The sequence below is a fragment of the Spinacia oleracea genome, chromosome 3 (assembly GCF_020520425.1).
Source record: "Spinacia oleracea cultivar Varoflay chromosome 3, BTI_SOV_V1, whole genome shotgun sequence".
Lineage (NCBI taxonomy): Eukaryota > Viridiplantae > Streptophyta > Magnoliopsida > Caryophyllales > Amaranthaceae > Spinacia > Spinacia oleracea.
In genome coordinates, this window is record NC_079489.1 from 109,944,117 (window position 1) to 110,008,894 (window position 64,778).

Here is a 64,778-nt window from a genome sequence, read left to right on the forward strand (position 1 = left end):
GATTCTGGCAATATTTCCGTTTCCGGCAATATTTCCGATTCCGGTCAATATTTCCATTTCCGATAATATTTTCCGATACGTACCATGTTTCCGTTTCTGGCAACATCTACGACTTGGATAATATTTATATTTCCAATACGATCCATATTTCCGTTTCCGGCAATATCATCGTTTCCGGAGTATTCATTATTTTCCTTTGACGATCTCAGCTCCCACTGGAACCAAGATCCGTCGATTCCGAATATCCATAAATGTAGTATTTAATACCATTAAATACTTGATCCGTTTACGTACTATTTGTGTGACCCTACGGGTTCAGTCAAGAGTAAGCTGTGGATTAATATCATTAATTCCACTTGAACTGAAGCGGCCTCTAGCTAGGCATACAGTTCAATTGATCTCACTGAATTATTAACTTGTATAATGAATACTGAACCACATTTATTAGACTTACTATTAAATGCATACTTGGACCAAGGGCATTATTTCCTTCAGTCTCCCACTTGTCCTTAGGGACAAGTGTGCATTTCCTAATTCCTTTGTCACTCGATGCTTGCTCTTGAACATAAGGTAAGAGTTGTCATCCTTATTATGTCCAGAGGTGTTTCTCGGTTTCAGAGTTCAACTGATCAAATAAACAGAGAATCATAGCCTATGATTCATCTGAGCACGGCCATGCATTTTACAGTTTCTATCTCTTCGAGTGGCCTTGTACAACTTTCAGCATCTCATCCCGATTTATGGGAGGACAATCCCAATCTTGTGATCTTGAGATTAGACTTCGTTTGATAGGTGATTACCCGAGCGTTGCCTTTATAGCCTCCTTTTACGGTGCGACGGTTGACAACGTCAAAGTAAGCAGTTCTCAAACAAGTAATCTCAAATCACTCAGGTATTTAGGATTAGTGTCTAATAATTTTAATGAAATTTACTTATGACAGATTTTCATCTCTTTCAGTAAAGTTTCATAGGTCTTTCCGATACTAGTCTTCCCAAAGTAAGTATCTATGCAAATGATTGCGACATTGCCATGTCCACATAGTTCAAGAAACAAAACTACTAGTCATCTTGCATTCTAGTCGTCTAACGTTTTTCACGTGTCCATCTTTATAGAAAACTCCGACTGAAGGAAATAATGCCTTTGGTCCAAGTATGCATTCAATGTTAAGTCTAATAAATGCGGTTCAGTATTAATTAACAAGTTAATAATTCAGTGAGATCAAGTGAGCTGAATGCCTAGCTAGAGGCCGCTTCAGTTCAAGTGGAATTAATGATATTAATCCACAGCTTACTCTTGACTGAACCCGTAGGGTCACACAAATAGTACGTAAACGGATCAAGTATTTAATGGAATTAAATACTCCATCTATGGATATTCGGAATCGACGGATCTTGGTTTCGGTGGGAGCTGAGATCGTCACAGGCAAGAAATGAATACTCCGGAAACGATGATATTGCCGGAAATGGAAATATGGATCGTATCGGAAATATAAATATTATCCAAGTCGTAGATGTTGCCGGAAACGGAAACATGGTACGTATCGGAAAATATTATCGGAAATGGAAATATTGCCGGAATCGGAAATATTGCCGGAAACATAAATATTGTCAGAAACGGAAATATTATCGGAATCGGAAAATAATTCCGGAAACGGAAATATTAAATATTTGTTCGAAACGGAAATTAATTCCGGAATCGGAAATATTAAATATTGTTCGTATCGGAAATGAATTCCGGAATCGGGAATTTAATCGAAAGCGTATCGTACGAATTAGCATCGGACGAGGCTCGCTAGACGAAGGCCCAGCACGAAGCCAGGCCATCGCCCAGCAAGCCACACGCATCACCAACACACGCCAAAGCCTCGACCAGGCCCAGCGCAAGCCAGGCCCAGCCGAAGCCATGGGCGCGCGCGGACAGAAGCATGGGCCGAGCGCTGCGGCCCACGCGGGTGTACGGTGCTCGTGCGATGCTCGTGTGCGAATTGTCATATGTATCATAACCTAATACCGACCAGGGACCATTTTCAACTTTTGACATTCAAGTTCACTTGATAGACATTTCTTAGTCACGGGATTGGTCCTGACAGTCTATCTTGGATATATCGTCAAATTGAAGGGACTCATCATTTAATAAACCACAAATTAAATGGAAAAATGAATTCTTTTCATTTATTGTGAATGATTAACCAATAATGTTTTACAAAGATTTAAACTCTAAAACTTTAAAACATTAAACAGGAATATCAAAGCCATTCTCCAATATGGTTTTTCCGCATGATTTATGAATTGTCATATGTATCATAACCTAACAGTGGTATCAGAGCCTCTTATTATTTTCATAATCTAAATTGCATGAACATGGTTAAATATTACAAATTTGCAAGAATTAAAAGGGGTGATTAATTTTCGTAATTGTTAATTAATTGCAAATTGCGTTTATTTAATTATACGTACGCAGTTTTTCGGCAGTTTCTTCGTTACTCATCCAAATCGAGTGATTTTTGTGTCAATTCCGCATGTAAAAGGCATTCTAAAATTTTGACAAATTTTTTTTTTTTCGGCCGAACCCAGAATTCTCAAATTCGAAACCTAACTATGACTTTTCGGAGGTTTTAGTTATTCGAATGCAAAATTTCGTAATTTAAGATGTTAAATTAAATATTTGCGATTCTTGTTGATAAATCTTGAATTTTTGATTGACCTACTGTATATGTTTAACAAGTTTGAATGCCTAGCCTTGTTAATTATGCAATCTAATTTGTAATTATGATTAATTTGTTGAAAATTAGAATAATTTAGAATTAATTTGATTTTCATAATTAATTATAATTTAATTAGATACCTATGATTAAAAACCACCATAAAAATTGTAAATTTATGTTAAATTTTAAAATTTTATGACCTAGACTTGAATCCATGTTAATCGGAAATCAATTGAATAATAAATTTTCGATTTTTCGCCCTAAAATTATGAAATTAATATTATTTATTAATTTGTCATTAATTTTGAATATAAATTTTAAATTTTTTATGCGATTCGCTCATATAACTTGCACGCACAAAGCAATGGACGCTACGTGTTAACCTTAAGGGGTGTTGTATAGTGCGGGCATGTGACGACGAGCAAGGGAGCTCGTCGCCCATGCGGTACGAAAGCAATGAGCAAGGCCATGGTGCACGAGCACAAGGCAGCAGCCCTGCCTTGTGTCGTGGGATGTGTGCGATGGGCGAGGGCAAGGCACGAGCAGTCGCGTGTGGGCAGCAAGCGAGCTGCGCCACAGCGCGCACTGCCTCGCGCACGCGTGCGGAGCCTCGCGCGCAGCGAGCGTAAGCTCGCGTGCCACGAGTGCTACGCCAAGCATCGATCGCTCGCGCGCAGCGAGCGCTATTGTGCGTGCGACGAGCGCTGCGCCCAGCAATGGCGTGCGAGCGCTATTGTGCGTGCGACGAGCGCTGCGCCCAGCGATGGCGTGCGAGCGCTATTGTGCGTGCGATGAGCGCTGCGCCCAGCAATGGCGTGCGAGTGCTTGTTGTGCGTGCGACGAGCGCTGCGCCCAGCGATGGCGTGCGGGTGCGTGTTGCGACGTGCGACGAGCGCTGCGCCCAGCGATGGGCTGCGGCAGCATGCTCGTGCGTCGAGCGCTGGCGCGTGCAGCGAGCACCATGCGTGATGCCTTGCGATGGTGAGCAGCAGCGATGCAAGGCAGCGCATGGGCTGCGCGCACATGGCCAGCGATGGCTGTGTGCGTGTGGCCCATGGGCGTGCGATGCGTGAGGTTGTTGCGTTGCGATTAGATCGTTTTGAAATTTTAATTTGAAATTTTCAGTTTACGTAATTTTAATTAATTTTAAAATTAATAATTTAAATTATTTTCTTGGATTTTAATTTTGAATATTGTAATTATAATAAATTTTATTTATTCTAATTATTTTACTAAAATTAAAATCATGAATTAATTTAAATTACCTCTGAAATTAAATTAAACTTTGTGGATTCAATTATAAATTTATATGAGCTTTAAATTTTAATTAAATTTGTATGTTTCCGGTTAGACTAGAAATACATTTTTATGTTTAAAATTAGTAAAGCATATGAATTTATTGGTTTAAGTGGGAGCCCTTTTTAGTCATAAACTCTTGATTAGGTGTACAAATCCTTAAGGTTAAAACAACTTGATTAGAATTAATAAGGACTGAATAATTTGTAGATTATTGGTGCCCTTGATTAATTGCTGCAAATGTTTATGTGATGCATAATGTGTTTAACTAACCAGCTATGTGGGCCATTCATGATAATGAATGGGTGAATGGTATATATTGTATATGTACTGTTTTGCAGGTTATGAAGTGACTAGTATGGCCCAAATAGGATAGAAAATATGGTCTGCGTACCATTAATTTGAATGTAATTGGTCTAAAGTACCAAAGTTGTTTTTCAATTCAAATATGGTCTGCGTACCATCAAATAGTTGTAATTAGTTTTAATTATAGCTTATTCTATTTGAAGAAAATGGTGCCTCCCACGGAGATTTTCAAGACGGACTTTGAAGTTAAAGCTTCAAGATGAAGTCGGGCCATACTAGATCACATTTATCTTATGCATGTTTTAAGTTATTTATTGCTTTTAAATATGTCTTAAAATGCATGAGATCAAAAGCTTGATTATGTTGCATGATTAAGGATTTTAGTTCACTTAAAATCTAACCAACATAGTAAGAGCCTTAAGTTCCAAACTTAAAAATTGAGTTAAAAGGTGCCATGCCAAAATATACACTTGCTTGGATATCCTTTACATCAATCTAGTAATAGTTTTCGCTCAGCGAGGTGTTACTTATTGGTCCTAAAGGGGCAAGGTACACAAATAATTGTGAGTACATGTTAGTTTTGGTGAAACTCAACGATATAAGTAAGGAGTCCTTTTATGTCGTGGCAAAATCGATAGGTTTACCTAATAAGTTCTTAGACGTACCTATCAACCAAGAATAGTTTCTAAACTATTAGCAAAAGGCTTTTGCTTACCTAAGATGTTTTAGGATTAAGTCGACAAACTGTGCTTAGTTCTTCAATGATTTTAGGATCTTGGAATCATTTTATTCACACCTGCCGGAACACATAACTTGAATAAAATGCTTAATGAACATTGAATTATGCATGTATGCTAGAATTTAAGTTTATTAAGAGAAACTGTGAATGGTTATTTATTTGTTTATTCTTTTCAATTGTACTTTTAAATATGGCAAACAACAATTCATTCAACATTCGATCAATTCTCGAAAAGGAGAAGTTGAACGGGAAAAACTTCCTTGACTGGCAAAGGAACTTGCAAATAGTTCTTATGCAGGAAGAAAAGGAGTATGTCCTAGAAGAGGCGATGCCCGAAGCCGCAGGCGACGGGGTCACTCAGGCAGCCCTCAATCGTTGGATTGATGCCAACAAGGATGTGAAATGTCTAATGCTCGCCACCATGAGTGCAGATCTGCAGAAAACGTTCATCAACTCAGATGCTTTCACAATCATCAGTGAGTTGAAGAACATGTTCCAAGATCTGGCTCGAGTCGAAAGATTCGAGACTCATAGGAAAATTCTTGAGACCAAGCTTAAGAAAGGCGAGCCCGTAAGTCCACATGTTCTCAAAATGATTGGACTCATTGAGAATATGAGTCGGCTGGATCAGCAATTTTCTCAGGAAATGGCTATAGACACCATCCTCCATTCTCTTCATAGCGGGTATGATAAGTTCAAACTGAACTACAGTATGAATAGTCTGGACAAAACGCTCACTGAGCTTCACGGCATGCTGAAGACCGCAAAAAAGACGCTCAAAAGTGATAAGCAGGATGTGCTTATGGTGCGTGGGGGCAAGTTCAAGAAATCTGGAAAGAAAAGGAATGCTAAGAAAGGTGGCAACAAGGCCAGCCCAACTAAGCAAACTGGCGCCAAATCTGTAAAGAGGAAGGTCAGTCAACCCACTTCTGAATCCGAATGCTTCTACTGCAAGAAGAAGGGGCATTGGAAGAGAGATTGCTTGAAGCTAAAGGAAGATCAGAAGAACGGAACAGTCGTTCCATCTTCAGGTATTTTCGTTATAGACTGTATACTTGCTAATTCAACTTCTTGGGTATTAGATACAGGTTGTGGCTCACACTTATGTTCCAATCCACAGGGACTAAGAAGAAGTAGAAAGTTAAGCAAGGGTGAAGTCGACCTACGAGTGGGAAATGGAGCACGGATTGCTGCATTAGCTGTAGGAACTTATTATTTGTCGTTGCCCTCCGGGCTAGTTTTGGAACTGGAAGAGTGTTTCCATGTTCCAAGTCTTACTAAAAACATCATTTCAGTTTCTTGCTTAGATGCTAAGGGATTTTCCTTTTTAATAAAAGACAATAGTTGTTCGTTTTATTTTAAAGAGATGTTTTATGGATCTGCTAGATTAGTCAATGGACTTTATTTATTAGATCACGACAAACAAGTATATAACATAAATACCAAAAAGGCCAAAAAGGATGATTCAGATCTCACCTATCTGTGGCATTGTCGATTAGGCCATATAAACTTGAAACGCTTAGAAAGACTTCAAAAGGAAGGAATTCTAGAACCATTTGACTTAGAGGATTATGGTAAATGCGAATCATGTTTACTTGGCAAAATGACAAAGCAACCTTTCTCTAAAGTTGGAGAAAGAGCAAATGAACTATTGGGTTTAATCCATACAGATGTATGTGGACCAATGAGTACAAATGCTAGAGGTGGTTTCAGCTACTTTATCACTTTCACTGATGACTTCAGTAGATATGGTTATGTCTACCTAATGAAGCATAAGTCTGAATCCTTTGACAAATTCAAGGAATTTCAGAGTGAAGTAGAGAATCAATTAGGCAAGAAGATTAAGGCACTGCGGTCTGACAGAGGCGGTGAATATCTGAGCTATGAATTTGATGACCATCTGAAAGAATGTGGAATTCTATTAGAATTAACTCCTCCTAGAACACCACAATGGAACGGTGTGTCGGAACGGAGGAACAGAACCTTGCTAGACATGGTCAGGTCAATGATGGGTCAGGCCAAACTTCCATTAGAATTTTGGGGACATGCACTAAATACAACTGCACTCACTATAAATAGAGCTCCGTCTAAAGCTGTCGAAAAGACTCCATACGAATTATGGTTTGGAAAGCCTCCAAATGTGTCTTTTCTTAAGATTTGGGGATGTGAAGTATACGTCAAACGATTAATTTCAGACAAACTTCATCCAAAATCTGACAAATGTATCCTTGTGGGCTATCCAAAGGAAACAAAGGGGTATTACTTCTACAATACATCTGAGAACAAGGTGTTTGTTGCTCGAGATGGTGTCTTTTTGGAGAAAGATCACATTTCCAAAATGACAAGTGGGAGAAAAGTAGACCTCGAAGAAATTCGAGTCGAACAACAAACTCTAGAGAATGCTCAAGATGACATTCAGGATGAAACTCACAGATCTTTAGAAGAATCTGGTGAGAATCATGGTCAATCTAGAAATGTTACCCCGCGTAGATCGCAAAGATATAGATATCAACCGGAAAGGTACTTAGGTATTTTGACGAACGAGAGCTATGACGTTCTATTACTTGAAAGTGATGAACCTGCGACTTACAAACAAGCTATGACGAGCCCTAGCTCCAAGCAATGGCAAGAAGCCATGCAATCTGAATTAGACTCCATGTCTGAAAACCAAGTATGGGATTTGGTCGATTTGCCAGATGGCTACCAAGCCATTGGAAGCAAATGGGTTTTCAAACTGAAAAAGGACAAGGATGGGAAACTTGAAGTTTTCAAAGCTAGATTGGTTGCAAAAGGTTACAGGCAAGTCCACGGTGTGGATTACGATGAAACCTTTTCACCAGTTGCAATGCTAAAGTCTATTCGGATAATGTTAGCAATCGCTGCATATTACGATTACGAAATATGGCAGATGGATGTCAAAACTGCTTTCTTAAACGGTGTTTTAACAGAAACTGTGTTTATGACACAGCCTGAAGGTTTTGAGGATCCAAAGAATGCTAAAAAGGTATGCAAGCTAAAGAAGTCAATCTACGGATTGAAGCAGGCATCCAGGAGCTGGAATATACGTTTTGATGAAGCAGTCAGTGACTTTGGTTTCATCAAGAACGCAGACGAATCTTGTGTATACAAGAAGGTCAGTGGGAGGAAAATTGCTTTCCTAGTATTATATGTCGATGACATATTACTTATCGGAAATGACATTCCTATGTTGAACTCTGTCAAGATTTGGCTTGGGAAATGTTTTTCGATGAAAGATCTAGGAGAAGCACAGTACATATTGGGCATCAAGATTTACAGAGATAGATCTAAAAGGATGATTGGACTTAGTCAAAGCACTTATATCAATAAGGTGCTTGATAGGTTCAAGATGGCGAACTCCAAGCGAGGCTACCTACCCATGTCTCATGGAATAACTCTAAGCAAGACTCAGTGCCCAAAAACACTTGATGAGTGTAGACGAATGAATGGGATTCCATATGCATCATTGATTGGTTCAATAATATATGCTATGATATGTACACGCCCGGATGTTGCGTACGCACTCAGTGCTACGAGCAGATACCAGTCAGACCTAGGAGAGGCACATTGGACTGCTGCCAAGAATATTCTGAAGTACCTGAAAAGGCACAAAGATGACTTCCTGGTCTATGGTGGAGATGATGAATTAATTGTTAAAGGCTATACGGACGCAAGTTTCCAAACCGACAAAGATGATTTCAGATCACAGTCTGGGTTTGTCTTCTGCCTCAACGGGGGTGCAGTAAGCTGGAAAAGTGCTAAGCAAAGCACCATTGCGGATTCTACAACTGAAGCGGAGTACATTGCTGCATATGAAGCAGCAAAGGAAGCTATATGGCTAAGGAAGTTCATAGGTGAACTTGGTGTAGTCCCCTCCATTAAAGGACCAATAGCCCTGTATTGTGATAATAACGGAGCTATTGCACAAGCAAAGGAGCCTAGACACCACCAGAGAGTCAAGCATGTACTTCGTAGATTTCACCTTCTACGAGAGTTCGTTGAAAGAAAAGAAGTCGAGATAAACAAGATTGGAACTGATGACAACATATCAGATCCATTGACTAAACCTCTGCCGCAGGCGAAGCACAACTCGCACACTGCAGCTATGGGAATCAAGCATATTGGAGAATGGCTTTGATATTCCTGTTTAATGTTTTAAAGTTTTAGAGTTTAAATCTTTGTAAAACATTATTGGTTAATCATTCACAATAAATGAAAAGAATTCATTTTTCCATTTAATTTGTGGTTTATTAAATGATGAGTCCCTTCAATTTGACAATATATTCAAGATAGACTGCCAGGACCAGTCCTGTGACTAAGAAATGTCTATCAAGTGAACTTGAATGTCAAAAGTTGAAAATGGTCCCTAGTCGGAGTTTTCTATAAAATTGGACGCGTAGAAAACGTTAGACGATTAGAATGCAAGATGACTAGTAGTTCTATTTCTTGAACTATGTGGACATGGCAATGTCATAATCATTTGCATAGATACTTACTTTGGGAAGACTAGTATCGGACAAGACCTATGAAACTTTACTGAAAGAGATGAAAATCTGTCATAAGTAAATTTCATTAAAATTATTAGACACTAAATCCTCAATACCTGAGTGATTTGAGATTACTTGTTTGAGAACTGGTTGCTTTGACGTTGACCAACCGTCGCACCGTAAAAGGAGGCTATAAAGGCAACGCTCAGGTAATCACCTATCAAACGAAGTCTAATCTCAAGATCGCAAGATTGGGATTGTCCTCCCATAAATCGGTATGAGATGCTTAAAAGTTGTACAAGGCCACTCGGAGAGCTAGAAACTGTGAAATGCATGGCCGTGCTCGGATGAATCATAGGCTATGATTATCTGTTTATTTGATCAGTTGAACTCTGAAACCGAGGAACACCTCTGGACATAATAAGGATGACAACTCTTACCTTATGTTCAAGAGCAAGTATCGAGCGACAAAGGAATTAGGAAATGCACACTTGTCCCTAAGGACAAGTGGGAGACTGAAGGAAATAATGCCTTTGGTCCAAGTATGCATTCAATGTTAAGTCTAATAAATGCGGTTCAGTATTAATTAACAAGTTAATAATTCAGTGAGATCAAGTGAGCTGAATGCCTAGCTAGAGGCCGCTTCAGTTCAAGTGGAATTAATGATATTAATCCACAGCTTACTCTTGACTGAACCCGTAGGGTCACACAAATAGTACGTAAACGGATCAAGTATTTAATGGAATTAAATACTCCATCTATGGATATTCGGAATCGACGGATCTTGGTTTCGGTGGGAGCTGAGATCGTCACAGGCAAGAAATGAATACTCCGGAAACGATGATATTGCCGGAAATGGAAATATGGATCGTATCGGAAATATAAATATTATCCAAGTCGTAGATGTTGCCGGAAACGGAAACATGGTACGTATCGGAAAATATTATCGGAAATGGAAATATTGCCGGAATCGGAAATATTGCCGGAAACATAAATATTGTCAGAAACGGAAATATTATCGGAATCGGAAAATAATTCCGGAAACGGAAATATTAAATATTTGTTCGAAACGGAAATTAATTCCGGAATCGGAAATATTAAATATTGTTCGTATCGGAAATGAATTCCGGAATCGGGAATTTAATCGAAAGCGTATCGTACGAATTAGCATCGGACGAGGCTCGCTAGACGAAGGCCCAGCACGAAGCCAGGCCATCGCCCAGCAAGCCACACGCATCACCAACACACGCCAAAGCCTCGACCAGGCCCAGCGCAAGCCAGGCCCAGCCGAAGCCATGGGCGCGCGCGGACAGAAGCATGGGCCGAGCGCTGTGCGCTCAGCGTGGGCCGCAAGGCCTGCGCGGGTGTACGGTGCTCGTGCGATGCTCGTGTGCGAATCCAACATAACACAATTGCGGAATCAAAGCCATTCTCCAACATGCTTGATTCCCATAGCTCCAGTGTGCGAGTTGTGCTTCGCCTGCGGCAGAGGTTTAGTTAATGGATCTGAGATGTTGTCATCAGTTCCAATCTTGCTTATCTCGACTTCTTTTCTTTCAACGAACTCTCGTAGAAGGTGAAATCTACGAAGTACATGCTTGACTCTCTGGTGGTGTCTAGGCTCCTTTGCCTGTGCAATAGCTCCATTATTATCACAATACAGAGCTATTGGTCCTTTAATGGAGGGGACTACACCAAGTTCACCTATGAAATTCCTTAGCCATATAGCTTCCTTTGCTGCTTCATGTGCACTAATGTACTCCGCTTCAGTTGTAGAATCCGTAATGGTGCTTTGCTTAGCACTTTTCTGTAGGGGAATACAGTTAAACATAATAACATGTGCGGAAACAATCCCCAAAGCCAGGAAGCATGTATAAAGCACAGATTAAGCAGACTTACGTTAGAAGCGTGTTTTCCACAAATTGTCAACGAACACGGACTTAGAACTCCACTTGTCGTTCCTCTACTTGGTTCACCGACACGATCAGATCCGTCTTGATTATCGTAGCTTAGACAATCAATCAAGATATTTGCTTTTTGGTATGAACACACTTTGGAGGCACAGAGAGAATTAGGGTTCTCTGTTTTCTCCTAGGGTTGTGTGTGACTGAATTGTGTTATGTTGGAAAAGTGGTTAGAAGGTTATTTACATAACCTTACTAACCGACCACGCCATAAGGCAAGGCCGGCCAACATCATGCGCAAGCCCACACGCGCACAGCCATACAAGCGCTGGGCCTTGGGCCGCGCTGTGTGCACTGCTACTGCTGTTGTCCCTTGCGTGTGCGCGCGCCCAGCCAAGGCATGGGCCTTGCGCGCTGGCTCGCTGCTACGCCCAGTGGGCCTTGCGCGCTTGCGCGCCTTGGCTCGTTGGGCTGGCAGTGTTGCCCGTTTCGTATCCGCGATTAAATATATTTCCGATATATTTATTCATCGTTTCGTATACGACGAATCACCGTTGTACGATACGATTTATTCGTTTCGCCTAGCTTACGAATATTCGCGATACGATATACGATTCCGATGCAAGGTCGTATCGTATAATACGTTTTCCAACTAATTCCGGAAAAACCATTAAATGAATTTCCGATTCATTTAATCCGGTGATGTGTTACGTGTCATTGGTGTGACCTTGTAGGTTCAGTCAAGAGTAAGCTGTGAGTTTAATATTGATTAGAACTCACTGATCGGAAGCATTGCTCCAACTAGTTGTTCCGATCACTTGATCTCACTGAATTAATTGTTCGCAATTAATCTAAACCTTGGTATCAGACTTAATGCACCTTGGGTGAAGGACATATTTCCTTCAGTCTCCCACTTGTCATTCAGACAAGTGTACATTCACATTCCTTTGTCACTTAGTGTTACTTACTGAACATAAGGTAAGATCCAAGCCATCCTTATTAGGTCCAGAAGTGGTTCTCGGATTACAGAGCTCAACTGTTAAACTTTTGCAGAAGGTTAAGCCTTAACCATTCTGAGCACGACCAAGCATTTTACAGTATCTAACTCTCTGAGAGGCCTTGTTGTTAGGTTATGATACATATGACAATTCATAAATCATGCGGAAACAACCATTAAGCCAGGAATACATATTATTTACACATAATCATTTAGCATAGTTTAGATGCATACTCTTTGTTGCGTGCCTTCCCTAGCTGTGCCCGAACCGAACAAGAACAAGTCTTTAGGACTCCAAGTGTCGTCCCTCCGTAGATAGTCCACAGCACGTCCGGATCCGCCTTAAGATTGACCAACTAGAATCGCCCTTAAGGTACTATTATTTTCGGCACTTTTAGGCAAATGTGTGACTGAATTTTTCTCTCAAAAAACTCACTTTGAATACTTGAAAACTCGTAGTAAATATGTTACCCTAGGCACCTATTTATAGAGTTATGGAAAAGGATTTGGAATCCTATTAGGATACTAATTTATTTAATTATAACCATACTAGGACTCTAATTAAATAATCATTATCTAATAGTTTTAGGATTTAATCATATTTCGAATCCCGATTGCTTTAGGATTCCCGCACAAGCATTGCACGAGCACCGTACACCTGCGCAAGCCTTGCGGCCCACGCTAGGCGCACAGCGCTCGGCCCACTGCTGCTGTGCACTCGCGCGCGCGCCCCAGGCCTTGGCTGGGCCTGGCCTTGCGCTGGGCCTGGTCGAGGCTTGGCACGCGATGGTGCGTATTGGCTCGTTGGGCGATGGCCTGGCTTCGTGCTGGGCCTTCGTCTAGCGGGCCTCGTCCAATGCTAATTCGTACGATACGCTTCCGATTAAATTCCCGATTCCGGAATTCATTTCCGATACGAACAATATTTAATATTTCCGATTCCGGAATCAATTTCCGTTTCGAACAAATATTTAATATTTTCGTTTCCGGAATTATTTTCCGATTCCGATAATATTTCCGATTCTGACAATATTTCCGTTTCCGGCAATATTTCTGATTCCGGCAATATTTCCATTTCCGATAATATTTTCCGATACGTACCATGTTTCCGTTTCCGGCAACATCTACGACTTGGATAATGTTTATATTTCCGATACGATCCATATTTCCGTTTCCGGCAATATCATCGTTTCCGGAGTATTCATTTCTTGCCTGTGACGATCTTAGCTCCCACTGAAACCAAGATCCGTCGATTCCGAATATCCATAGATGGAGTATTTAATGCCATTAAATACTTGATCCGTTTACGTACTATTTGTGTGACCCTACGGGTTCAGTCAAGAGTAAGCTGTGGATTAATATCATTAATTCCACTTGAACTGAAGCGGCCTCTAGCTAGGCATTCAGCTCACTTGATCTCCCTGAATTATTAACTTGTTAATTAATACTGAACCGCATTTATTAGACTTAACATAGAATGCATACTTGGACCAAGGGCATTATTTCCTTCAGTCTCCCACTTGTCCTTAGGGACAAGTGTGCATTTCCTAATTCCTTTGTCGCTCGATGCTTGCTCTTGAACATAAGGTAAGAGTTGTCATCCTTATTATGTCCAGAGGTGTTTCTCGGTTTCAGAGTTCAACTGATCAAATAAACAGATAATCATAGCCTATGATTCATCCGAGCACGGCCATGCATTTCACAGTTTCTAGCTCTCCGAGTGGCCTTGTACAACTTTTAAGCATCTCATCCCGATTTATGGGAGGACAATCCCAATCTTGCGATCTTGAGATTAGACTTCGTTTGATAGGTGATTACCTGAGCGTTGCCTTTATAGCCTCCTTTTACGGTGCGACGGTTGGTCAACGTCAAAGCAACCAGTTCCCAAACAAGTAATCTCAAATCACTCAGGTATTGAGGATTTAGTGTCTAATAATTTTAATGGAATTTACTTATGACAGATTTTCATCTCTTACAGTAAAGTTTCATAGGTCTTGTCCGATACTAGTCTTCCCAAAGTAAGTATCTATGCAAATGATTATGACATTGCCATGTCCACATAGTTCAAGAAACAGAACTACTAAACATCTTGCATTCTAATCGTCTAACGTTTTCTATGCGTCCAATTTTATAGAAAACTCCGACTAGGGACCATTTTCAACCTTTGACATTCAAGTTCACTTGATAGGCATTTCTTAGTCACAGGACTGGTCCTGACAGTCTATCTTGAATATATCGTCAAATTGAAGGGACTCATCATTTAATACTAAACCAAGATTAAATGGAATACATTTAAACATAATAACATGTGCGGAAACAATCCCCAAAGCCAGGAAGCATGTATAAAGCACAGATTAAGCAGACTTACGTTAGAAGCGTGTTTTCCAAAAATTGTCAACGAACACGAACTTAGAACTCCACTTGTCGTTCCTCTACTTGGTTCACCGACACGATCAGATCCGTATTGATTATCGTAGCTTAGACAATCGATCAAGAGATTTTCTTTTTGGGATGAACACACTTTGGAGGCACAGAGAGAATTAGGGTTCTCTGTTTTCTCCTAGGGTTGTGTGTGACTGAATTGTGTTATGTTGGAAAAGTGGTTAGAAGGTTATTTACATAACCTTACTAACCGACCAAGCCATAAGGCAAGGCCGGCCAACATCATCCGCGCAAGCCCACACGCGCACAGCCATACAGGCGTTGGGTCTTGGGCCGCGCTGTGTGCGCTGCTGCTGCTGATGTCCCTTGCGTGTGTGCGCGCCCAGCCAAGGCATGGGCCTTGCGCGCTGGCTCGCTGCTACGCCCAGAGGGCCTTGCGCGCTTGCGCGCCTTGGCTCGTTGGGCTGGCAGCGTTGCCCCTTTCGTATCCGCGATTAAATATATTTCAGATATATTTATTCATCGTTTCGTATACGACGAATCACCGTCGTACGATACGATATATTCGTTTCGCCTAGCTTACGAATATTCGCGATACGATATACGATTCCGATGCAAGGTCGTATCGTATAATACGTTTTCCAACTAATTCCCGAAAAGCTATTAAAGGAATTTCCGATTCATCTAATCCGGTGATCTGTTACGTGTCATATGTGTGACCTTGTAGGTTCAGTCAAGAGTAAGCTGTGAGTTTAATATTCATTAGAACTCACTGATCGGAAGCATTGCTCCAGCTAGCTGTTCCGATCACTTGATCTCATTGTTCGCAATTAATCTGAACCTTGGTATTAGACTTAATGCACCTTGGGTGAAGGACATATTTCCTTCATTTTCCAGCTTACTACACCTCCGTTGAGGTAGAAGACAAACCCAGACTGTGATTTGAAATCATCTTTGTCGGTTTTAAAACTTGCGTCCGTATAGCCTTTAAAAATTAATTCATCATCTCCACCATAGACCAGGAAATCATCTTTGTGCCTTTTCAGGTACTTCAAAATGTTCTTGGCAGCAGTCCAATGTGCCTCTCCTGGGTCTGACTGGTATCTGCTAGTAGCACTGAGTGCATACGCAACATCCGGACGTGTACATATCATAGCATACATTATTGAACCAATCAATGATGCATATGGTATCCCATTCATTCGTCTACGCTCATCTAGTGTTTTTGGGCACTGAGTCTTGCTTAGTGTCATTCCATGAGACATGGGTAGGTAGCCTCGCTTGGAGTCTGCCATATTGAACCTTTCAAGCACCTTATTGATATAAATGCTTTGACTGAGTCCAATCATCTTTTTAGATCTATCTCTGTAAATCTTGATGCCAAGTATGTACTGTGCTTCTCCTAGATCCTTCATCGGAAAACATTTCCCAAGCCAAATCTTGACAGAGTTCAACATAGGAATGTCATTTCCGATAAGTAATATGTCGTCGACATATAATACTAGAAAAGAAATTTTACTCCCACTGACCTTCTTGTATACACAAGATTCGTCTACGTTCTTGATGAAACCAAAGTCACTGACTGCTTCATCAAAACAAATATTCCAGCTCCTTGATGCCTGCTTCAATCCGTAGATTGATTTCTTAAGCTTGCATACCTTTTTAGCATTCTTTGGATCCTCAAAACCCTCAGGTTGTGTCATAAACACAATTTCTGTTAAAATGCCGTTTAAGAAAGCGGTTTTGACATCCATCTACCATATTTCATAATCGTAATATGCAGCGATTTCTAACATTATCCGAATAGACTTTAGCATTGCAACTGGTGAAAAGGTTTCATCGTAATCCACACCGTGGACTTGCTTGTAACCTTTTGTAACCAATCTAGCTTTGAAAACTTTAAGTTTCCTATCCTTGTCCTTTTTCAGTTTGAAAACCCATTTGCTTCCTATGGCTTGGTAGCCATCTGGAAAATCGACCAAATCCCAAACTTGGTTTGCAGACATGGAGTCTAATTCAGATTGCATGGCTTCTTGCCATTGCTTGAAGCTAGGTCTCGTCATAGCTTGTTTGTAAGTCCCGGGTTCATCACTTTCATAATAGAACGTCATAGATCTCGTTCGTCAAAATACCTAAGTACCTTTCCGGTTGAGATCTATATCTCTGCCATCTACGCGGGGTTACATTTCTAGATGGTCCTTGATTCTCACCAGATACTTCTAAAGATCTCTGAGTTTCATCTTGAATGTCATCTTGAGCATTCTCTAGAGTTTGTTGTTCGACTCGAATTTCTTCGAGGTCTACTTTTCTCCCACTTGTCATTTTGGAAATGTGATCTCTTTCCAAAAAGATACCATCTCAAGAAAGCGGTTTTGACATCCATCTGCCATATTTCGTAATCGTAATATGCAGCGATTGCTAACATTATCCGAATAGACTTTAGCATTGCAACTGGTGAAAAGGTTTCATCGTAATCCACACCGTGGACTTGCCTGTAACCTTTTGCAACCAATCTAGCTTTGAAAACTTCAAGTTTCCCATCCTTGTCCTTTTTCAGTTTGAAAACCCATTTGCTTCCTATGGCTTGGTAGCCATCTGGAAAATCGACCAAATCCCAAACTTGGTTTTCAGACATGGAGTCTAATTCAGATTGCATGGCTTCTTGCCATTGCTTGGATTTAGGGCTCGTCATAGCTTGTTTGTAAGTCGCAGGTTCATCACTTTCAAGTAATAGAACGTCATAGCTCTCGTTCGTCAAAATACCTAAGTACCTTTCCGGTTGAGATTTATATCTTTGCGATCTACGCGGGGTTACATTTCTCGATGGTCCTTGATTCTCACCAGATAATTCTCAAGATCTCTGAGTTTCATCCTGAATGTCATCTTGAGCATTCTCTAGAGTTTGTTCTTCGACTGGAATTTCTTCGAGGTCTACTTTTCTCCCACTTGTCATTTTAGAAATGTGATCTCTTTCGAAAAAGATACCATCTCGAGCAACAAACACCTTGTTCTCAGATGTATTGTAGAAGTAATACCCCTTTGTTTCCTTTGAATAGCCCACAAGGATACATTTGTCGGATTTTGGATGAAGTATGTCTGAAATTAATCGTTTGACGTATACTTCACATCCCCAAATCTTAAGAAAAGACACTTTTGGAGGCTTTCCAAACCATAACTCATATGGAGTCTTTTCAACAGCTTTAGACGGAGCTCTATTTATAGTGAGTGCAACTGTATTAGTGCATGTCCCCAAAATTCTATTGGAAGTTCGGCCTGACCCATAATTGATCTAACCATGTTTAGCAAGGTTCTGTTCCTCCGTTCCGACACACCGTTCCATTGTGGTGTTCCATGAGGAGTCAATTCTGATAGAATTCCATATTCTTTCCATGGTCATCAAATTCATAGCTCAGATATTCACCGCCTCTGTCAGACCGCAGTGCCTTAATCTTCTTGCCTAATTGATTCTCTACTTCACTCTGAAATTCTTTGAATTTGTCAAAAGGATTCAGACTTATGCTTCATTAGGTAGACATAACCATATCTACTGATGTCATCAGTGAAAGTGATAAAGTAGTTGATGTTAGGTTATGATTCATATGACAAAACATAAATCATGCGGAAAATCCATAATGCCAGGAAAGCATATTATTTACACATAATCATTTAGCATAGTTTAGATGTATACACTTTGTTGCGTGCCCTCCCTAGCTGCGCCCGAACCGAACAAGAACAAGTCTTTAGGACTCCAAGTGTCGTCCCTCCGTAGATAGTCCACAGCACGTCCGGATCCGCCTTAAGCTTGACCAACTAGAATCGCCCTTAAGGCTGCTTAGGAATTTCGGCTATTTAGGTGCAAGTGTATGGCTGATTTTTCTTCAAAATCTTACCTTTAGAATACTTCAATTGTGTCTATAAATTATGACCCTAGGCACCTATTTATAGAGGTATGGAAAAGGAATTATAATCCTACTAGGATTTGGATTTATTAATTAGAATCTAACTTGAACTCTAAATAATAAATTTAATCTATTAGGATTAGAATTTAATCAATACACGAATTCCGATAGGATTAGGATTCGTTACGAACATGAGCATCGTATGGCCACGAGCATCGCACCACCTGCGCAGGCCTTGTGGCCCATACGAGCAGTCGCTGCTCGCAGCCCAACAGCACGCTCAGCGTGCGCGTGCCAAAGGCCTTGGTGGGCGTGGCCTTGCGCTGGGCCTGTCGAGGCTGTGGCAGCTCCATGTTTGGCGCTCGGCTTGCTGGGCGCGGGCCTGGCTTCGTGCTGGGCCTTCGTCTAGCAAGCCTCGTCCGATGCTAATTCGTACGATGCGCTTCCGATTAAATTCCCGGTTCCGGAATTCATTTCCGATACGAACAATATTTAATATTTCCGATTCCGGAATTAATTTCCGTTTCGAACAAATATTTAATATTTCCGTTTCCGGAATTATTTTCCGATTCCGATAATATTTCCGATTCTAACAATATTTCCGTTTCCGGCAATATTTCCGATTCCGGTAATATTTCCATTTCCAATAATATTTTCCGATACGCACCATGTTTCCGTTTCCGGCAACATCTACGACTTGGATAATATTTATATTTCCGATACGATCCATATTTCCGTTTCCGGCAATATCACCGTTTCCGGAGTATTCATTTCTTGCTTGTGACGATCTCAGCTCCCACTGAAACCAAGATCCGTCGATTTCGAATATCCATAGATAGAGTATTTAATGCCATTAAATACTTGATCCGTTTACGTACTATTTGTGTGACCCTACGGGTTCAGTCAAGAGTAAGCTGTGGATTAATATCATTAATTCCACTTGAACTGAAGCGGCCTCTAGCTAGGCATTCAGCTCACTTGATCTCACTAAATTATTAACTTGTTAATTAATACTGAACCGCATTTATTAGACTTAATATTATATATATACTTGGACCAAGGGCATTATTTCCTTCAGTCTCCCACTTGTCCTTAGGGACAAGTGTGCATTTCCTAATTCCTTTGTCGCTCGATGCTTGCTCTTGAACATAAGGTAAGAGTTGTCATCCTTATTATGTCCAGAGGTGTTTCTCGGTTTCAGAGTTCAACTGATCAAATAAAACAGATAATCATAGCCTATGATTCATCTGAGCACGGCCATGCATTTCACAGTTTCTAGCTCTCCGAGTGGCCTTGTACAACTTTTAAGCATCTCATCCCGATTTATGGGAGGACAATCCCAGTCTTGTGATCTTGAGATTAGACTTCGTTTGATAGGTGAGTACCTGAGCGTTGCCTTTATAGCCTCCTTTTACGGTGCGACGGTTGGTCAACGTCAAAGCAACCAGTTCTCAAACAAGTAATCTCAAATCACTCAGGTATTGAGGATTTAGTGTCTAATAATTTTAATGAAATTTACTTATGACAGATTTTCATCTCTTACAGTAAAGTTTCATAGGTCTGTCCGATACTAGTCTTTCCAAAGTAAGTATCTATGCAAATGATTACGACATTGCCATGTCCACATAGTTCAAGAAACAGAACTACTAGTCATCTTGCATTCCAGTCGTCTAACGCTTTCTATGCGTCCAATTTTATAGAAAACTCCGACCAGGGACCATTTTCAACCTTTGACATTCAAGTTCACTTGATAGACATTTCTTAGTCACAGGACTGGTCCTGGCAGTCTATCTTGAATATATCGTCAAATTGAAGGGACTCATCATTTAATAAACCACAAATTAAATGGAAAAATGAATTCTATTCATTTATTGTGAATGATTAACCAATAATGTTTTACAAAGAATTAAACTCTAAAACTTTAAAACATTAAATAAGGACATCAAAGCCATTCTCCAATATGCTTGATTCCCATAGCTGCAGTGTGCGAGTTGTGCTTCGCCTGCGGCAGAGGTTTAGTCAATGGATCTGATATGTTGTCATCAGTTCCAATCTTGCTTATCTCGACTTCTTTTCTTTCAACGAACTCTCGTAGAAGGTGAAATCTACAAAGCACATGCTTGACCCTTTGGTGGTGTCTAGGCTCCTTTGCATGTGCAATAGCTCCCTTATTATCACAATACAGGGCTATTGGTCCTTTAATGGAGGGGACTACACCAAGTTCACCTATGAACTTCCTTAGCCATATAGCTTCCTTTGCTGCTTCATGTGCAGCAATGTACTCCGCTTCAGTTGTAGAATCCGCAATGGTGCTTTGCTTAGCACTTTTCCAGCTTACTGCACCTCCGTTGAGGCAGAAGACAAACCCAGACTGTGATCTGAAATCATCTTTGTCGGTTTGGAAACTTGCGTCCGTATAGCCTTTAACAATTAATTCATCATCTCCACCATAGACCAGGAAGTCATCTTTGTGCCTTTTCAGGTACTTCAGAATATTCTTGGCAGCAGTCCAATGTGCCTCTCCTAGGTCTGACTGGTATCTGCTCGTAGCACTGAGTGCGTACGCAACATCCGGGCGTGTACATATCATAGCATACATTATTGAACCAATCAATGATGCATATGGAATCCCATTCATTCGTCTACGCTCATCAAGTGTTTTTGGGCACTGAGTCTTGCTTAGAGTTATTCCATGAGACATGGGTAGGTAGCCTCGCTTGGAGTCTGCCATATTGAACCTATCAAGCACCTTATTGATATAAGTGCTTTGACTAAGTCCAATCATCTTTACCAATATGTATTGATATAAGCGCTTGGAGTCTGTAAATCTTGATGCCCAATATGTATTGTGCTTCTCCTGGATCCTTCATCGAAAAACATTTCCCAAGCCAAATCTTGACAGAGTTCAACATATGAATGTCATTTCCGATAAGTAATATGTCATCGACATATAATACTAGGAAAGCAATTTTTCTCCCACTGACCTTCTTGTATACACAAGATTCGTCTGCGTTCTTGATGAAACCAAAGTCACTGACTGCTTCATCAAAACGTATATTCCAGCTCCTGGATGCCTGCTTCATTCCGTAGATTGATTTCTTTAGCTTGCATACCTTTTTAGCATTCTTTGGATCCTCAAAACCTTCAGGCTGTGTCATAAACACAGTTTCTGTTAAAACGCCTTTTAAGAAAGTGGTTTTGACATCCATCTGCAATATTTCGTAATTGTAATATGCAGCGATTGCTAACATCATCCGAATAGATTTTAGCATTGCAACTGGTGAAAAGGTTTCATCGTAATCCACACCGTGGACTTGCCTGCAACCTTTAGCAACCAATCTAGCTTAGAAAACTTCAAGTTTCCCATCCTTGTCCTTTTTCATTTTGAAAACCCATTTTCTTCCAATGGCTTGGTAGCCATCTGGCAAATCGACCAAATCCCATACTTGGTTTTCAGACATGGAGTCTAATTCAGATTGCATGGCTTCATGCCATTGCTTGGAGCTAGGGCTCGTCATAGCTTGTTTGTAAGTCGCAGGTTCATTACTTTCAAGTAATAGAAAATCATAGCTCTCGTTCGTCAAAATACCTAAGTACCTTTCCGGTTGAGATCTATATCTCTGCGATCTACGCGGGGTTACATCTCTAGATTGACCATGATTCTCACCAGCTACTTCTAAAGATCTCTTAGTTTCATCATGAATGTCATCTTGAGCATTTTCTAGAGTTTGTTGTTCGACTCGAATTTCTTCGAGGTCTACTTTTCTCCTACTTGTCATTTTGGAAATGTGATCCTTTTCCAAAAAGATACCATCTCGGGAAACAAACACCTTGTTCTCAGATGTATTGTAGAAGTAATACCCCTTTGTTTCCTTTGGATAGCCCACAAGGATACATTTGTCAGATTTTGGATGAAGTTTGTCTGAAATTAATCGTTTGACGTATACTTAACATCCCCAAATCTTAAGAAAAGACACTTTTGGAGGCTTCCCAAACCATAACTCATATGGAGTCTTTTCAATAGCTTTAGACGAAGCTCTATTTATAGTGAGTGCAGCGTTATTTAGTGCATGTCTCCAAAATTTTATTGGAAGTTTGGCCTGACCCATCATTGACCTAACCATGTCTAGCAAGGTTCTGTTCCTCCGTTCCGACACACCGTTCCATTGTGGTGTTCCAGGAGGAGTCAATTCTGATAGAATTCCACATTCTTTCAGATGGTCATCAAATTCATAGCTCAGATATTCACTGCCTCTATCAGACCGCAGTGCCTTAATCTTCTTGCCTAATTGATTCTCTACTTCACTCTGAAATTCCTTGAATTTGTCAAAGGATTCAGACTTATGCTTCATTAGGTAAACATAACCATATCTACTGAAGTCATCAGTGAAAGTGATAAAGTAGCTGAAACCACCTCTAGCATTTGTACTCATTGGTCCACATACATCTGTATGGATTAAACCCAATAGTTCAGTTGCTCTTTCTCCAACTTTAGAGAATGGCTGCTTTGTCATTTTGCCAATTAAACGTGATTCGCAGTTACCATAATCCTCTAAGTCAAATGGTTCTAGAATTCCTTCTTTTTGAAGTCTTTCCATGCGTTTCAAGTTAATATAGCCCAATCGACAATGCCACAGATAGGTGAGATCTGAATCATCCTTTGTGGCCGTTTTGGTATTTATGTTATAAACTTGTTTGTCGTGATCTAATAAATAAAGTCCATTGACTAATCTAGCAGATCCATAAAACATCTCTTTAAAATAAAACGAACAACTATTGTCTTTTATTAAAAAGGAAAATCCCTTAGCATCTAAGCAAGAAACAGAAATGATGTTTTTAGTATGACTTGGAACATGGAAACACTCTTCCAGTTCCAAAACTAGCCCAGAGGGCAACGACAAATAATAAGTTCCTACAGCTAATGCAGCAATCTGTGCTCTATTTCCCACTCGTAGGTCGACTTCACCCTTGCTTAACTTTCTACTTCTTCTTAGTCCCTGTGGATTGGAACATAAGTGTGAGCCACAACCTGTATCTAATACCCAAGAAGTTGAATTAGCAAGTATACAGTCTATAACGAAAATACCTGAAGATGGAACGACTGTTCCGTTCTTCTGATCTTCCTTTAGCGTCAAGCAATCTCTCTTCCAATGCCCCTGCTTCTTGCAGTAGAAGCATTCACATTCAGAAGTGGGTTGACTGACCTTCCTCTTTTCAGATTTGGCGCCAGTTTGTTTAGTTGGGCTGGCCTTGTTGCCACCTTTCTTAGCATTCCTCTTCTTTCCAGATTTCTTGAACTTGCCCCCACACACCATAAGCACATCTTGCTTATCACTTTTGAGCATCTTTTCAGCGGTCTTCAGCATACTGTGAAGCTCAGTGAGCGTTTTGTCCAGACTATTCATACTGTAGTTCAGCTTGAACTGATCATACCCGCTATGAAGAGAATGGAGGATGGTGTCTACAGCCATTTCCGGAGAGAATTGCTGATCCAGCCGACTCATATTCTCAATGAGTCCAATCATTTTGAGAACATGTGGACTTACGGGCTCGCCTTTCTTAAGCTTGGTCCCAAGAATTTGCCTATGAGTCTTGAATCTTTCGACTCGAGCCAGATCTTGGAACATGTTCTTTAACTCACTGATGATCGTGAAAGCATCTGAGTTGATGAACGTTTTCTGTAGATCTGCACTCATGGTTGCAAGCATTAGACATTTGACATCCTTGTTGGCATCAATCCAACGATTGAGGGTTGCCTGAGTGACCCCTTCGCCTGCGGCTTCGGGCATCGCCTCTTCCAGGACATACTCCTTTTCTTCCTGCATAAGAACTATTTGCAAGTTCCTTTGCCAGTCAAGGAAGTTTTTCCCGCTCAACTTCTCCTTTTCGAGAATTGATCGAATGTTGAAGGAATTGTTGTTTGCCATAATTAAAACTACAATTGAAAAGAATAAACAAATAAATAACCATTCACAGTTTCTCTTAATAAACTTAAATTCTAGCATACATGCACGATTCAATGTTCATTAAGCATTTTATTCAAGTTATGTGTTCCGGCAGGTGTGAATAAAATGATTCCAATGCTTCAGAAAGGAGAGCAATAGTTGATGTGGTTCATATTCCTGAAGGCCAGTTCCCTTTCAGATACTTGGGTGTACCTCTGTCTACAAAGAAGCTGGTCTATAACTAGTGCAGGCCTTTGATTGATAAAGTCATTAGTAGGGCTAAAACTTGGACAACTAGGAATCTTTCCTATGCTGGTAGATTGCAACTTGTTCAGTCTATCTTGCTAAGTTTGCAAGCCTACTGGTGCCAAATCTTCATCCTTCCAAAGAAAGTAATTAAGGAGATCCAAAACTACTTCAGAATCTTCCTTTGGACAGGTCATACTGACCCATCTAGGAAGTCACTAGTTGCTTGGCATAGTTTATGCCTTCCCAGAAGTGCAGGTGGGTGGAATCTCAAGGAAATGAGCTTGTGGAACAAAGCTGCTGTCTCTAAGATGTTATGGGCTCTCACTCATAAAAAGGACAAACTGTGGTGTAGATGGGTGCATTCATACTATATTAAAGGGAGATATCCTTTTCAGTGGCCTGCTTCAGTTTCTTGGTCACTAAAGAAGATTCTCACCTCTCACCAATATATTGTTGCTGCTGGTGGGTGGGATGCAGTGTGTAAGAGGGGCAAATTCTCTATTAAAGCTATGTATCAGGCCTTAATGGGGGATCAAGTGAAGGTACCTTGGAGGAGAGTTGTTTGCAATAATACAGCCACTCCTAAAAGTTTATTCATTACTTGGCTGGTGTTATGGAATAGGTTGCCAACAAAAGATAGACTTCTTCAGTGGAAAGTTGTGACTGGTGATCTTTGCCCCTTATGCTCAAAATGTCCTGAATCTGTTTCACATCTCTTTTTTGACTGTGAGTTTGCTGTTGGCATTTGGCAATCAGTGTTAGACAGTTTACATTTTGCCAGGAGACCTTCTACCCTTGATCAAGAGTTGTTATGGATTCTGAAGGCTACAAAGAGGACTGGGGATAGGCATAAACTGCTGCTTATGTACTTTGCTGAATGTGTTTATGGAATCTGGATACAGAGAAATGAGATGGTGTTTAATCACAAATGCAGAGATCCTAAGGCAGTGCTTCAGGATGTAAAATTTCGTGTTGCTTGTAGAGCTAGTGATAGCCAAAGGCAGATGTTATTGAGCTAGTTGTCTTTAGCTAGTTGTTTTGTTGTTGCTGTTGTTGCCTTAGTGTTCTTGCTATCATTGTAAAGCTTGTTAAGCTGCCCTTTTGGTAATAATATAACCTTATTTGCCAAAAAAAAATGATTCCAAGACCCTAAAACCCATTGAAGAATTAAGCACATTATGTATTTAGACTCAATTCTAAAATCTTTTAGGTAAGCAAAAGTCTTTTTGCTAATAGTCTAGAAACTACTTTTGGTTGATAGGTACGTCTAAGAACTTATTTGGTAAACCTATCGATTTTGCCACGACATAAAAGGACTCCTTACTTATATCATTGAGTTTCACCAAAACTAACATGTACTCACAATTATTTGTGTACCTTACCCCTTTAGGATCGATAAGTAACACCTCGCTATGGCGGAAAACTATTACTAAGATCGATGAAAAAAGGATATCCAAGTAAGTGTTATTTTGGCATGGCACCTTTTAACTCAATTTTTAAGTTTGGAACTTAAGGCTCTTACTAAGTTGGTTAGATTTTAAGTGAACTAAAATCCTTAATCATGCAACATAATCAAGCTTTGATCTCATGCATATTTAAGACATATTTAAAAGCAATAAATAACTTAAAACATGCATAAGATAAATGTGATCTAGTATGGCCCGACTTCATATTGAAGCTTCAACTTCAAACTCCGTCTTGAGAATGGATTGGAAACTCCGTCTTGAATTTCACCATGGGAGGCGCCATTTTCTTCAAATAGGATAAGCTATAATTTAAACTAATTACAACTATTTGATGGTACGCAGACCATATTCATTGAATTTGTCATTGGAAACTCCGCCTTAATCTTCTTGCCTAACTGATTCTCTACTTCACTATGAAATTCCTTGAATTTGTCAAAGCATTCAGACTTATGCTTCATTAGGTAGACATAACCATATCTACTGAAGTCATCAGTGAAAGTGATAAAGTAGCTGAAACCACCTCTAGCATTTATACTCATTGGTCCACATACATCTGTATGGATTAAACCCAATAGTTCAGTTGCTCTTTCTCCAACTTTAGAGAAAGGTTGCTTTTTCATTTTTCCAAGTAAACATGATTCGCACTTACCATAATCCTCTAAGTTAAATGGTTCTAGAATTCCTTCCTTTTGAAGTCTTTCTATGCGCTTCATGTTAATATGGCCTAATCGACAATGCCACGGATAGGTGAGATCTGAATCATTCTTTTTTGCCTTTTTTGTTATTTATGTTATAAACTTGTTTGTCGTGATCTAATAAATAAAGTCCATTGACTAATCTAGCAGATCCATAAAACATCTCTTTAAAATAAAACGAGCAACTATTGTCTTTTATTAAAAAGGAAAATCCCTTAGCATCTAAGCAAGAAATAGAAATGATGTTTTTAGTAAGACTTGGAACATGGAAACACTCTTCCAATTCCAAAACTAGCCCAGAGGGCAACGACAAATAATAAGTTCCTACAGCTAATGCAGCAATCCGTGCTCCATTTCCCACTCGTAGGTCGACTTCACCCTTGCTTAACCTTCTACTTCTTCTTAGTCCCTGTGAATTGGAATATAAGTGTGAGCCACAACCTGTATCTAATACCCAAGAAGTTGAATTAGCAAGTATACAGTCTATAACGAAAATACCTGAAGATGGAACGACTGTTCCGTTCTTTTTATCTTCCTTAAGCTTAAAGCAATTTCTCTTCCAATGCCCCTTCTTCTTGCAGTAGAAGCATTCAGATTCAAAAGTGGGTTGGCTCACCTTCTTCTTTTCAAACTTGGTGTCGCCAGCTTGCTTAGCTGGGCTGGCCTTCTTGCCACCTTTCTTAGCATTCCTCTTCTTACCAGATTTCTTGAACTTGCCCCCACGCACCATAAGCACATCTTGCTTATCACTTTTGAGCGTCTTTTCAGCGGTTTTCAGCATACCGTGAAGCTCGGTGAGCGTTTTGTCCAGACTATTCATACTGTAGTTCAGCTTGAACTGATCATACCCGCTATGAAGAGAATGGAGGATGGTGTCTACAGCCATTTCCTGAGAGAACTACTTGTTAGGTTATGATACATATGACAAAACATAAATCATGCGGAAAAACCTTAATACCAGGAAACATATTATTTACACATAATCAGTTAGCATAATTTAGGTGCATACACTTTGTAGCGTGCCCTCCCTAGCTGCGCCTGAACCGAACAAGAACAAGTCTTTAGGACTCCAAGTGTCGTCCCTCCGTAGATAGTCCACAGCACGTCGGATCCGCCTTAAGATTGACCAACTAGAATCGCCCTTAAGGTACTATAATTTTCGGCTAATTATAGGCAAGAATGTGACTGATTTTTCTACTATAAAATCACTGTTTTATTGTATGAATACTTGTTGAAAAACTCGTGTATAAATTTATGACCCTAGGCATATATTTATAGAACCTTGGAAAGGATTTCGAATCCTGTTAGAATAATAACTAATTAATTAGAATCCTTTTAGAACTCTAAATAATTAATTTAATCTTTTAGGATTAGGATTTAATCAATGCCCGAATTCCGATAGCTTTAGGATTCGTATAGCACGCACACACTTAGCGCCCGAGCACCGCACGCCCATGCGCAAGCCTCGCGGCCCACGCTGAGCGCACAGCGCTGAGGCCCACTGCTCGCAGCCCATCGCTGAGCGCGCGCGCCAAGCCTTGGTTGGGCCTGGCCTTGCGCTGGGCCTGGTCGAGGCCTTGGCGTGTTGTTGGATGCGTTTGGCTTGCTGGGCGACGGCTTGGCTTCGTGCTGGGCCTTCGTCTAGCAAGCCTCGTCCAATGCTAATTCGTACGATACGCTTCCGATTAAATTCCCGATTCCGGAATTCATTTTCCGATACGATTCACATTTCCGATTCCGGAATTAATTTCCGTTTCGAACAAATATTTAATATTTCCGTTTCCGGAATTATTTTCCGATTCCGATAATATTTCCGATTCTGACAATATTTCCGTTTCCGGCAATATTTCCGATTCCGGTAATATTTCCATTTCCGATAATATTTTCCGATACGTACCATGTTTCCGTTTCCGGCAACATCTACGACTGGGATAATATTTATATTTCCGATACGATCCATATTTCTGTTTCCGGCAATATCATCGTTTCCGGAGTATTCATTTACTTGCCTTTGACGATCTCAGCTCCCACTGAAACCAAGATCCGTCGATTCCGAATATCCATAGATGGAGTATTTAATGCCATTAAATACTTGATCTATTTACGTACTATTTGTGTGACCCTATGGGTTCAGTCAAGAGTTAGTTGTGGATTAATATCATTAATTCCACTTGAACTGAAGCGGCCTCTAGCTAGGCATTCAGCTCACTTGATCTCACTGAATTATTAACTTGTTAATTAATAATGAACCGCATTTATTAGACTTATCATTAAATGCATACTTGGACCAAGGGCATTATTTCCTTCACTGCTGATCCAGCCGACTCGTATTCTCAATGAGTCCAATCATTTTGAGAACATTTGGACTTACGGGCTCGCCTTTCTAACCTTGGTCTCAAGAATTTGCCTATGAGTTTTGAATCTTTCGACTCGAGCCAGATCTTGGAACATGTTCTTTAACTCACTGATGATCGTGAAAGCATCTGAGTTGATTAACGTTTTCTGTAGATCTGCACTCATGGTTTCAAGCATTAGACATTTTACATCCTTGTTGGCATCAATCCAACGATTGAGGGCAGCCTGATTGACCCCATCGCCAGCGGCTTCGGGCATCGCCTCTTCCAGGACATACTCTTTTTCTTCCTGCATAAGAACTATTTGCAAGTTCCTTTGCCAGTCAAGGAAGTTTTTCCCGCTCAACTTCTCCTTTTCGAGAATTGATCGGATGTTGAAAGAATTGTTGTTTTCCATAGTCAAAACTACAATTAAAAAAGAATAAACAAATAAATAACCATTCACAGTTTCTCTTAATAAACTTAAAAAATTCTAGCATGCATGCATAACTCAATGTTTATTAAGCATTTTATTCAAGTTATGTGTTCCGGTAGGTGTGAATAAAATGATTCCAAGATCCTTAAATCATTGAAGAATTAAGCACATTATGATTTAGACTCAATTCTAAAATATTTTAGGTAAGCAAAGCCTTTTGCTAATAATCTAGAAACTACTCTTGGTTGATAGGTACGTCTAAGGTCTTATTAGGTAAACCTATATGTTTTGCCACGACATAAAAGGACTCCTTACTTATATCATTGAGTTTAACCAAAACTAACATGTACTCACAATTATTTGTGTACCTTACCCATTTAGGATCAATAAGTAACACCTCGCTATGGCGGAAAACTATTACTAAGATTGATGTAAAGGTTATCCAAGTAAGTGTTATTTTGGCATGGCACCTTTTAACTCAATTTTAAAGTTTGGAACTTAAGGCTCTTACTATGTTGGTTAGATTTTAAGTGAACTAAAATCCTTAATCATGCAACATAATCAAGCCATAATCTCATGCATAATTAAGACATATTTAAAGCAATAAATAACTTAAAGCATGCATAAGATATAAATGTGATCTAGTATGGCCCGACTTCATCTTGAAGCTTCAACTTCAAACTCCGTCTTGAGAATGGATTGGAAACTCCGTCTTGAATTTCACCATGGGAGGCGCCATTTTTTTCAAATAGGATAAGCTATAATTTAAACTAATTACAACTATTTGATGGTACGCAGACCATATTCAAATTAAAAACTTTGGTGCATTAGACCAATTTTACATTCAAATTAATGGTACGCAGACCATTTTTTCTATCCTATTTGGGCCATACTAGTCACTTTCCATAACCTGCAAAACAGTACATTTATACAATATACCATTCACCCACATAGCTGGTTAGTAGAACATATTATGCATCACATAAATATTTGCATCACATAAATATTTGCATATATTAATCAAGGCTTCCAATAATCTACAAATTATTCAATCCTTATTAATTCTAATCGAGTTGTTTTAACCTTAAAGGAATGTAGACCTAATCAAGAGTTTATGACTAAAACGCTCCCACTAAAACCAAGAATTTTACATGCTTTACGAATTTTAACATAAATTGTATTTCCTAGTCCAACCGAAAACTTACAAATTTAATTAAAATTTAAAGCTCATATAAATTATTATTTAAATCCTTTAATTTATTTTCAGTTGATTAAATTAATTAATTTAAATTTAATCAAGGTTTTAATTTTAGTAAAATAATTAGTATAAATAAAATTTATAATAATTAAATTATTCAGAATTAAATTCCGAGCAAAAATTAAATTACGAATTTAAATTTAATTAAAATCGTTTTTGAACCGAAGAATCAAAATTAAACGAATCAATCGGGCCAAGACAAGGCCATGGGCTCTCGCCCATGCCTCGTCGAGTCCAACTAGCAGCAGCGCCCAATGGGCTGCCACTCGACAGATCGTACCGCAAGGCCCGAGCGACCACGCGCAAATGCAGCAAGCCGAGCAAGCCACGATTGCGCGCATCCCACTCGTCGCTGTGTCGAGGCATCCCTCGATGGGTTGGGCGACGTTGCTGGACGAGCCAGCCAACGCTGCCCGCGCGCGCAGCACACGAGTGCTCACTTCCTTGCTTGCCTCGCCCCTCCCGCCCACATGTACGCGGCACATTGCGCATGGCAGGGCTGCTGCCTTGCGCGCATGTGCCACGCCCTTGCTCGCTGCATCGTACCGCATGGGCGACGAGCTCCCTTGCTCGTCGTCGCATGCCCGCACTATACAACATCCCTTAAGGGTAACACTTAGCGTCCATTGCTTCGTGCGTGCAAGATTCGTGAACGGATTTCATAAAAATTAAAACTTTATTATTAAATGTATCGACGAATTAATAAATCATATTAATTTCATAAATTTTGGGCGAAAAATCAAAAATTTATTATTCAAATTAATTTCCGATTAGATTTATTTTCATGGATTCAAATCTAGGTCATAAAATTTTAAAACTTTTCAATTTTAACAAATTTCATGGTGGTTTTTAATCATAGGTTCCTAATTAAATTGCTAATTAATTATAAAAATCAAATCAAATTCTAAATTATTCGAATTTCAACAAATTAATTACAATTACAAATTAGGTTGTATAATTAACAATCTTAGGCATTAAAATTGTTAAACATATACAGTAGGTCAATCATAGATTCAAGATTTACAAACAAGAATCGCAAATATTTAATTTAAAATCCAAAACCTTATAAATTTTGCGTTCGAAAAACTAAAACCTCCGATTAGTCATAGTTAGGCTTCGAATTTGGGAATTCTGGGTTTGGCATCAAATCTATGATTTTAGTCAAAATTTTAAAACGTCGTTTTACATGCGAAATTCACTATACAATTATACGATTCCGACCATTATTGCTTGACTAAACTGCCGAAAATCCTGCGAACATATAATTAAATAATCGCACGAATTTGCAACTAATTACAATCAACGAAATTAATCACCCCTTTAATTCATTGCAAATTTATAAAATTTAACCATGTTAACTATAATTGATTATGGAATTAATTAGAGGCTCGTGATACCACTGTTAGGTTATGACAAATATAAAACATATATTTCATGCGGAAAAACCATAAAGCCAGGAATCCAAATTAATTGCCACATAGTCAATTAGCATAATCTAGGATACATACATATGACGCGTGCCTTCCCTAGCTGCTCCCGAACCGAACAAGAACAAGTTTAAGACTCCAAGTGTCGTCCCTCCGTAGATAGTCCACAGCACGTTCGGATCCGCCTTAGATTCAATTAACTAGAATTTAGCCTAAGGTTTTATGTTATTCGTACTTAATTATTTGGCAAATTATTAAGCTTAGTTTAATCTTAAAACTATATGAATACTTGAGAATATGATGTATAAATTGTGATTATTCATCACCTATTTATAGAGTGTGATTATCGGAACTAGAAACTTACTAGGATTCAATTTATCTAATTTAATTAGAATTAGACTTAAATTAAACCTTTGTTTTTAGTGTTTAATTAAACAACTAACTCTAGTAGTTTTAGGAAAATAATCAAACCGGACAAATTCTAAACGCCTAAGGACTCGAAACATGCACGAACACAACGACACGCACGAACAGCCCACAAGGGGCGTTGTCCGCGCGCGCGGCTTGGCTCGGCCCAGCAGCGCTGGTACGCGGCCCATGATGGGCGCGCCAGCCTGCTGCCTCGCCTTGGCTGGGCCTGGCCTTGCCTTGTGCTCGGCTGGGCCTTGCCTTGGTGGGGCGGGCTGTTGCTGTGCTTGCTTGCCTCGCGCGGGCTTCTCTAGGCGCGGGCCTAACTTCGTGTTGGGTCTTGCGTCTAGCAAGCTCGTCCGATGTTTATTTCGTACGTCGCGCTTCCGATTTATTTTTCGATTCCGGAATTCATTTCCGATTCGAACAATATTTAATATTTCCGATTCCGGAATTAATTTCCGTTTCGAACAAATATTTAATATTTCCGATTACGGCAATATTTCCATTTCCGATAATATTTTCCGATACGTACCATGTTTCCGTTTCCGACAACATCTACGACTTGGATAATATTTATATTTCTGTTTCCGGCAATATCATCGTTTCTAGAGTATTCATAATTTGCCTTTTGACGATTTCAGCTCCCACTGGAACCGAGATCCGTCGATTCCGAATATCCATAAATGGAGTTTTTAGTTCACTTAAATACTTGATCCGTTCACGTACTATTTGTGTGACCCTACGGGTTCAGTCAAGAGTAAGATGTGGATTAATATTATTAATTCCACTTGAACTGAAGCGGCCTCTAGCTAGGCATACAGTTCACTTGATCTCACTGAATTATTAACTTGTATAATTAATTAATACTGAACCGCATTTATTAGGCTTAGCATTGAATGCATACTTGGACCAAGGGCATTATTTCCTTCAACCTCATCTTTTGAAAGTGATTCGATTGTAGTTATCAATTGCAATGACCAATTATATAATCTACACAAAGAACGATGCAAGTGTTTTAGTACGACATATACAACACAATTGCATCGGATAATATAATAATGAGTTGTTCAACAAAATTTCTATCTTTTTTGTGTGCATGAATTCGGAGAAGAGTATACTTACATGTAATGCTGCTACTCGAAGAGAAACGGAGGTACAGCTCGAAGACGATGAACTTTGTGTATGTGATGAACTTTGTTTTCTTGGAATTATACTGTGATGCACTCATACGTAGCATTAGGTTTATAGGAACTTGAATTAAAAAATACATAGAATATTTTTGGCAATTGTAATAGATTCGTATATTATTTGATTTTTTTGGTATTCTTTGACTGTTTTACAAAGTATTAACTAAAATGTGAGACTTTTTGGCTGCTGACTGTTACATAGACTTTTTTTTGTTGTATTCTTTGACTTTTCATGATTGTATGATTCTGAATCAAATTGCTTTATTATTTGTTGACTTTTGCTACTTTTGCTATTATGGCTCATATTGAATACGAATATAGGCGTTATATTTCTATGGTTTCGGTTTCCTGATGTCTTATTGCAATAACAACATAATCAGCTTTTGAATTGAATTAATTTGTGAAGATATTTTGGGGGTATTTTAGTCTTTTAGGTAGGGGACACCAAAAGTGTGATTACTGAAATGTCTCATCTCTTCACTTATAGAATAGAGATTAATATCAAGATTGATACCAACTAATAAACAAACAAAAGTCAAGTAATATATTGACTATGTACTCCTCAATTATTTTGGAATCGAATCCAAATTAAATTGGATCAATAGAAGATATTAATTATGATAAGCAAATCCAAATTTGGTCATATAGAGGAAGATTGATGATTTCATATCCGTATATCGCATTTAGGCTTTTTAGTTGTTGATGAAGACGTACATGCAATTAAAAGAAAGATTGACATCCATCATGCTATAAATTTTGGTCTTAAGATAATCAACGACCTACTAATTATCATTTTCTCTTAAGATCGGGGAAATTACAATGTAAACGGCTAATTAAACGCATATAGATTTTGACACACTTCAATATACTATACTATCTTATGTCCAAATCGATTAGTGAAATAACACATATAGATTTTGACACACTTCAAATATATTATACTATACTATATACTGTATCTTATGTCCAAATCGATCAACGTTCCATTATTAATTCAAATTATACATATGAAAAGACATGAATACTACTATGTTGAAAACCAATTTATTACAAACAAATCCGAGGAAAAAAATACTCTTTTAAAGAGATAGCTATTAATTAAAAACAAATGACCTAGACGTAATTTGGTTTTAAGTTGTGGATTTTTGGGTGTTCGGTTATGAGAGATTTGGAAGAAAAAAAAGTTTGAGGACTTTGAGGTGAATTAAAAGTTTGATAATTTCAAAAAGCTAATACAACTGTTTGGTTTGGAAATGTTTGGAAGAGAGTTTCTGGTTGAATAAACTGAACATACGAAATATGATTCTTTTTGTGTTATAGGTTTGAAAAAGTGGGTGCAAAATAATAACTTTGTCCTAATATTTTCTAAAAGTACAACCGAACCTACACCATTGTATGTCAATTTTCATAATAATCATTTTATACATTAAACAACTACTCCCTCCGTATTTGATTAAAATATACAGTTTGACCGACACATAGTTTTAGGAGAATGAGTTGAATTTATTAAAATAACATGAAAGTGAAGTATTGCGTTATTATTTATTGTAAGAAATTAATAATGAGTGAATTATTTATTCCAGTAAAAATAGGACGTGAGTACGTGTGGGGAACATGTCACGCTAAAAATAGAAAGTGCATGTGTTATTTAAATAAGGCTGATTATGGATGGTGTATCTTTTAATTAAATACGAATAACTAATTTACCATACACTTTATACAATCCATTAATTCAAGCAGTTATTTAAATTAGAAATTAACTTACCATTAAAGATACTCTTATACACTTTATGCAATCAATTAATTCAAGCAGTTATTCAAACCAACTAATACCAATACCTAACAGCCCTACCACAAATGCTACACAGTTAGTTAAGTTAAGCACATATTCAATCAACTAATACAAACCGCTAACGAGTAATAACTGTATGTGAGATCTTGTTTGAACACACGCGTGGATCTTATTTGACATATGAACGCATGCATGTCATATTTATATACTTTGATCTTGGTCAAAACGTATAAAATAATTATACAAAAGCAATCCAAAATAATTATCCAACTTTTAAACCCAAAATTCTTTCTTTTAAATCCAATGGTAATCTACATTTAATCGTGCAAATCCACTTCATATTTTTGAAACGTGTCATATATTACAACAAAATAATTTGTGACATTGAGGATATGAACAAACACATGCAATTATCAAATTTCCGAGTCATCATCTACAAATTGTATACTACTACTACTTATAGCAATTCATTGTTATCCTCTTTCTAAATTTCATCCTCATTTATTTTCAGAATGGCATCGTCATTAACAAGATCAAGATCACTAATCCAAAAATTAAGATCAAAATTAAGTGTGCTTCATCAACTTAATTATTATGCCAATTCTTCAAGGAATTTTCTTGTTAATCTAACTTTTTCACCACAAATTATCAAAAACAAAAACACATTCTTTGTTTCTCGGAATTTTGAATCTACCATAGCCCAGAATCAACTGGATTTTGTTTCTGCTGATAATGATAATCAGGTTAGTGTTTGTTTAATTTAATGAATTCAAGATTAACTAATCAGAATTTTATTGCTTTAAATTTAATCCATGCATGCAAATATGCAATACTCACTTTGAGTTTGATTGTTTGATTTTTTTAATTTTTATGATGTGGTACATGTAGTGACAATTTTCTTTGATCTATGAGCGTATCTGGTCAAAATGATGCATGGTCAAAATGATGCATTTAGGCTCCATTTATTTACTTTGTAAATATATTAAATATATTCAAAGCAACACTTTCCAAGGGAAAACTTTTCCTTTTGTTTGTTTGGAAATCAGATACAGATATGAGGAGATAAAAGGAAATCTAAGAGATTAGAGAGGAAAATTTGACATTTCTTCTTTTCGAAAGGAAAGTTAGTTTCCCATCAAGGAAGGTTGTTTTGATGTTTTCCACCATTAATGAAAATGGGAAAATTAATTTGCGAAAAAATACTTTTTTGTCAAAATAAACGGAGTCAGAAACACGACAACTACAGCGGTAAAATTGATGTTATATATTACTCTCTCCGTATTTATTTAAAAGATACACTTTCACCGACAAGTAGTTTTAGGAGGTTAACTTGAAAATGAAAGTGGAATATTGAGTTACTCCCTCCGTATTTATTTAAGAGATATACTTGGCCGGACACGGGTATTAAGAAAAAAAATTGAATGAATAAAGTAATAAAACAAGTGGGGTTGAGTAGATATTTTAATAAGAAAAATAAGTGGGGGGTGGGGGTGGGGGTGGGGTGTAGATATATTATTTAATTTGATGGTGGGGTTGATAAGTTACTAAAAATGGCAAGTGTATCTCTTAAATAAATACGGCCGGAAAATGCAAGTGTATCCCTTAAATAAATACAGAGGGAGTATTATTTATAGTAAGAAATTAATATTGGGTGAATTATTTATTATAGTAAAAAGAGTATGTGAGTAAGTGCAACCAGAAGGGAGAGAAAGATTAATATAATTGAAAATGAGGACAATGACGTGCCAAAAATAGAATTGAATCTTTTAATAAAACATGACCAAATAAGGAAACCGTATCTAATAAATATGGAGGGAGTAATAATAATAATAAATAATAACATATATATATATATATATATATATATATATATATATATATATATATATATATATATATATATATATATTTCTTTTTAAAAGATACAACAAAAGTTAGGATAGTGTTTTCAGAAGACTGTATCATAACTTATCTTAAAATATAAAATAAGAAAATTTACTATCTATGTATGGCAGTATGGATCAATTTCTTGGCGGATCTGTATGCGATGACCTAAGGCCGCAACATAATCTGATTTGCGGTTGGCTTTCCTAAAAATCGGAGGGAGTAATAATTAATAATACGATGATTCATGATTTGCATAAAAGTTGGTTGGTACAAAATTACAATGGAGTAAATTGATGCAATTTTAAGCATTTGGCTAGTATGGGCATAGGCAACACTATTAGTATTTAGGAGCAACGTGTACCCAAGGGTATTTTACATCCGTTGGTGGTCTCTCACTTTTTCTTTCCATATGCACATTGAAGGGAAATTTGAGTGCGTGACGCATTCGGGTGCATCTTAGATGTGATGAAGAATTGCTACTACTACTTAGTATTCTACTCGTACAATCAATTCTGATTTAATTGTCGCATTGCTAGTTCAAATTATCATCATCGCGAATATGTAACCATTAGCCGTGGAGGGATTGAGATATTGATTTCAACTTTTAACCTTCAAGACTCATAACATGCTTGCTTGTAAAATTCACAAGGTACCCTCGATTAAATTCCGAGTTATTTCTCATTGCACTTGATAAAGAAATATCTTAAGCAGGATTAGTAACACAGAAAATGTTGTGTTTTCGAAATGTATGTCCAAGCTTGAAGCTTCTGAATTCTAATGCTAAAATGTTGATAAACGATGATGATGATGAACGTGTTCTTATCAAGCTTAATGCGATGGATAGCTCTAACTGAAGTGTTTCATAATGATAGGACTTAGATTTTCCTGGTGGTAAAGTTGGAATTACCTCTCAAATGAGGTTCATTTCTGAAACTAATGGTAGCAGGGTTGAATGCTATAGGGCCCTTGATGATGATGGTCAGCTTTTGAAAGAGTCAAAACAGGTAATTCCGTTCACTTTGGCACACCACCTTGTAAGAGATCGAGTATTCGACATATTTTTCTTGTTTTTTCTTTGAATTTTACATGAAACATTAGGAAACTGATTTTGGCACACCACCTTGTAAGTAGAGCACGGAAAACTGTGCCAATCAAATTTTTGTTGTGCCAAAATCATTTCCCGGAACCCTAGGTATGTAGGAAGTGTGATACTCTATGCTTAATCTTATTACTGATTATATCAGGTCGATGAGGAACTTGCTGTCAAGATGTACGAATATATGGTGACCTTACAAGAAATGGATACAATATTCTTTGAAGCACAAAGGCAAGGGAGAATCTCATTCTATCTCACTACTATGGGAGAAGAAGCCATTAACATCGCTTCAGCAGCCGCTCTCAGCATAGATGATCTTATATTCCCTCAGGTAACTAACTAACTGATCACATAACTGGTAATTCTAATTTACTGACTTAATGGGAGGAATTGAAGTTAAGTTTCAACTTTCATTACTACGAATGTTGCAGTATCGGGAGCCAGGTCTTCTATTATGGCGAGGTTTCACCCTGCAAGATTTTGCAAACCAATGCTTCGGAAACAAGGCTGATAATGGAAAGGGCAGGCAGATGCCTATACACTATGGTTCTAACAAGCTCAATTACATTACAGTATCCTCAACTGTCGCGTAAGATTCTTTTTCTTTTAAACAGGGTTTTAAACTTTCACATAATGTCAAAGATTCATTAGCCTCTTTATGAACTATTTCTCAGTTTGGGTATCCTTTTCTTTTGGTTTCAACTCCAGTACACAACTTCTCCATGCAGTTGGCGCTGCATATTCCTTGAAAATGGACAACAAAAATGCTTGTACAATCACTTTTTTCGGAGATGGTGGCACCAGCACAGTAAGCATCATATATTCATCAGCTTTTTTTTCCCGCCAACGAGTCTTTAGCACTGCTAACTGCTAAGCCCTAGGTCTGAACTCAACCTTTCCTTGTCTAAGCTTAGTATATAATCATAATACTAGCCGCTGCACCTTCTATGGCCTGAAAGAAAACTTATGTTCGCCTGTCAGCAATGATTTTTAAGACTAAGGTTCTGTTATGTTCAACTTATTTCACTTATTTCAGGAAATTCAGATAAGTTCAGATAAGATAAAGAAAAATAACGGTTGACCAAGTACAACTTATGACTAAAATAAGTTTTGAAAAGTTCTAATTAGTTCATATAAGTTCACATAAGATAAGTTCGGAAAAAATAAGTGAAAATCAGGTGAATAGAACGCACCATAAAAGCCTCGATCTTGAACCCCGGCCAAGGCGTCATTGTCTATGTTAGCAGGTAGTTACATAAGAGAGCTCATCTTTTGGTACCTCATTCATGTCAGGGAGATTTCCATGCTGCTTTAAACTTTGCAGCAGTCCTAGAGGCCCCGGTCATATTTTTCTGCCGCAACAACGGTTGGGCAATTAGCACCCCAGTGTCTGACCAACTAAGAGGTGAGCATCTACTACGATGCTACTATTCACTGTTTATGTTTCAGCAACTCTTTTGCATGAGACATGCCAACACCTAATTTTTTTTTTTTACCTTTCACAGGTGATGGGGTGGTTGTCCGAGGGCAAGCTTATGGCATTCGAAGCATCCGAGTTGATGGCAATGATGCCCTTGCCATTTTCAATGCTGTACGAGAAGCACGGAGAATGGCTGTTATTGAAAAAAGACCTATCTTGATTGAGGTGAGTGTACACCATTAGAACTTATTTCTTAATTTATACTTGCTGACTATTGTGTGCCTCTTACAATAGTTGGGCTCATAATTGATACATCTTTTTATTTGTAGGCGCTAACATATAGAGCAGGTCACCACTCTACTTCAGACGATTCTACAAAGTACCGTCTAGTTGAGGAAATCGAACGATGGAGTAAAACACGAGGCCCAGTATTGAGATTCAAAAAATGGATCGATGGCAACGGGTGGTGGAACGATAAGAGAGATTCAGAGTTGCGAAGCAGTGTCCGGAAACAGGTAACTGCTAAGCTTATGTATCAATGTAGATAGGATTTCAACTTATAATACCTTGTCATTAGCTCTTGTCTGACTGCTGCTGTATTCTGTAACAGCTCATTCATGCAATTCAAGTTGCAGAGAACCTTGAGAAACCACCAGTATCTGAGCTTTTCTCTGATGTATATGATGTCCTCCCTCCAAATCTCCACGAACAAGAAAGATCATTAACCGAGACCATTATAAAACACCGGAAAGATTACCCAACAAATGTCCCTGTACAGTCGATCACTTGATTTTCTGCACATCTCATCACATATGTAATAACTACTTACAAATGTATATAAACATGTCTATCCTTATAACAATGGTTCTGTATCTGCATATTATACTAACAAGTAACAAGTGATTCCTCGAATCCTCGTCATAATTATTTCTCATGAAAGTTTCAGTTCTCATCTACAATCATCAATCAAATGTTGTTGCTCCTAAAAACGCAAGTACCACATTTTGATGTATGTCGCCTTACATTAATCGTTTAGTAGAGGAAAAATGAGTGCATAAGACTGAAGTTTATGAAGGATAATCACTACAATTAGATCAGGGAAACAGCACTACAAGGATGCAGCCTTCTCATCAATGGAATCTTGAATTGCCTTCAGAAGGGATGGCATTAGCTTCTGGTTGCTAGCTACTATACCCTTGTACAAGTCAAGATACTTTCCTTTGGAGAAATCTAATGGGTTCCCTGCAGCATCTGAAACGATACCTCCAGCCTCTACAATAGGCAATCGCGCAACCACAAAATTAGCCTAAAGTTCAGGACTTGTGGAGGAAAAAAGAGAACACAAATCAACCAGGGGAAAGGCATGTCTTTCTTACCTGTAACGACAATAGATCCGGCAGCATGGTCCCATATTTTTTCGCGATAACCTGCATGTGGGAATCGCAAATATATAGCTCCATCACCTCTGCTCAAAGCACCATACTTTGCTTGGCTATCAATCCTAACTGGAGGCGCTTTGACACCAAGCTTCTGTTAAAGACATTTTGATGATTAGAAGTGTTTTTCTACAGAAGAAAGGGATTTGACTGAAAAGTAGGGGTAAACCAAAATCTTACATTTGCTATGGAGCTACTTAGGTCATGGGAAGAGTGAGCTGCTTCATATGATTCAAAGAATGATGCTTCTTCAGGATTTCCTGTTGGGTTTACATTGACCTAAGATGAAAAATTATAGGATACAGAAACGTATGAGAATCCGTTTTGATTTTAGAGGAAAAGAAAAAATTATAGTACATTAGCATCCATTAGAACAGACCTTGACTGGGGAAGAACCATCAAGTGACTCCATAAAAGTTCCTTCACCGATGACAGCTGAGAAAAGACAGCCAGTTTGACTGGCAGAGTTTTGCACGCCAAGAGGTGCTAGAGGAAGATTTGGGCAAGCCAAGACTCCAAGGACTACTCTTCCTTGATCCAGCAATGCTAATGCTATTGCATATTGATCCCCCCTTACAAACCTGATGTAATGTAATCTCAGATAAGATGTAATCAGAAAAAACAGAACATGAAATTAGCAGTCAACACTCGAAGACATATACATTCATCAAAGATCTCAGTAAATGTCAAAAGATTTTATTTTTATTTTTTTGCAAACACCAATAATGTCAAAGAAAAAACAAAGAATTAACTTATCACAAGAAAGAACAGTAGTCAACTAATCTAAAAAATATGATGACAGACAAAGATCAACTCTTGTTCTGTATGATCAAGAATTCAAGGGGATAAAACAAAACCTCACAACCTCAAACAATTTTCTTAATCCAACATACCCTTTAGTACCATCAATTGGATCCAGAACCCAGTGTTGACCTACAGGACCACCTTCAGACCTGCCATTATCGATAGCAGCAAGCACAGCTTCAGCCGACAAAGGTGAAACACTGTATGCATTCTCACTGGCAATAGTATCATTTACAAGCACTCTGATACGCTCTAAAGTATCTTGTGCGCCGTCGTTCCTCAGATCTCCAGAGTCCTGAAATACTCAAAAGCTGTAACGCAAGTTCAGCAATTTAAACAGTGAAATGTAACCCTTAAGTTGTAGTACTTTACCTCCTCAGCCACCATGGAAAATGGGTCTCCTGAAAGTTCTTGTTCAAGAACAAAACTAACAACAGCTTGTGAACCTGGTAAATAATACACACACAAGGAGTATATTAGCCATTAAGTTGTACTTGTGTTGTGACCTCAATTAATGAAAAGAAGTTCCCATTTATCTTATTTTTGGTTCACTTTGGAGCTTGTACTGGACATGCAGGCGACAATCAATTACGTAGTAACACAAAGCACTCCTTTCTAAGATAACTACCCCGAATTTCCTAAATCTACAGTGATACCGTAGCCTTAAGCCTTAGTCTCAAAAGCCTTAAGCACTATTACATGGCCAAATTTTTGTTATAGAATAAATAGTCAGAATTATGAAGAACAAAATGATTTAAGGGACAATCGATAAATGGTTGAATTAGCAATGCCATTAAATAATGACTCTTGACTAAGGAGATTACAACCCCAGACCTTCGATTGGCTGGACACTCCCACTAAAAGCTAAAAAAAAGCTCAACCAACTTCTGCTTATTTCCTCCCTACTTGGTCGTCTATAGCCTTGTAAGCCTTCTGATATCCTTGACCTCTGAGTCTGAAGCACCCTGACCCTTCCCCAGCTAACTCTAATAGACTAATTTTCATTACCAAAAGTGCCCATTTTCCCTAGGTTAGTCTATTGCACATTTCATGTTTGCACCACCCATTAGGATAGGACCCCAGTAACATTTCATGCTATGTTAGAGTTCGGGTAAACCAAGCAGGCCGCAGAGACAAATAAAACATGGGTGTCTGCCTGAACGGCCAATGTTTGCAAGTTCGAGTCCAACTCTAAGTATACTGTTGTATTTGGGGATTGAAAGGAATTTTACATTTTAAAGTATTTTCCATTTTTCTTTGCCCATCTCAAGATTTACTGATGCCCTTCGGAAATGGCACCAAGTACCAATATATTTCCTGCTTGACAACTTGCAACCATATTGCTTCAAAATCACTGTCTCTCTAGACAATGGCAATTATGAATCACAAGCCACAACTAAGCGTTGACTGATTAGATTCCCTTCTACCATTCATAATCGATAAGCACAAACTGGGAAGATATCAGCATTATCTAAGACATAATACATGCATAGAAAAGTTATACCACTAACCATAATCCGCAACAGTAACAGGGCTCTTATCCAGTTTTGATTGAACATCAGATTGCAACAATGATTTTTGTACTTTCTGCAGAATGTGCCAAAACATAGGAGCAAAAAGATTTAGCAAAAGTGTGATGCAAGTCATGCTACTATTACAGAAAGCCATATACTTGTATGACAACCAGAATCAATGTACCCCAAACTGAACATCAATAAACAAAGATTATGACAGAACTGTTCGATATTTAGGGGGTTTATGATCTTGAAACAGAATAACGTATCCATCATTGATGATAGAGTGCCGCACAACATCGAATTTACATCATTTAACAAGCTAAATTGGATCTTGACTACGTTTTTCAATAAAGAAAAGGAGGTAAATATGCATCTCCATTGAATTTCATATACATCTATACTCATCCTAATCTCATCAAGTCAACAACTAATCCCCAATATTTCATCCAATTACCCAGTTCTTCCACCCTTAAATTCCACTATTTTACAATTGTTTAATACAGATATGATACATATACATCCCCCACAAAACCATCCCTATTCCCTATTGAATTTAATCAAATGTTTATTCCCCAAAGTCAATTTAATCAGCCAACATTACGGTGCTAAATTTTGTACCCACTAATTTACCCCATATAAATTCTGATAAAAAAATGATCTGGGTAATCAAGAAACCATTCTAAAGTATATAAATGATCATAAAAAAAGTTACCAAGAACAAAAATCATTAAAATGCATAATTATCAAAGAGCAATGGAGGAAGATAGAGAGAGAGAAAACCTGGCAAAGGCGGGCAGCGAGACTGGCAGCCTTCTTGGCAGCAGCAAGCTCCTTGTGGTACGACATTGAAGAAGAAGTAGAAGAAGTGAGGAGAGAGAAAATAGAGGATTTGGGTTTAGGAAAGAGAGTGGGAAAAACAAAGTGGGTTCTAGTTCTTAAGCTGCTTAGGCCTATATACATGGTGAACGAATTCTTCCCTGGTTTGCCTCTTGCTTCTCTACCGACTACTCAATAGTTGAGGAAAAATAAATAAAAAATTTGAAGGCATTTAGAAATGAGAAATTATCAAACACCAAAAAAAAAGAGAGAAATTATAAAAGGACAAAAAAGAGATATAGAAGATATGGCATATGAAATATTAAAATAGAGATTATTATTCGTGTCATTATAAAAAGCTATGCACAGTTATATGTCAGTTGGGTAGGAGGTGAGTGACATGAAATGCGGTGAAATTTGCATCATTATTATTCATTATAGTCATTGTTGTTAGTAATCCGTAGTATTCTACGTCAAATATTATTTATCTAAAATATAAATGATTCTAAATATATGTTTCCTCCAAAAAAAACTACAGTATTAGGAACGAGATCACACTGGATAGCATAGTTAGTGTTTGTTGCAAGATTAAAGTTAATTAGCATAGGCAGTCAGATTCATGCCAGTGGTTGTGAAAAAACCTACAGAAATTTTTAAAAAAAACATAACTACGGTGTAACTTTAATTACAGAGAATAGACTAATAGATTAATTATACATAAGTTGAAAAATCTAAGCGATACAACTCAGGACTTCAGGAGACGTACGACTTCAGGAGATACTGAGTGTAGTATTCAGAAATAGTGTTCACTTTTCAGAGTAGATAATCTGTGTGCCTCATAATATATACAGACAACATCGATCTGAATTCCAAATGAGACAAGTTGTAGTGTACTAGTGTAAGACTTGAAGCTTGAAGACTTGAAGTATGAACACGAAATGATTCTTTCAAAACAGCCACATATTGCCTGCCTATCTTGTGCGAAATCTTCAAATGATTCACAAAATGATCCATTTGTTCAAGCTTCTCAAAGATTCAGTCCAAAAGAAATGGCTACAACTAACCTAGGCTCTGTTGTTGAAGTAATCTTTGTAGTTAGCTCATAATCCTCATGTCTGCTCTGCAACTTTCTTAGCTGAAGAGTTACCATAGCTTGGTCCAAAAAACACAGAAAGCAAAGACCGCATCATGTTGGGGACAATGTGCTTATGTTCTAAACCCTAAAAGTCAGTATAATCATCCTTAAAACAAACTGATACTGATAGTGGTCGTGGTCATTATATTTCTAACTTCAGACTGCCACAAGCGAGCCTTACTTCATCAATCATTGATTTTTGTGGCTGCAGACCTGCTGCCTCCATTTCATACAACATCTTTAACGCTTCAATGTAAAATCCATGGTGTATCAAACCAGTAACCATTGCATTCCAACCCGCGCTGTTTCTTTTGCTACGATGATCCATCATGTCAAAAACCTTCTTAGCGTCTTTCAACAATCCACATCTCCCATACATGTCAATCAGAGTACACATCACAAAGACATGAGTGCCTAAATCAAGCTTTATAGCATTGCCATGAACTTGTTGCCCCAATGATTTATCACTACTTATTCTTCCACAAGCTTTAAGGACAGTAGAAAATGTATACTCATTCATCCTCACACCGGCCTCACCCATCTCCTGAAATATTCTGATCACCTCTTTGTAGCATTTTTCGCGACAATTATTTACAATAATACCCGTCCATAGCACAGTATCACGACGATCAACCATCCGAATATGGTCAAAGAACACATGATTGGCCTCCCATAAACATCCCGATTTTCCATAGAATTCAACTAAGGCAGTGTCCACAATTAATCCTCTATTGTAACCCATTCTAAGCAGCCACCCATGAAGCATCTTACCCAAATTAACCTTCTTTAAATGCAAACAAGACTTAAGAAAACTAACCACAACAACTTGCAAACCCATATCATTGTCCTGATAAATAACCCGTCTGTGCATCTTGACAAATAACCACAAAGCTTGCTCAAAGAGATGATTATCAACAAGTTCAGCAATCACAATAGCCAAAGAAATAGAATTTCTGTGAGGCATTTCGTCGAACAGTTGGTGGGCAATATCAAAACAACCGCAAGTAACAAGCATCAATAATATTCTGTTTAGCAAACACAACCCAGAAAGGGTCTTGAGGAAACTGACAATCCTAGCATTTTTCTTGATGTGGGCATACAGTTCTGCTGCTTCAATGGCGTCGCCCTTTCGAGTGCATTCAACAACAAGAGAAACACATATATCTGGGGAAACAGCAAGTTCTAGGCCATCCATTAAACGCAGAACATCTAAGGCTGTGTTATTATTACAAGTTTGGTTCTGCGGTTGTTGTTGCGGCGGTGGTGGTGCGATGGTTGTGGTTTTGTAGACTGGTTGTCGAATAGAGTGAAGAGCAGAGGAAGTAGTCGTTGTTAGGTTATGATACATATGACAATTCATAAATCATGCGGAAAAACCATAAAGCCAGGAAAACATATTATTTACACATAATCATTTAGCATAGTTTAGATGCATACTCTTTGTTGCGTGCCTTCCCTAGCTGCGCCCGAACCGAACAAAAACAAGTCTTTAGGACTCCAAGTGTCGTCCCTCCGTAGATAGTCCACAGCACGTCCGGGTCCGCCTTAAGATTGACCAACTAGAATCGCCCTTAAGGTACTATTATTTTCGGCACTTTTAGGCAAATGTGTGACTGAATTTTTCTCTCAAAAACTCACTTTGAATACTTGAAAACTCGTTGTAAATATGTTACCCTAGGCACCTATTTATAGAGTTATGGAAAAGGATTTGGAATCCTATTAGGATACTAATTTATTTAATTATAACCCTACTAGGACTCTAATTAAATAATCATTATCTAATAGTTTTAGGATTTAATCATATTTCGAATCCCGATTGCTTTAGGATTCCCGCACAAGCATTGCACGAGCACCGTACACCCGCGCAAGCCTTGCGGCCCACGCTAGGCGCACAGCGCTCGGCCCACTGCTGTTGTGCTCTCGCGCGCGCGCCCCAGGCCTTGGCTGGGCCTGGCCTTGCGCTGGGCCTGGTCGAGGCTTGGCACGCGATGGTGCGTGTTGGCTCGCTGGGCGATGGCCTAGCTTCGTGCTGGGCCTTCGTCTAGCGGGCCTCGTCCGATGCTAATTCGTACGATACGCTTCCGATTAAATTCCCGATTCCGGAATTCATTTCCGATACGAACAATGTTTAATATTTTCGATTCCGGAATCAATTTCCGTTTCGAACAAATATTTAATATTTCCGTTTCCGGAATTATTTTCCGATTCCGATAATATTTCCGATTCTGACAATATTTCCGTTTCCGGCAATATTTCCGATTCCGGCAATATTTCCATTTCCGATAATATTTTCCGATACGTACCATGTTTCCGTTTCCGGCAACATCTACGACTTGGATAATATTTATATTTCCGATACGATCCATATTTCCGTTTCCGGCAATATCATCGTTTCCGGAGTATTCATTTCTTGCCTGTGACGATCTTAGCTCCCACTGAAACCAAGATCCGTCGATTCCGAATATCCATAGATGGAGTATTTAATGCCATTAAATACTTGATCCGTTTACGTACTATTTGTGTGATCCTACGGCTTCAGTCAAGAGTAAGCTGTGGATTAATATCATTAATTTCGCTTGAACTGAAGCGGCCTCTAGCTAGGCATTCAGCTCACTTGATCTCACTGAATTATTAACTTGTTAATTAATACTGAACCGCATTTATTAGACTTAACATTGAATGCATACTTGGACCAAGGGCATTATTTCCTTCAGTCGTAACTTTGAGAATTGATGGGTTGTGAATTATTGAAAGCTTCTTCTTCATATGCTGATTCTTCAAGGTTGGGTGTATGAGATGGGTAGTCAGGTGTGTGAGTTCCATTACTGTCTACCATTTGGACACGAATTTTGCTTGGATAGCTCGACATGACGAAGTTAGCATATTCAATTATAAAAAATAAAAAAAATTAACAGTTACAACCGAAGTAAGGTTTTGACTTCACAAAAATCACAACTACTCCATAATAAACATTTGATACGGAGTATCCACCCAGAGCTCCGTTTGGTAGGGCGTAAAACGTTTTAATGGAAACTGATTTTCTCCTTTTCACTCATTTTACATTGTTTGGTTGGCTAAGGGATGAAAAATAATTTTTCATGACTCTCGTGGAAAACCCTTTTCCATTTGAAAGGGAGGAAACCACTTTTACTTCTTTCCTCCTTACCTCCCTCTCTTTTTTTTCCTCAATCTTCATCATCTTATCCCATTTTCCTTAAAGGTACCAAAAAAAGGAAAACTAGTTTGAAATTGTATTTTCCCTTGAAAAATATTTTCCATGTAAAACACGTTTTACGACCTACCAAACGGAGCTCAATTGTCTGATGATTTAATGGTGATGGTGTCTCCATTTGGTAGGACGCAATAACAATTGGGAGGGGATTGAAATCTATCCATATAGAACTCATCTCGAGTGGTAACACCAAAAAATAAACATTTTATTGTCCAATTTGTCACTCTATTTGCTTATCTATACTAGTTGTTGGATCGTGCGCTAGCGCGCACGATCCCCCAAGGTATAAAAAATTATTTTTGTAAAAATGTTACTTAAAAGCTAGGAACTTACAATTTATGGTAAATGCTAGAAATGATATGTTAAAGTTAGATGTTGGATTTACATGTAACGGGAAATAGAAACCATATGCGTTTTAATTGATAGTTCGAAGGTACAATATATAGGAAGTTATACCCAAAGAAAACAATACATTTTGTATAGCAATGGAAGGGTGAAACCGTAAATGCTCTATTGTTAAGAATAAGACAAAATAAAACAAAGAAGGAAATGAGGGGCATGCACGTAAATGCACTATTGGGTGAATAGTAATCAAAGTATGAAGCTTTATAAGTGTTAGGATACATGTATGGACCGTAGTAATTTGTCTAAGGAGAATCTTAATGTCGTTGATGATGATGTTGTGGCCCTTGTATACGGCCCCCTGGTTTAGGGATAAAGTAATATTGGATCTTTGCTTTTTATTTTTTGAGGGGAAAAAAAGAGCAAAGATCCAATATGATCTTTGCTAAAAATAGAAAAGATCAAACTAAATTAGAAGTAAATACGGAGTAGGAGTATAAATGTATAATTGAATGCGGAGTACTAGAAGATAATCCATATATTTCCTCGTATTTTAAAAAGAGATACACTTTGACCGGCATATCATTTTAGGAGAGTGAATTCAATTTATTAAAATAAGATCAAAGTGGGGTAGCGGGTGAATTATTTATTATAATAAAAAGATGATATGGTTAAGTATAGGACCACAAAAAAGAGAGAAATCTATTACTATATACTAAAAGAGATATAAGGAATTACACGCGTCAATCACTGGTGCGATTTTTTCTCACAAAATTTTTTATTTGTTTTTTGCCTTTTTTTTCTCTTAAATGGATAAAATTACCAAAATTGGGTTATACAGAATATTAAAGAAAGATTGCAGCGTTTTCATAATTAAAAAGTTCACAATTCTTAATGCATTTAATTAATTCTTAATGCATTTAAATTGGTCATAATTTTGTTACTTTGTTTTCTCTTAAAATTCTTAAAATGGGTACAATTATTAATATTTGACTTGAAAATAAGATTGCAACGACCTTGTAATTCTTATTGCACTTACATTGGTCATAATTACAATGTGATTAGATAGAATCGTGAATTGCTAATAAAAAAAGGGGAAAAAGTTATAGAATCGTGAACTTCCAAGAAAAAAGAAACGAATATGGAGAATCGTAATCTACAATGCACGTTATAGAAATTACTTATTAAATAAAATATTTTACAAATATTATATACATACAAAATAAAAATTATTGATATTTAACCATAATTAAGATTTCAACGACCGTATATAAATAAGAGGTTGACAATTACTATTGCACTTAAATTGGTCATTTTTTTTGAGAGGAAGAGTAAGCATTTCATTATAGGAGGTCAATATCCGCCGAAGTTTGTAGAATTTGAGGGAAAGAATTCATACAAATACGTTCCGGGTTATTACCGGTATCCCACCTTGCAATACAATGGGGAACAGTATTACCCCCTTCTAATATGAGAACACATAAACTGCGTAAAAAGCTCACTAATTCCAACAATCTCATCATATAGTAGAAACACTGGAGCGTCACCTTCCTGCCTTGTCTGAATTGCTCGAACAACCTTCAGCGCGTCACACTCTAAAACCACACAATCATAGCCCAACCGCCTTGCCAATTCGATCACATAGAGAGCAGCTCCTGCCTCTGCCAGTTCTGGTCCCCAGTGAGTAGCAGATCGCTTCACCCCAGCCACCAGAAGTTGGCCATTTGCATCTCGAATCACGACACCAAAGCTCACACCATTCCCCTCTATAATGTGTGCATCAACATTTAATTTCACACTATTAAATTGGTCATAATTACAATACATTCGATAGAATCGTAAATTGTCAAAATAATTTTTTTTTTAAGTGTAATCGTGAACTGCACAAAAAAAAAAAAAACAGTGGAGAATAGTAATAAAAGATGGACGTTATCAAAATTACTTATTAAATAAAATAATTTACAAAAATTATATACATACAAAATTTAAAAAAAAATTGACAATTCATCCGAAAATTCTGCTACATGCGTATAACTTTCAACTACATTCTTCAAATCTACGTCTATCACAAATCTATTACGTTATACTAAAACACACACTAGAAATGACACGTGTCACTTCTTGATGAAAAATTTACCCGCCAAAACTTCTTTTTTTTACCCATTTATTTGTTTCAATAACTTTTTATGGAAAAGATTCAGTATATTTGACTAAAACTTAATCTTTTGAAAATCTATTTAAAATCTTTTGTACTTCATACTAATGTATTTTCGAACAATTCTTTGTTAGTCGACTACTATTTTATAAATAATGGTCAAATTATAATTTTATAATATTCGTGCGTGCACAAGACCTAATCTAATATTAATATAATTGGAAGTGTAGACCAAAACATGTCAAAAAAAGGAAAGTGTATCTATTTTTAAAATACGGCCGTTTAAGAAAAGTGTATTTCTTTTTAAAATACGGAGGGAGTAGTATTCATAGTAGGAAGGCTTTTGAATGACTACAATAAAATGGTAGCCACTACAAGACACTAAATCTTAACCCTTCATTGTTATTGATTGACCTGGACAATTGATTTAAATAAATAAAAAAGTTACTTAAAAATCCTTCTATTATGCTTCCATGTTCAGGCTTTCTTCCTCCATTTACAGTACCTCCATTCTTGTCAGAAAGAAGTGAGACATTCTCGAAGTATTTTCTCTTTCTTTATCTCTTTCTCATACTCCCTCCGTCCCTTAATACTCGACCTGTTTTGACCGGACACGCTTGTCAATATACAACTTTGACCACTAATTTCTTTAACTACATATTATAAAAACTTATAAAAATATTATATTTTGAAAATATATATTAAGATGAAGTCAACAATATATTATATACTAACATTTGTTTTCATATACTAAAAATAAATAGAGTCAAAGTGAATCATGTGAATAGTGCAAAAAGTCAAAACAGGTCGAATATTAAGGGATGGTGGGAGTATTATCCAACGGTTGCATCGATCAACCATTGAAATTTAATTATTGAAAAAACATTAATGAAGAACATGATTCTATTTCCATTATATTCTTCTTCATCTAACATAGAAACTGTAAACGTAGCCTTGTTATCATCATCTCAAATCATTTAATTAGATTGAAGTTTGAACAAATTTCCTTTTTTCCTTGAAAAATCAAAGTAAAAAAAAATCAAATTTGATATTTATAATTCGGAGAGGTCTGCAAATTAAGGGTAGATTTGAGACCTGCAAATTAAATTGACATAGTACATGAACAGATCTAAAGATAAAAATAAGAAGGGAAACGAAAGGTCTGCAAATCAAGGGTAGGTTTTTTTTGTTTTTGTTCTTTGAGAGAGAGATCGACCAAATTACAGGTTCTTTCATGGGAATGGGATAGTTTTAATTCAGTTCTTTTATTTATTATAAATCTTAATTTATAATTACAAAATAGTTTATGAGAATTTCCACAAAAAAGAAAAATATATTTTTTGGTAAATAAGAAGACAGCAAAACTAATGGACAAGATTAGTCTACTTTAATTTAAGGGCTAAGATTTAATAAATTATAATGGCTATTGTAAAATCATCCTTTAACAAGCTTGATTCTCTATTTCAATTCTAAATCACCTTTTCAATAATACGACAATGCAAAAACTTGAAACTTCAGCTACAACATTTGTTACGATTTTCAAATTTCCCTAAAAATAGCATACTACTCGATCATCTAAATTTTTTCCCCTTAAAATAGTAACTCTTTATTTGTCTAAGCCAATAAATGTTAATTTTCACTTGTTTAACGGATAACCAGATAATGTTAATTTTTACTTGTTTCTCCTAGTTTTCTTTCATTCTTCCAACAATAAAGAAAAAAACCAAATTTATTGCTATTACCAACAATAAAAATAGAAGCTTTCAAATTTAGATATATCCACAATACAATTCTCCATCCTCATCCTAACACACAACGAAGGCATTGTTGTTTTGGTTCACGGTGTTCACGACGAAGGTTCAAACTTCAAAGCATGAGGGTATGATCATGAGAGAAGAAAAAACACAATTTATTTTGATAATATAGGTGAAATTGGAGAAATTAAGAACGAAGAAAAAGTACCAAGAAAAATAAATTGTGTTTGCTCCTAAATATTAAAAAAGATGGCGGGAATGACAAATACATCGACTACGATAGAATCAAGCCCTATAGTATGTTATGCACCTACAATGATAACAACAAATGGGGTGTGGCAAGGAGATAATCCCTTGGATTATTCCTTACCACTCTTCATTTTGCAATTAACAATGGTGGTGGTTATTACTCGTGTTCTTGTTTACGTCCTCAAGCCACTCCGTCAACCTCGAGTCATCGCTGAAATCCTTGTAAGTGCATTCTTACTAGAGTTTATGATAGATAAATTTATGTTAACTAACACAAGTTAGTAGAGTTGGTGGTGAACTCACCTTGAGTGTCAAGCCCCATCAGCTGTGAAATGCTTGGGAATGACTCAAGCATAGACCTGTGTAGGTAGGCTGGTTAACCTATGATAGGTGCTGGTTCAACAGGGTCCCTTTTTCTTACCTAATAAAATTTTTTAAAAAAAATTTAAAAATAAAATAAAAACAACTGATGATAAATTTCTGAAATTTCAATGTTGATGATTTAAAATTTAGGTTTCATTGAAAAAATCTCTAGTTTATGCATAATTTATGGTATTTCTAATGTATGCATGCTAACATATGTTGCAAACTAATGGAAATAAACAGGGTGGTATTATACTTGGACCATCAGTCCTGGGAAGAAGTGAAAAAATGGCACAAATCATATTCCCACTAAGAAGTGTGATGGTGTTAGAAACAATGGCTAACATTGGGCTCCTATATTTCCTGTTTCTAGTTGGGGTTGAGATGGATTTAGCAGTCATAAGGCGAACAGGAAGGAAAGCAATAAGCATTGCACTTGGGGGCATGATCTTACCTTTTATCATAGGATGCACCTTCTCCCTCATAATGCAAAGAGGTGACAGCACCCACCCTGGAACCTTTGTGCTTTTCCTTGGTGTCGCTCTCGCTGTCACCGCCTTCCCTGTACTAGCTCGAGTTCTTGCAGAGCTCAAGCTCATCAATACCGAGATAGGACGAATTGCCATGTCATCAGCACTTGTCAATGATATTTGTGCTTGGGTGCTCTTAGCCTTAGCCATAGCCCTAGCCGAGACCAGCTCTTCGAGTTTGACTTCAGTCTGGGTGATTCTCTCGAGTGCTGCCTTTGTAGTGGTGTGTATCTTCTTGGTTCGACCCGCCATTATGTGGATGGTCCGCCGTACACCTGAGGGTGAACCGTTCAGTGATTTTTACATATGCCTTATACTCACAGGGGTTATGATATCAGGGTTTATTACTGATGCTATAGGAACTCATTCTGTGTTTGGGGCCTTTGTTTTTGGACTTATCATCCCAAATGGACCTTTAGGGGTAACCCTTATCGAAAAGCTTGAAGATTTCGTATCAGGACTTCTACTTCCTCTGTTTTTCGCCATCAGTGGTCTTAAGACTGATGTTCGTCAAGTTGGTGACTTTAAAGTATGGCGTAATCTGATGCTTGTCATCATATTGGCTTGTTCTGGCAAGGTTGCTGGCACTACTGCTGTCGCTTACTTCTACAATATGCCAATCCGTGAAGGAATCACCCTCGGGTTGCTCATGAACACCAAAGGTCTTGTTGAAATGATTGTCCTAAACGTGGGAAAGGACCAAAAGGTCAGAAATTCATTTGATCATTTATTTACTCATCCTATTTCATTTAGGCTCCGGTGTAAAACATTTTTCCCCCTTTCAATCATTTTACGTTGCTTGGTTTGACAAGGGATGGAAAACAATTTTCCATAACTCCCTCAAAGGTGGAAAAATGTTTTCCATGTGAGAGGGAGGGAAACCACTTTTCCACCTTTCCTCCTTACCCCCTCTCCCTTTTTCCCCTCATTTGGATTGTGTTTTCCTTTGGAAAATGCTTTCCATGGAAAATCATTTTGCACTAAAAACATTTTACACCAAACCAAACGGAGCCTTAGAAGAAGAAAAAAATTCAGATCTTGAGCAAATAGATTCTGATTACCGCATTGAAAGTAATTGTAGTAATAACAATAGAAGTATTACCACTTTGATAAATCTTCGTCTTCTGAGATCAATCATGGTGTTGCAGGTAATAGATGATGCATCATTTTCGATCATGGTGATATCAGCATTGATAATGACTGGTCTGATTGCTCCCCTGGTCACCGCTATTTACCGGCCAGCAAGAAGATCTGTAGCATACAAGAGAAGAACCATACAGAAATCAAAACCAGATGCGGAACTCAAAGTATTGACTTGCATTCACACACCAAGGAATGTGCCGACCATAATAAATCTACTGGAAGCCAGCCACCCAACAAGAAGATCCCCAATATGTGTGTACGTGCTACATCTAGTAGAACTAACAGGGCGAGCATCAGCAATGCTCATAGTGCACAATACCAGAAAGTCAGGTCGCCCAGCTCTCAACAGAACACAAGCTCAATCAGATCATATCATCAATGCCTTTGAAAATTATGAGCAGCATGCTCTAACTGGGTCTGTCTCAGTTCAGCCTCTGACAGCCATTTCTCCCTATAACTCAATGCATGAAGATATTTGTCATTTAGCACAGGAAAAACGAGTGGCCTTTATCATCATCCCCTTCCATAAGCAACAAACTGTAGATGGTGGTATGGAATCAACTAATCCAGCTTTCAGAACTATAAACCAGAATTTATTAGCCAATGCACCTTGCTCGGTTGGGATCCTTGTTGATAGAGGGCTAAGTGGGTCGACCCGTTTGGCTGCAAACCAGGTTTCACACAACATAGCAGTGCTCTTCTTTGGTGGGCCTGATGATAGGGAGGCACTTGCATATGCATTGAGGATGTCAGAACATCCAACCATCACTGTAACTGTAATGCGATTCATACCAGGTGATGATGCTTCTAGAGCAGCAACCGTGGAGCCAAGTCGTGAGCCTGGGGACCCGCGAGTGCTGACTGTGATAACTGATGCTGAACAAGACAAGCAACTGGATGAAGAATATATCAATGACTTCAGATCGAAGACAGCCAACAGCGAATCAATCACATACACGGAGAGAATTGTAAACAATGGGGAAGAAACAGTGGCTTCAATAAGAGCAATAGAAACTGTTCATGATCTATACATAGTGGGAAGAGGACAAGGCATGATATCACCGCTTACAGCCGGTCTAACAGATTGGAGTGAATGTCCTGAACTTGGAGCAATTGGGGACATGTTAGCATCATCAGATTTTGCAGCAACAAGCTCTGTTCTAGTGGTGCAACAATATGTTGGTTTAGGGCCACAACATGAGTCTCCAGCAACTCCAGACAGCCCCACTGCTCCAGATCTTGATGAGCAATTAAACGCAGGATTACACCAGCAAAGACAACAACCAGGAAAGGGCCAGAATGCCTTCAATCTCTAAACTGTAGACAAGACCTAGTGAAACCACTCTCAAAGCTGAAACAATGCCTGAACATTTGATAAGAAGCAATGAGAACAATTTATTGCAACATTTTCTAGCAGGAATAGGATCCCTCCCATCCACCCACCCACCCAATTCCTCTCCCCAAAATATGTGACCTTTATTTTCTCTTTTTCAAAGAAATAGTTTTTATGATTTTGTCTTCTGCTTACAACTCCTTTTTATTCACATTAAATATTTTGAAATAGTCTCATTCAAGAATTCCCGGTAACAAATGTATCGAGGCCTTGGTTACATATGCCTTTAGTGCACCATACCTTTCTCAAAACAAACAAACAAAGTTATGCTAAGAGTGGATGGTTAGTCTAGCGGCCATGTACTGATGTACTAACAAACATTTGCATAATATTTATCTTATAGAATAAACAGTATACAAAAATATTATGCAAAGTCATATTACCCCTTAAAAACATAGTAGTGGCTTGGTCGTGTCCGTTAGTAACATCATTCAAAAACATGAGTCTATTATGGACAAATCAAGCAAGCTATAAAACTGCAAGTATGAGAACTACTTTATAGATTCTTGACTTTAATATACAAAAATCAGGACATTGCTCTGTTAATCTGATCCCACTCCACACCAGCAACAATAAACCCGCTATACATTCACACATAATATTCAAACCGTAACAAAAGATTTTCATTTCAAAGTTGTGAATTTGTGATGTTCAAATATACCTAATAAGCAAACAAACGAATAAATGAAACTTACAAATAAAAAGGAACTGAATCATGTCATTAAGCAATAAAGTACCCTAAAATTAAAGATATCTGATGAACACAAAATCCGCACCAAATTATGATTAATTTTCGTAGGTTGCTGCAGTGAAGGACCAAGGACCAAATTGTGAGTTATAAAAGAATAAGCAACCAAATCAAGCAAAATAGATAGAGAGGAAAATAGGAGAAAATAAACAATTAAAAGTATAGATCTTACCTAATTACTGATGGTCCGTCAAAAATAAAATAAAAATTACTGATGGCCAATGGGTAACTCAACTGCTTCTTACAGTTGGCCAAATTAATTATTAGCGAAAAAATTAGTCAAATCTCCAGCAAAATCAACACTCAACAGAAATAAAAAGTGAGCAAATAAAAGAACCCTAAAAAATAAAAGAAGCTCAACCATAAAAGTTACCTAATAGGGTATCAACCAACTTTGGACAAGCTGTTAGGTTAGGATACTAGTCTAAAGGAAATAATGCCCTTGGTCCAAGTATGCATTCAATGTTAAGTCTAATAAATGCGGTTCAGTATTAATTAACAAGTTAATAATTCAGTGAGATCAAGTGAGCTGAATGCCTAGCTAGAGGCCGCTTCAGTTCAAGTGGAATTAATTATATTAATCTACAGCTTACTCTTGACTGAACCCGTAGGGTCACACAAATAGTACGTAAACGGATCAAGTATTTAATGGCGTTAAATACTCCATCTATGGATATTCGGAATCGACGGATCTTGGTTCCAGTGGGAGCTGAGATCGTCAAAGGCAAGCAAATGAATACTCCGGAAACGATGATATTGCCGGAAACGGAAATATGGATCGTATCGGAAATATAAATATTATCCAAGTCGTAGATGTTGCCGGAAACGGAAACATGGTACGTATCGGAAAATATTATCGGAAATAGAAATATTGCCGGAATCGGAAATATTGCCGGAAACGGAAATATTGTCTGAATCGGAAATATTATCGGAATCGGAAAATAATTCCGGAAACGGAAATATTAAATATTTGTTCGAAACGGAAATTAATTCCGGAATCGGAAATATTAAATATTGTTCGTATCGGAAATGAATTCCGGAATCGAGAATTTAATCGGAAGCGCATCGTACGAATTAGCATCGGACGAGGCCTGCCAGACGAAGGCCCAGCACAAAGCCGGGGCCATCGCCCAGCAAGCCAAGCGCAACAACCACACGCCAAGCATGCGACCAGGCCCAGCGCAAAAGCCAGGCCCAGCCGAAGCTTGGGCGCGCGCGCGGGGCTGCGACGAGTGGGCTGGCGCTGTGCGTGGGCCGCAAGGCCTGCGTGCGGTGCTAGCGTATTACTCGAAGTGTGTTACTCGAATCCTAAAGCGTATAGAATTCGTTTAATGATTAAATTCCTAATCCTAAAAGATAAATTAATTAAATAAGAGTTCCACTAGGATTCTAATTTAATTAATTCGTAACCTAGTAGGATTCCAATTCTCTTTCCATACCCCTATAAATATGTGGCCTGGGTTCACAATTTATAACGAGTTTTCAAGTATTCAAAGTGAGTTTTTGAGAGAAAAATTCAGTCACATACCTTGCCTAAAAGTGCCGAAATTTTTTTTTTGGCAAATAATAATGAGCTTTATTTACCAAGTAATCAGAGTGTTAACAAACTCTGAAAACACCAACTGTCCAACAGACACAACCAAACACCTAGCTAACCAACACAAGCTAGCTAATGAGCACAGAGGCTACTACTGACATCTACACTCAACATTAAACATTATGTTGCTAACAACAGTCTTAACTGGATCAACATGATCCCGAAAGACCTTAGCATTTCTTTGCAACCAAATACAATAAACAGACTCAATGAAAGCTATACTATACTTGCAAGCTTGCTTCTGTGTGCTTCTGCTTTTCTTCACAGCAATCTGAACTTCCTCATGCCAAGGCAACACAGTTCTATTCACACCTAAAGAAAGCAGAACCTGCTTCCAAATCTCCTGAGAATAGGAGCAAGAGAAGAAAAGGTGCTCCAAGTTTTCATTTTCCACCTGACACAGACCACAAATACCATCAATATTCAGCTGCCATCTTATCAATCTGTCTTTTGTAGCAAGTCTGTTCTGCACTGCTAGCCACACAATGAAGGTGCTCTTTGGACTAGCATGGCTATTACAAATCAATCTCTTCCATCCCACCTGAGCTCCAACTGGATGAAGAAACTTATACATTTTCTGAATTCTGAATTTACCAGCTTGCACAAACTGATCCACTCCATTTGCCTGCAGAAATACTTCTCTATTATGCCAAATTTTCCTTAATGACCAAGTTAAACCATTAGGAATTGGCATAGTCCAGAAGTCTCTATGCTGAATGTAATAAGCATGAATCCACCTCACCCAAAGCCTATCCTGCTTCAAAGCTAAAGCCCAACAGTGTTTCAAAACTGCTGCTTTATTCCACACAGTTAGATCCTTAAGATTCCACCCTCCACAACTCTTAGGGAAACACAATTGCTCCCAAGAGATAGAAGCTTTCCTAGAATCTGCATCAGCACCAGTCCACAAGAAACATCTACAAATTCTCTGAATCTCCTTCATCACCTTTTTAGGCATAACAAAAATCTGACACCAGTAGAGCTGAATACCAAAAAGTACAGATTTCACCAGTTGCAGCCTACCTGCATAGGAAAGGAACTTAGAAGTCCAGCTCTTGATTCTAGCAACAGTTCTATCAATGAGAGGCTTGCAGTCTGTGAAGGAGAGCTTCCTAGTTGTAAGAGGGACACCCAAGTATCTGAAAGGGAAAGAACCCTTAGGAACCCCAATTGAGCTAACAATACTGGAAGCAACATGATCAGAAACACCTGCCAAATAAACTTCACTTTTGTGCAAATTAGCTTCCAAACCAGAAGCCAAAGAAAACTTGGTAAAAGCATCAAAAAGAGCTTTCACAGCACCCTCATCAGCTCTGGAGAACATCAACAAATCATCAGCAAACATCATATGGGTGAGATCCAACTTTTTGCATCTAGGATGATAAGAGAAGTTAGTATCTTCAGCAAGAGCAGCAAGACACCTTGACAGATATTCCATACCCAAAGCAAACAAATAAGGTGAAATGGGATCACCTTGTCTCAACCCTTTCTTTGCAGGAATTGGTTTAGTGGGACAACCATTAATCAGAATGGAATAAGAAACAGAATAGAGGCACTGCATCACCCAATTTACAAACTTAATAGGGAATCCTAGCTCTGACAGCATGGTTTTCAAGAAAGGCCACTCTAAAGAATCATAGGCTTTTTTCAGATCCACCTTGATCATACACCTAGGAGAAACATGTTTTCTAGAATAGCACTTCACCAACTCACAAGCCAGCAAAATATTATCAGAAATGGATCTACCAGGGATGAAACCAGATTGAGAACAATTTACCACTGTACCAATAACACCTTGCATTCTAGCAGTAAGAATTTTGGAGATAATTTTGTAAACAACTGAGCAGCAAGCAATTGGCCTAAAATCCTTCACACAAGAGGCATTCTGAATCTTAGGAACCAAAGTAACTGAAGTGTTGTTCACTTGCTTTAACATCACCCCAGTTCTGAAAAACTCTCTTACTGCTTCATAAACATCAGCTTTCACAATCTCCCAAGCTTTAAGAAAGAACAAACTATTGAAACCATCAAGCCCAGGGGCTTTATTGATATCAATACCTTTGATAGCTGCATCAATTTCTGCATCTGAAACAGGAACCACCAACATTTCTGCATCAGCAGCAGACAGCTGCTTCCCTTTCCTAACCACTCCAACATCCACACCCATCAATGAGCTAGCTGCAGTACCAATCAACTTCTTATAGAAAGAGCTAACTTCTTCCTGAATTTCCTGAGTAGTGCTAAGCTTCTTCCCAGAATCATCATACAAAATATCAATGCTATTCCTAGCTATCCTCTCCTTCATTGCACTGAAAAAGAATTTAGAGTTAGAATCTCCTACTTGCAACCACTGAATTCTTGCTTTCTGTCTATATGCACTCTCCTGAATATGCAAAAACTTCTTAAGAGTCTCACTACAATCCCTCTCACTTTGTTGCACATTACTATCAGTAGGGCAAGAAGCTAACTGGATCTGAATTTGACCGAAATCAGCCCTTAACCCCTCAATTCTCTCATCAAGCTTAGCAAAATCTTTATGATGTAACTCCTTCAATCCTTGCTTTACTGCTTTCATCTTAGTCCACACCTTGAACATGGCCCCACCCCTTGGACAGGACACCTCCCATCCATTTTTAACTACATCAAGGAACAGAACATGATCAGCCATATAGTTAAAAAATTTAAAGGGTCTACTCCCCCCTCCCATATGAATATTGCAAGACATAACCAGAGGTGAGTGATCAGATATTCCTGGAGGCAAATAATCCACCACAGCATCAACAAACTTAGAATGCCACAAAGCATTAGCAATGGCCCTATCTATTCTGGAACAGATTCTCAAGTTACCTTGCCCCTTATTGCTCCAAGAATAGTAACTCCCACAACTCTTAAGCTCAGCCAACCCTGCAACATCCATACAACTATCAAAATCCTTAGTTTCCCCTTCTGTAACTGCATTGCCATTTACTCTATCAGCAGCTAATAAAACTGCATTGAAATCCCCCATGACAAGCCAAGGACAATTAACAGAACTACTGAAAGCAGTGATCTCTCTCCACATTGGTCTTCTAGTATCAACAGAGTGCAAACCATACACAGCTGAAAATAAAGCATCAAACAATCCATTCTTAGTAGCAACATGACAGTGAACACAAAATTCAGTTTTTTGGATAAGCTGAACTGACACCAATGCATGCTTCCAACCAATCCATATCCTTCCCCTAGGAGAGTGCTCATAATTCATAATCCACTGCCACCCAACCCCTATTTTCTTCTGGATTTTACAACTATTCTTCTCCTGAACTTTAGTTTCTAACAAAGCTACAACACTAATGTTATTACTAGCTAAAAACTTTTTTATTTCAACTACTTTAATGGGATCATTCAATCCCCTCACATTCCAGGTACTAATATTCATGGTGGATCAATTGGGAATTCCACTCCATCACTACCAGCAGCCAATTCCTCCCCATTCAAATGGACTTCAGCAAGCCCCACAGTCTGAGCTGGAGTTCTAATATCTCTTCTTCTCCTTGAAACAACTCTCCACCCTTCATCAAGCACTGGAGCAATTGGAGTAAAAGGCTTATCATAAACAGATAACTCTCCATTCTCCCCATCATCCTCTTGTATAGCATCATTAGCAGTCAACTCATCAGTAGTTTGTGGTTTAACATTTGGTTGCACTGCTTTAGGTTTCCACACCTTCACAACCTTCTTTCTCTGAACATCAGCTGGCCTAAATCTTGTGGTATTGACTCTTGTCTGAGTACAGTCATGCCCCACAATCTTACACTTCTGGCAATAAGGTGGTAGCCATTCAAACTCAACCACCTGTTTAACAATGTTACCCATAGGGTCCTGAATCTGCACAGATTTAGGCAAGTCACCAGTTACATCCACCTCAATAAGAATTCGAGCAAATGAAATTCTTTGCTGTTTAGAAGTACATTCATCAGCATATAGAGGATCTCCAAGCAAACTCCCTATTCTGCTCAATGAATCACCCCCCCAACAGCTCAATGGTAAGTTAGGCAACCTAATCCACACTGGTACTACCCTCAATATTTCCTCCTGGAAATTAAAACTTGCTGTCCAAGGTTTAACAATCATAGGTTTGCCAAAGAACATATGAGGACCAGCCACCAGAACTGATTCCTTATCCTTCTTTGACTGGAATCTGATTACAAAATAGCCCTCATCATGGAGGAAAATCTGAGGTTTACCCACTTGGTGCCATTCTTTTGCAATGAATCTCAAAATAGACCCAATCTAAGGTTTTTCCCCAACTACATACATGACAACTGCATTTCCCCATAGATCATTCATTTTTTGTATCTCATGCTTATCAAGTACAGCTATGGGTTTACCATCACAGACTGTGGGAGCAATAAAATTCAACGCAAAACCTTTAGAAGGGAGTGAACTACCTTTAAATAGACTCACCCATGGTTTTGGTTCCATATCCAATCGCCTTTGAGCTGGCTGCGCACCATTCATCTCACACTCTGTTTCTGTACGGACATCCTCTGTTTTCTGGGCTGGATCTACACCTGGGTTCTCCTTCATCACACTCTGGCGGTGCATTTCCTTGAGTGCAGCATTAACACTTCTCACCAGGAGGTCCACCCTATCCTTTCCCACCACCATTCGATGGCTATCTTCGTAAAACTCTTCCAGAGCTTCAACCAGCGATGGCGGTCGATTTACATCAGTACGCACTGACCGCGACCAACCAGCCGAGTCCTGGTAAGCTTGAGAGTTGTCTAGACGTTCCATCGACGGCAGCACATGGTCAGAATGAGGCAGCGTAACTGGTGTCACCAGACCCGCACTAACCCGAGGTTCATCAGGAATGGGTATTTGTTTTCTGAGTTGGTTCTGGTTCTTAGGCCTCGAAACTTCTTGATGAAGAAGAGAAGAGGCTTCCTCATTCACTTGAGCAATCTCAAGCTTCTGCGTTTTCTTCTTCCTCGCCATTTTCAAGATTGGCGCACGTTAGTAAGAAACCTTAACGTACACCACACCATGAGAGAGAAGAGAAAAAAAAGTGCCGAAATTATTAGTACCTTAAGGGCGATTCTAGTTGGTCAATCTTAAGGCGGATCCGGACGTGCTGTGGACTATCTACGGAGGGACGACACTTGGAGTTCTAAAGACTTGTTCTTGTTCGGTTCGGGCGCAGCTAGGGAAGGCACGCAACAAAGAGTATGCTTCTAAACTATGCTA

The 64,778-nt window shown here is 38.3% G+C and overlaps 5 protein-coding genes and 1 long non-coding RNA gene across 6 annotated transcripts; 2 read left to right on the plus strand and 4 right to left on the minus strand.

The window, feature by feature from the left end:
- Positions 1 to 27,282: 27,282 nt before the first annotated feature.
- LOC130469262 (uncharacterized) lies at positions 27,283 to 30,712 on the minus strand. Its single transcript, XM_056838325.1, has 2 exons — positions 27,587 to 30,712; positions 27,283 to 27,497 (listed from the first exon to the last, which is right to left on the minus strand). The coding sequence occupies exons 1-2, from the start codon at positions 27,972 to 27,974 to the stop codon at positions 27,481 to 27,483; spliced, it is 405 nt and encodes a 134-aa protein (XP_056694303.1). The 5' UTR covers positions 27,975 to 30,712; the 3' UTR covers positions 27,283 to 27,480.
- A 5,632-nt stretch (positions 30,713 to 36,344) lies between these two features.
- Positions 36,345 to 41,247, plus strand: LOC110800751 (2-oxoisovalerate dehydrogenase subunit alpha 1, mitochondrial). The gene is made up of 9 exons (XM_022006073.2): positions 36,345 to 36,675; positions 38,692 to 38,823; positions 39,064 to 39,246; positions 39,347 to 39,504; positions 39,624 to 39,723; positions 40,209 to 40,320; positions 40,421 to 40,560; positions 40,665 to 40,850; positions 40,946 to 41,247. Exons 1-9 carry the CDS (start codon positions 36,445 to 36,447, stop codon positions 41,123 to 41,125), a joined length of 1,422 nt encoding a protein of 473 aa, XP_021861765.1. The 5' UTR covers positions 36,345 to 36,444; the 3' UTR covers positions 41,126 to 41,247.
- LOC110800752 (SAL1 phosphatase) lies at positions 41,149 to 45,137 on the minus strand. The gene is made up of 8 exons (XM_022006074.2): positions 44,873 to 45,137; positions 44,087 to 44,162; positions 42,948 to 43,021; positions 42,665 to 42,870; positions 42,151 to 42,352; positions 41,952 to 42,050; positions 41,712 to 41,865; positions 41,149 to 41,607 (listed from the first exon to the last, which is right to left on the minus strand). The coding sequence occupies exons 1-8, from the start codon at positions 45,050 to 45,052 to the stop codon at positions 41,444 to 41,446; spliced, it is 1,155 nt and encodes a 384-aa protein (XP_021861766.1). The 5' UTR covers positions 45,053 to 45,137; the 3' UTR covers positions 41,149 to 41,443.
- Positions 45,138 to 46,017: 880 nt separating this feature from the next.
- Positions 46,018 to 47,391, minus strand: LOC110800753 (pentatricopeptide repeat-containing protein At1g31790). Its single transcript, XM_056839501.1, has 2 exons — positions 46,225 to 47,391; positions 46,018 to 46,128 (listed from the first exon to the last, which is right to left on the minus strand). The coding sequence occupies exons 1-2, from the start codon at positions 47,389 to 47,391 to the stop codon at positions 46,018 to 46,020; spliced, it is 1,278 nt and encodes a 425-aa protein (XP_056695479.1).
- A 3,448-nt stretch (positions 47,392 to 50,839) lies between these two features.
- Positions 50,840 to 56,056, minus strand: LOC130470467 (uncharacterized). Its single transcript, XR_008930869.1, has 4 exons — positions 55,771 to 56,056; positions 54,593 to 55,350; positions 54,079 to 54,196; positions 50,840 to 51,383 (listed from the first exon to the last, which is right to left on the minus strand). It is a non-coding gene; the product is annotated as an uncharacterized lncRNA (long non-coding RNA).
- Positions 53,552 to 57,343, plus strand: LOC110800757 (cation/H(+) antiporter 15). The gene is made up of 3 exons (XM_022006078.2): positions 53,552 to 53,997; positions 54,382 to 55,374; positions 55,817 to 57,343. The coding sequence occupies exons 1-3, from the start codon at positions 53,776 to 53,778 to the stop codon at positions 57,125 to 57,127; spliced, it is 2,526 nt and encodes an 841-aa protein (XP_021861770.2). The 5' UTR covers positions 53,552 to 53,775; the 3' UTR covers positions 57,128 to 57,343.
- The last annotated feature ends 7,435 nt before the right edge of the window (positions 57,344 to 64,778 follow it).

Bases quoted from the DNA above. Each gene is read 5' to 3' on its own strand.
- LOC130469262 (XM_056838325.1), bottom strand. From the start codon at position 27,974: ATGGCTGTAGACACCATCCTCCATTCTCTTCATAGCGGGTATGATCAG.
- LOC110800753 (XM_056839501.1), bottom strand. From the start codon at position 47,391: ATGTATCATAACCTAACAACGACTACTTCCTCTGCTCTTCACTCTATT. The intron at 46,129-46,224 runs GTAAGGCTCGCT...ACTGACTTTTAG, and splicing joins AAAAATCAATGATTGATGAA to GGTTTAGAACATAAGCACAT.
- LOC110800757 (XM_022006078.2), top strand. From the start codon at position 53,776: ATGGCGGGAATGACAAATACATCGACTACGATAGAATCAAGCCCTATA. The intron at 53,998-54,381 runs GTAAGTGCATTC...GGAAATAAACAG, and splicing joins GAGTCATCGCTGAAATCCTT to GGTGGTATTATACTTGGACC. The intron at 55,375-55,816 runs GTCAGAAATTCA...ATGGTGTTGCAG, and splicing joins ACGTGGGAAAGGACCAAAAG to GTAATAGATGATGCATCATT.
- LOC110800751 (XM_022006073.2), top strand. From the start codon at position 36,445: ATGGCATCGTCATTAACAAGATCAAGATCACTAATCCAAAAATTAAGA. The intron at 39,247-39,346 runs GTAACTAACTAA...CGAATGTTGCAG, and splicing joins ATGATCTTATATTCCCTCAG to TATCGGGAGCCAGGTCTTCT. The intron at 40,851-40,945 runs GTAACTGCTAAG...ATTCTGTAACAG, and splicing joins GAAGCAGTGTCCGGAAACAG to CTCATTCATGCAATTCAAGT.
- LOC110800752 (XM_022006074.2), bottom strand. From the start codon at position 45,052: ATGTATATAGGCCTAAGCAGCTTAAGAACTAGAACCCACTTTGTTTTT. The intron at 42,353-42,664 runs GTATGTTGGATT...ACATTACATCAG, and splicing joins CCAATTGATGGTACTAAAGG to GTTTGTAAGGGGGGATCAAT. The intron at 41,608-41,711 runs GTAAGAAAGACA...TGCCTATTGTAG, and splicing joins CGGATCTATTGTCGTTACAG to AGGCTGGAGGTATCGTTTCA.